We start from the raw sequence: 72,089 nt of genomic DNA, 5'->3' as shown, positions 1-72,089 counted from the left end.
CTCAAGAATGGGTAACTATATTTTACAGTTATTTAAGTATCTCTTATTTATCTTGTTGAAAATATAAATTATTGATTTATTATATAACAATTATAAAAGAAACTTCTCTTGTTATGACCTTGTAATGACTTAATTCAGGATAGAGTCAGAATGACTAGCTGGAGCTGGCCATATGTCTTTCCTGACACCATGTGAAGTTCACAGCAGATCTTTTTATCTTTCCATCCTGATAGAGAAACTGTCATGCCCCTGTCAGAATCTGATTCGGAGGGGGAGGCTGAACAGTTGACAGGGAGTGGGAGTGTGGCTCCATTGGCTGTGGAAGAAACTGGGGAAGGGCAAAGTCTGGCTGGGCAGAGCGGGGGAGAGATAGAGCAAGGGAGAGGGAATTCAGAGGAAGACCCAGGCCCACCTCCTCTTCATCCTAAGGCACGCAAGGAGGAACGGAGAAGGGAGCAACGTGACTTGTGACTTGCGTGACTTATGGGGGAGGAAAAGGCCAATTCCCTTTATTAGCTGCAGCTGGGAACACAGTGTTTAAAAAGGGAAGCTGCGCGCAGCAAGATGTTGGGAGCAAATCGTGAATATCTGGTAACGTCATGGCTTATGTGTGTTCCTGGGATCTTCCCAACTATGAGTTTTGCTGTGCTTTCAAGTCTGAAAGTCTTTCTCCTGTCCTATCAAGGTAATTACTGCAGCTTGGTTTGTTTGGATTTTTAGTTACAGTCTGTATGTACTTTGCTTTGGACTGAATTTTCTCCAGGTAAAGGCTGTTCCTGGGAGAGTTTTTCTCCAGCCGAAGGTAACCTGGACATTGGGAGCAAAGTTGGAGATAATAGAGGGATTCTTCTTGCTTATTTGAGGTCATCATAGAAACATCTGTTGCTACCTAGGAGTGAACTCCCAACCTTCCAAGTGGGAGGCAAGCAAGCTGGATCTGGCCCATGGGGTACTTAGATCTGGCCCACAGGGCCGTCCTGCAAATAGCAAAGGACTGGCCCACAGTGCCTCTGCTAGTAAAAATGGAGCTTGCAAAGGCTATGCGTAGCCCTCCCCAGCTCTGTTTTCACTGGCAGAGGGTTGCAGGAGACCAAAGCAGCAAAAAAACAAAGCTCAGGAGCCCATTTTCACTGGCAGAGCACTTGGGCCACCACAGGCACTGCCAACACAAGTGATGTCATGCTGGCCATGCCCACCCTGAGCATGCCGCCCCCGCCCCCCGAGATCAAACACAACCCTGATTGGCTCTCAGTGAAATCGAGTTTGACACCCCTGGTATATGGACTTTGTGTATAGACTGAATATAGTAACTAGAATAGTCTAGTTACTACTAGAAAAGACACTGCCCTATTTTATGATTCAAGAACTCCATTGTAAATTATTTTCTTCACTTGAAGAAAAGAATAGAACTAAAAAAGAAACAATTCTAACAAACTGAGAAATAAAATAAGAATAAGAAAAAGAATCTTATATATTATAAAGATCAACAGCTACTGATTTACTAATAACATTAATACTATAATTATTGTAAAATATCACTGTCATAAGTAGTGATAGAATTTATTGCCTTTTGCAAAATCACTACATTGTACATTTCTGGCAGTAATACTTTAACATCTGGAATACTATCACATTTCCAATTTCTCAATATGATTCATTATGGTATTCTAATCATTGTCAAAGCTCAATACAACCATCATTTCTAATAAATAGTCAGATTCCAAAGCTTTGGTATATAGTTCAGTATCTTATTATTTTTAACATTTAAAAATTTGCCTATAAATCTACTTGTTGTTGTTGTGAGCTTCCCAGAGTTATTAGGAGTCAAGCAGCATATAATTTTAGTTATAAATAAATATTAATACACTAGCCTCAAAATATATCACATTATCAAAGACTTTATCATTTGGGTCAGATAACCCTCGTTTCTTTTATATTCTGAACTTAGAAAACCTGATGTCCATTTTTCCCTAATAGATTCTTTGGAGAGTCCAATATATTGTAAGTACAATTTTTTTTTGATGGATCAAATTTAATTTCAGATTTGTTGGTTTCATTTTAACATTTGTAAGAACATGAATGCACTGATGAAACATTATTGGAGATTCCAATTCTGGTGAGTTTGACAAGACCATATGTTGGTACCTTTAGACGCAATTTTTTCCTTTTTCTTCAGAACACAAAGAGCAGAAACATTGGATGCCATTTATTATAAACAGAATCAGATATGGTTTATATAACTTTTTTAAAAATTAATTTTAATCTGTGATGTTGAAGCAACATTTTAACCTTTGTGCTTAATCATCAAGTCATCAAGTTGTTCAGTTACATGTCTGTATTTTCCATCTTTTAACATCATCTCAGATGAATTATAGTTTGAGACATATGCTTTGTTTACTGCCAACACATTTTTATAACCCCTATTAATTTGCTGTATCTCCCTTTTTATTTATTCTTATCAGCACTAGAGATATTTGAAAAACAGTGGCTGCATTGATTCTTACTCTATGATCACTTTAAATTTTAAGTGGTCTTTTTTATTAGCATCTGAATCATTTTATAATGAAAATTCACATTAAATAAATAAATAAAATGTCAGTCCACATTAAATAAATAAATAAACAAAATGTCAATCTGGCAATATATAACCAATCTCACAAGAATTTACATTCTTTTCATTTTAAATTTCCTTAACATTTTTGCTTCATAATTGTTAATTACTAAAGAAACATACATACATACATACATACATACATACATACATACATACATTCTTAAGTTTTCGCGGGTACTTACATGTATGGTATTCATATATATGGTATACTTACATGTATGGTATTCAGCTTTGTTAGGGTATTTTCCCACGTCATTATAGTTGTGCTTTTAAAGTTGTAGCAGCGTTTCGGCAGAATCTCATCTGCCATCATCAGGCTTCTGTATTGTGTGAGTCTGTGAGTCTGTGAACACAATACAGAAGTCTGATGATGGCAGATGAGATTCTGCCGAAACGCTGCTACAACTTTAAAAGCACAACTATAATGACGTGGGAAAATACCCTAACAAAGCTGAATATATATATATATATATATATGTGTGTGTGTGTGTGTGTGTGTGTGTGTGTGTGTGTGTGTGTGTATGTGTGTGTGGTATGTATTTTTTCTAGCTGTACCATAACTTTAATAGTTTCAAACTTACCGAAATACTGAGAGAAACCTACATTGCAACTTAGTTAACAAAAGAAGTGAATATACTGCATGCAAATAGTCAAATAGCACTTAGAAGAGAAATTATGATCTTTAGAAAGCTTGGAGTAAGTTTTCTCCTGTAACAGCCCTATCTCATTTGTGAAAAGTGATGGGAATAGAAAGGAGATCATTTTTTAACCTCGAGATCTTTCCCCTACTGTGAGTGAGTTGTCATATAGATAAATATATATCAATCAAGGCAGAGACAATATTTATTTATTTATTTATTTCCCATGTTTATTTTTTAATAAATAATTCAAGGTAGCAAACATACTTAAATATTCCTTCCTCCTCCTATTTTGCCCACAATAACAATAAGTGAGTTGGGCTGAAAGAAAGTGACTTAAGCTCAGTTGACAAGAACTTAAAGTCTCCTGGTCTCTTACCTGGTGCCTTAACCATAACACCAAATTCCCTAGTGAACAATATGCTTCTGAAATAGAGAGAACATATCTCTTATAGTTGGTACCGCCCAGAATAGGAGTTGTTTTCTTCTTCTTGTTGTTTGTCTAGCATCATGGGGAATGATCATGTGAAGGGTAGCTATTGTGAAAACATCCTGTGGTATATTATATTGACAGCCAAATAATATGATTGTTACTAAGAATCAAGCAATACTCCTCTGCCACTAATACCTCGAAACACTCAGACAAACAGATCTGTATAATAATAGTTTATAGCTAAACATTTCAGGAGGAGGTATAATGATACAATAGGGTACCGGTATTATATAATACACACACACACACAAAATAATCAGTATAGAAGCATTGTTCTGTTCAGTTTCTGGAATATATAGTTCTGTGATGGCGAACCTATGGCACGCATGCAAGAGGTGGTACTCAGAGCCCTCTCTGTGGGCACATGAGCCATTGCCCCAGGTCGGCTTTGCCACATGTGCGCGCAACCTCCACCAGCCAGCTGGTCTTTGACTCTGCCGTGCATGCACAGGGGCAGGATGCATTTTGGGGATGCGCATGTGCGTGTGCGCTTTGGGCACTCGGTGCCAAAAAGATTAACCATCACTGATATAATCTAATGAGGAAACAGATAATTTCTATTTTCAACCTGACAATGACACTTTGAAACTGTACCAACGATGACTTACATACATATTAGGGAATAAAGAACGTAGAAGTCTATTAAAAGATCATCATAATATTTATAATTGTGTTTCAGAAAAGTAGCAGCAAAATTCAGGAATTTCTTATATTAGGAGAAAAACTCATAACAAAAATGTAAAAAAAACAAACCGTGTGGAAACTTCCAGTAGTGTTATGTTTTATTTATCATAAGTGATAACATATCTATAAATCATTAAAAATAACTTCCATACATGTATTTATATAACATTTAAATACAATGAACATTAGTGATAATAATACAAATGTATACATTGGCTGTGTTTGGAAATGAAGGTAATAAACAATTAGACTTTGAACTTTTGATAGTCTATAAGGCAGAGCAAGAAGCCAAAAGCCAACTTTCCCCCTAAGAGGAATGCAAGTTTCATCACTGTATCTAAGGAAAGGTATTAATACATAGGCTTTCAGTGCTGCAAACATGGTGTTCTATTCAAACCCAGATCTGACAAATATTTGAAGTTCTTATTTAGACCTCCTCAGGTTTTATACACCTTACAAATAAAATGACACTATATTTCTTTACAATACTGTAAAATATCGATAATGTATTATTTAAAGCCTAAATATCATTTTACTATAAACAGAAATGTACACAAATACTTTCAAAATCCATTAAGGATCACAGAATGAATCTTTATTTCCTGATTTGTGCTAGGGTTTATTGTTAAAAGAGGGACTTTCCTGTTCGCACATTCATAGCACATTCTCTGCCTAAATTTACCCCCTTCAACAAAAGTTCACTAAAGTCATCCAGACCTATCAGAGTGATCAAAGGAGAGAAGAATCCATACAGTCCTCCCAAAAATATGCTAATTGGCCATCCAATAAAAAAGAGTATAATCAGCCAAAAGATTCCCCACATGACACAGGTCACATTCATCTTGAACCTAGCAAAAGAATTAAATAAGTTAATTGATAAGCTCTGATAAAGATTTGGCTTTATTTATGATATCTATTAACATTAAAGTATTTACAAATTGGCATTTCCAATCGCATGCTGATCTATTAGAAGGTAGAAGAGTCTGCATAACTTAGAACATAGAATAACAGAGTTAGAAGCAACCTTGGAGGTCTTCTAGTCCATACCATTTCAGACAAGTGGCTGTCCAGTCTCTTCTTAAAATCCTCCAGCGACAGGACACCTACAACTTCTGAGGACAAGGCATTCCACTAGTTAATTGTTTTCGCTGCTAGGAAATTTCTCCTTAGTTCTAGGTTGTTTCTCTCCTGGATTATTTTCCATCCATTGTTTTCTGTCCTGCTTTCTGGTATTTTGGAAAATAGGTTGACCCCCTAATATTTGTGGTAACCACTCAAATAGAACACTGCTATCATGTCTCCCCTAGTCCTTCTTTTCACTAGACTAGATATACCCAATTCCTACCATACCCAATTTCTTCATAAGTTTTAGTCTCCAGCCCGCTAATCATGTTTGTTGCTCTTCTCCACACTATTTTGAGTATCTCAACATCTTTTTTATATTGTGGTGACCAAAATTGGATGTAGTATTCCAGGTGTGGTCTTGCTAAGGCTTTGTAAAGTGGTACTAATACTTACGTGGCCTTGATTCTATCCCTCTATTAATGCGGCCTTAGGGTTGCACTGGCTTTTTTGTCTGCTGCACTGCAGCACACTGTTGGCTCCTCTTTAAGTGATTGTCCACTAAGACTCAAAGATCTGTCTCACAATTACTGGTATTGAGCCAAGTTTCACCCAGAGTGTACCTGTGGTAATGGTTATGACACTTTTTAAATTGTTTCTACTCTTAAATTGTTTTGCTAGTAGTAGTTAATGACAATATACATTCTTGTAATTTCATTTCCAAATATGAAGAGGTTCAGGATATGTTTAATGGTGTGATGGATTTTCTAACACTGATATAAGTATAGAGCTAATTGTTTTAATGCATCATTCATCTACCTGTCTACCTTGGGGTAGCAGGACAATATTCCTGTGGGCTTCATATACCAATGGAATTGAATTCTGATCCCAGTACTCTGAATATTGCCTGAGGGCTGACTTTATTCTTAAATTCTGCATGGTTGGGGCAAGGTTAAATCACTTATCAATAAGTACCAAGGTAATGTTGGTTCAAAGTCCATCTTCCAAAACAAATTTCTTTTATTTAGGTAAGCATCAAATTGGCAATGTTTGTTGTAATTCCGGATCTGACACAAACGGGAATTACACCACATAATATTGCAATTTAGAAACAACCCCGAAAAGTCACATTCCCCAATAGAAATAAATCAGTGTTGCCTGATGTCATCAATCTCTACCTACAGGTCTCGGCAGGGACAACTTCTGTTCCCACGAGAAGGAAAGTCACATAGCCAAAACAATCTTCACTATCTAACTACTCCTCCCACCTGAAGAATGTGGCGAGCCCAAAACCCAGAGTTACTAGTCTGTAATTTATATAACATTGAAGATGGTTCTAGATGCATTAATGAAAGGAATATAACTGGGGCTGAAAGGTTTTTCTTTATTCTATCTGTCCAACAAATACATTTTTGGGTAAATTGTAGATATGGAGTTTGGGATGACCAAATTAAAGTAGTGAAAAAAATTGAGAGCAAAGCAAACAGAAGAGTTTGATAGAATGGAGACAATGATAAAGAAAAGCAGAATGTACTGAGAATATGATGGTAGATAAAAGTATAACAGTGAAATTGTAGCAGCTGGAAAGGAAAGCCAAAACTAAAGTTGACTTACCTTGAGCGTGAATATAGTTTTAAATTTGGTAGAGATATAGTACAATAACAGAGAAGAGATCCACTGTGTTGTTGAGCCCACAGTGGTTGTGGATTCAGTCAGAAGATCTGGATTGTGGATAATTTATTGCTGCAATCCAGGGTCTATGAAAGAAGAGTGGAGAGTGCATCAGTCTGAAGTTCATCTGTGATAACAGCGGGAAGACAGCCACAATATGCTTAGGGACAAAGGAGCATTGCCAGGGAAGGTCAGTTGGAGGCCAAGCATTTAGATGAACTTGTAGAACCTACCTGACTTGGCCATTCCAAGGGAAGGAAAACCAGCAATTTGGTGCAATCAAATTGGTCTGGTGGTCCCACTCATGCTTGCCTGATCATTAGGGATCTTGGCTTAGCTTCCTGCTGGAATTCTGTCTCTAATAACATCATGCTCATCCATGATTTGATTGTAGATGTGTAATATCCATTTCCTGGAGGTCAGATCTCGGAAATTCATGGCTTTGATAGCAACTATGGGTTTATCCCCAGTGATATTTGATCTGCATACAGATAGTCATGCCTTTGGCCTGGCTTTACCTCAAAGCAATTATGCTATGATCTGAATATGGATGGAATTACATATAGCCCATTCCTATGGTTAGTTAATTTCTAGGTGCAGCTGAGATTAATTGGTGCCTGAGACTTCCAAAGGTCTGTGGGACCCATTAGAAAAGTCCACTCCTACTACATGATTGATTTAGAGGGTTTCTCGAAGTGCTTGAGAAGTTTCTTAACAATTTGGCAGTTTGCAATTAGGTAATTAATGCCTCTCTTCATGGGATTGGATATCAACAGTTTTAAAGGAGATGATACTTTTCCTTTTCAAGAGGTTGCCACCATATCCAGCAATATCTGACCCTGTTTCGTCTTGAGTTTTCTCTTTTGGGGGAAAGTTATTGAGCATGTGATAGGGATTTAATTAACCAGTACTATAGAGGAAGCAATGTATCTGGATTCTTTTTGGTGAAGTTTGGTGCCAGGCATGTGATAGAGACAGCATTGCTCATTCTCATAGATGACCTGTGTCCAGACTTTGATAGGGATAATGCACCCCTCTTAGTCTAATAAAATCTCTTGGCAAATTCAATCATGCTTTCCTTCTGAACTACACATTGGGGGTGGGGGGGTGGAGTTTGGAAGTATTGTTTAGTAGTGATTCTGCTCCTACTTTAAAGGGCAGTTCCAGTCAGTAATAGGCCAGAAGGGATTAGTCTAGCAGCCACTTTTGTATGACATTCATCTACGTTCATCTATATAAAGTCCTCCAATGCATTAACCCAGGGTATCAAACACAATGCCATCAAAATGTTATGTTTCATATTGGTACCCTAGTTGCCAAGAACAGATATTGTTTCATATTGGTACTCTAGTTGCCAAGAACGGATATTGTTTCATATTGCATCCTAAGGGCCAAGAAGAGATATTGCTGGAGGGATCTGAACAGGACAATATATGCTGAATTTGAAGCTAAGTAAGATGGAGTTGCTGTTTCACATCATAGTTGTTTATGGGCTCTGGTATTGTTTCTTGACAAGATGGCACTGAAAGAGCAAGTCTCTTGGTTCTGGAATCTCACCTGGAGTCACGGCTATTGACAGATGGGTCCCATGGCTAGAAGGGCATTTGCTAAATTTGGGCTGATGTGCCAGTTGTTCCCCTTCCTGGAGTAACAGGACCAATGACTCATGCAGACTTTCACAAGTCACTCGATTTGTGACTACTTTTGAAGACCATCTAGAAACTGTAGTTGGTTTAAAATCAGTAGCTGCATTTGACTGGCACTCTTTACTGTGGTCATATTAGCCCTGTTTTGTTCATTAGTCCTTATCAGTTTTTTGGTACCATTCAAAATGCTAGTATTGATTTAAGAAAAAGTCATATATGAAAAAGTCATATATATGACACCAAAGTATCTACAGGATTCCCTCTCCAATCAGAATTCTCCTCTCTTAAACCCCTGGAGATACCCTTTTAGGTCCACAAAATGGTGGAATTGAGGCCAGAAAGCACTGATTTGTCATCACAGTGCTGATTCTGAAGAATAGCCGCCCTGTAAATATTAAATTGCACCCCTAGTTTCTGGCCTTCCTGAAGCTGATACAGGTAGTCCTTGACTTACAACAATTCATTTAGTGACCATTCAAAGTTACAACCATACTGAAAAAAGTGACTTCCGACCATTTTTCACACATATGACTATTGTAGCCTCCCCATGGTCACGTGATTTATATTTAAATGCTTGACAACTGACTCACATTTATGACAGTTGCAGTGTTGTGGAATCATGTGATCGCCTTTTGCAACCTTCTGACAAGCAAAATCAATGAGGAAACCAGGTTCACTTAACAAACGTGTTATTGATTTCACAACTGCAGTGATTCATTTAACTAATGTGACGAGAAAAAGTGTAAAATGGGGGCAAAACTCACTTAATACATTTTTCACTTAGCAACATAAATTTTGAGCTCAATTGTGGTTGTAAATTGAAGACTACCCATATAAATTTTATTCTTCTGGAATATCTTCTGAACCGACTGTCTACCACTCACAATTTTCATGCAGCTATAATTTCTGTATTATTTTTTCAAAAATGTTTGTTGTATGTGTGACCATTCAGTTTTGATGGACTTCCCTTCTCTAGGACTTATGACCTGGTTCCAGATTTCTGGCGGCTGTAATCCCCTCTCCCAGATCACATTTGGGTGCTTGGCAACTGGCAAATAAAACCAGGCATTTAGTCTCACTGCCGTTTATAAAAGTTATCACATCTGACAGATAGGAGCACTTTAAAAAATTCAGTGATTTCTTCAGTATTAACCAGGCTGTGAAAACTAGAAGAAATAAACAGTTTTACAAACATTTCTAAAAGTCTAATATATTTAATCTAAGGAAGCATGAACTTTAGAGGACATCAAAGTTTGGTGTAAGAAACTGTTTTATAATTTACAATTTCTGTTTCTGTTGGTACGTGGTTCATTTCTGCTATAAAATGAACCACATACCAACCAACCTCTTGCCTCTAGAAATTTACAATAAGTATAGAATTATATTTTACTGTCTCAAACAAGTTAGCATGACAGCTCATTAGGATTACTCAAATACATGCTTTGAAAATAACATGTTATTAAAATATTAAAACACTCTATTTCCATATTTTTGTTCATAATTCATCATTTGCTAGAAAAAGAACTGTGGAATGAGGCTCTTTTAGAAAAATACATGCATTTATTTTTAGTTTTCAATTTTTCATTGTTTTTAGAATAAAATGGATGTTTCCAGATATTACAGCTTCTGATGAGTTATGGGATCTGAGACTATATACCACAAATTGGTCTCAAAACTATATGGTAGAATTAACTTAATTGTCCCTAATAATGAAAGAAAATATCTTCTATCACTGATTATTCCAATGAAACAGAGCAGCAGTGCTTACCTTCTGGTAAATAAGCCTTCTGTAGAGCTTATTTCTTCCAAGCATTCACTACAGTATAAGGCATAAATTAATGTCACACCCACAAGCTAAATATCACCACAAGTATCTTACAATCATGACTTTGTTTTCCTCATGCAAGTCAGCTGATAATGAAAATGTATAAGAGAAACCGCATGTTGAATGAGATCATGTGCTGAAGCAACAGAAAGAACAAAGTCACTTCTGTTTTTAAATTTGTTTTCAAAGTAGCATATTCTGCATATAAGGGCCAATATGGAGGGGCATGTACATAAATAAAGTATGACTCTTCCCCCCATATTGGCCCTTTTATACAGAATATGTTTTGTTGAAAACATTTTTTTTTTTAAAGTAAATTTGCTGACTTTTCTAGACAAGAATTATTACAGTGAATGCTAGGAAAATAGAGGATTTCCCATGTCCTGTGTCATACAGTAATTGATGGAGTGTGTGTGTGTGCAAAGAATAGATGCAATTTCACATGCACCTAAGAGGAAGTGAATTCCTTTAATTATTATTTTTTATTGTCCACCTCCAAAGCAAAACTGGGATAATAATTTGCTTGTCTCCTCTGGATTAATCTTTTAAAAGTATGCGACTGCACATAAACCAAAAAAGATACCAGAGGTGCAGGGCCTTTCCTCAACAATGCCTCCAAAAGGATTAGGAAAGGAAGCTATTAATAACAGGAGGGGCTACAAATAACTAGGACAAAAGGAATTTTAGGGGGCTTAATATGATGAGCAAATGGTGAAGAATTCACAGTTTGCACAAGGCAGCAGTAATTCCAGAAAATATTGGACCTTGCCAGAGTGGTTGGGCCTTCTTTCATCACAGGCTAGTTTTGAGGGCCTGCTTCTCCACAAATCTTACTAATCTTATTACCTCAGACAACCTGTCTTCCTTCCTTCCTTCCTTTAGAATAGAAAAGGGTGTAAACACAGATTTTAGAGTTTATTTTTTAATTTTCTATTTCTGTCCAAGTCTTGATTGTATCACATTTCTAGATTCTTCTCTATTCACTTTTGTAAGTTGTTGATATTTTTGTTTTTAATCATATCCAGATTTAAGAGGTGTGTGTGTGTGTGTGAGAGAGAGAGAGAGAGATTTGTAATCCCTGGAATCCAATGCAAGGCTCTGATATGAGGGAGCTGTACCCAAAGCCCCCCACTGAAATACATGAGGCCTACTTCTGAATAATCAGATCCAGGATTAGGGTGGTTGAATTTATAGAACAGGGATTATTTTGCTAGCTGTTAGTATATTATTGTATTCATTTGCTTAAAGCTGTTTTTTGTTTGCTTTCTTCTATTAAATGTTGCAAAGCACTCGATCAATAGAAAAGGGGGAAGAGGGAAAAAGTTTTTAGTATGCAGTACAAGAAAACATTGTTTTCAAAATACAACTCTCTCTCTCTCTCTCTCTCTCTCACACACACACACACACACACACACAGAGAGAGAGAGAGAGAGAGAGAGAGAGAGAGAGAGAGTCACAAACACACTCACACGCGCGCACACACACAATTCTGGAAAGAAGAAATAAATTCATTTATACCTTGTCTTTCTTTCAGGGGCAATATAAAGAGGACTCCTCCCTCTTTTTTATTCTGTAAAACAATCCTGGGTGGAAGGCTGGTCTGAGAACCAGTGTGTGGCCCAAATTCATCACTCAGTCTTGTGTCTGGATGGGAATGGGGCAGATACATTCTGGCTTTCCCCATCCCTGGTTTAACATCTTAACTGTTACACCAGTCTAGTTCTCTTATTGGCCCCTTATTTCTCATATGGAGGAGGCTTGCTATGAAATATCTGCCTTTACTCCAGAATAATTCAGCATACGTTTATGTTGACATGTGGTTTAAAACATTAAATAAGCAAAAAGGGGATGGCAATTGGAACTGGCATTTTTTCTTCTTCTTTTTCTAATACTTCCCCTTGTGTTGCTAAACCAATGAAAACATCTTCCTGCAGCTGTCTGGCAGTTTCTTAAGCTTTAGATTTTAATCACTGCACTGTGGTTGATCTCAATATCAATGCCAATTTAAAAAAAAATCCATAGAAATTGAGAATTAAAAAAAATGAACTCACTAGAATAGCTTTGCATATTTCGGGTCTTCTTGTTAATAATTCTGTAATGTACTTATCTAAAAATTACAATCCTCTATAATAAGACTAGTCAAGGAGCTGGTTCAGAAAGAGCAGCTGTCATCAGCTGTCACTGCCTCCTTTTCTTGCATAATTTAAGCAAACAGGATGCCAGTGGGTGAATGTTGTAAGAGCAGGGAATCATTTAGGACACAAAAATTACTAATGAAATCTACTTTGACCTTGTAGTTGTGAAAATTAATGAAGGCATAATATACACTGGAGGTACAGTTCTGTATTTTTTCCTTTCAGTTTAGGATAACTTTATGAAATAAATGAAAGCACCAAAATCTTAGTATTATCTATTTAGACTCCCTTTTGATACTAGTAAAATCTATATGAAGGTCTGATAACATTCAATGGCAAAGTTATGCAAGAAATCAGAAACTCTGATTGGGACCTTTTCATAGAACAGTATTAACAAAATTAAAAGTTAACGAGATGCACATTTATCTCCTATCTACTGTGTCTCCAGAAGTTAAATAACATGCCATCTCTGTGTGTATACATATGTGTGTGCTCATATATATCCATTAATAAAAGGCCTATAATAGTAAGCCATGAAGAACATTCCAAGAATAGCCTTTATGAATGATACATGTGCAAATTGTACATAGTACACTGATGCATATGCCATTGATTTTCTGTTTACAGGACTAAAACAGAAAATAACATCAAACATACAAAAAGAATTGTGAGAATATGTCATTGCTAAAGTAGAGATTCCAACTTTCACTCCCTTGTGGCCTTTTTGTTCCAAGAGTCAAACTTGAGTGCAGTATCAGAATGGATAGCATGTAGTATGGCTGCTAATTTGAAGTAAGCAAATAAAAACTTTGAAATAAAAGTAGAATTGTAGTCACTATTTGTCTAGAACAGAGAATAATAACCAAAAAGGAACCTCAGGACTTTGTTTAATTCTTACAGGACACGTTCTCCATAATGCTATAATTATACAGTAGTTGTGCTGCTTTTCTTATAGATGTGGCCTTTTATGCTTGCTTGATTCTTCATAACTGAAAGGACCACTAGATCAAAAGAAATACTGTATATTACTTAAGTATTAATAATAGACAATACAGACTTCCAACAACCAAAATAATGTCTACATGCATGGATATCACCAAATGGAGCACACAGAAATCAAATTGACAATTTTATTTATTTATGCAACTTGTATGACTACCCACCCCAAATTCATTACTCTGAATGGCTAACAACAGTCAAAAAGACCATACAACGTATAATAAAAACAACACTGACATCAGTAGCCAAGAAAAAGACAACAACAGATCAACATAACTATCATACAGTTCAGCCATACAGCCAGATCAGCCACGTTCAGTGACAGAACTAAAAAAGCAGATGATCTGAATTTCTAGAAGCACAATGAAATGGGATTGAGATTAAATATAAATAAGACAGACTAATGGCAAGCAGGTGTAGCCTTAGAACTGACAGTGAAGAAATTGAAGTGATTGATAGATTCTTTTAGGAACAACTATCAATATTAAATAACCAACAGTCACGAAATACAGTCAAGAAAATACATTACAGATTTGGTAGAGCAGCCATGAAGGTCTTGAAAAAAGTATTCAGATATTGGGATCTGTCCATATTTACAAAAATTAGAATCATGCAAGCAATGGTTTTCCTTGTGATACTGTATGGAAGTGAACACTGAACTTTGAAGCAGCACAATAGAGTATTGATCCTTTTGAATGCGATTAATGGAGAATACCATAAATAGCTAAGAATATGAACAAAATCAGTTCAAAGTTCTCATTCAAGGCAGAAATGATTGGACTCAGGTTATCATGCATGGGACATATTATACAAAGGCCTAGCTCTATGGAAAAGGTATAAGGAAAGAGACTAGGATGACTAGCCATTAGGCAGATGGGATCAGTTACAATGGAATAGGTGCAACATTGGAAGATCTGAAGGACAAGGTATCCTGAAGAATATCTATGTAGTCACTAAAAATGACAAGTACGTGATGTACCTAATCAATAAAAATGTTTTCTCTATATAAACATCATATAAGGGTGAAAGTTTAAGTCCTGAACAGTGTTTATAGTGAAATGTATAAGAAAATATTCATATTTACTTTGTCCTATCTGATATAAAGTAATCAGAAACCTGGTTACATGTCAGCATTATTGTGAACTAGCAAAAAGCTCATTATGCTTGTTTGAAAGCTAATTGAATGCAGTGCATTTCCATAATAAAATCAGGATTTCTACTGGTTTTTAATGCTTGTAAGCCACCCATAGTTACCTGTACACCAAATGGGAAGCACACAAATCAAATAAATAAATAAGTCTCTAAATTTAAATGCAGCATTTTCCTGAGAATGAAATGCGAACCATTCACTTACACAAGTTCAGTGGTGGAATTCAGCCAGTTGACATCATTTCGGGAGAACCGGTTGTTAACTTTCTGAGCAGTTTGGTGAACTGATTGTTGGAAGAAATCACTAGGGCAGAGAACCGGTTGTTAAATTATTTGAATCCCACCACTGCACAAGATGAATTAAGCACCACTGAATTAAGCTTAGTTTTGCTTCCTATCCATTGACTTTATTTGAACAAAGCATTGTGCTAACTAACCACATTTTATTTTAACAGCTTATGCAATCTTAGTCCAACTTATTTGTTCAGGACTGTATCGCACAAACTCAGAAAACTGGTGAATTTAGTCATTGTGGGTTAACATATTGTGCAAGTAACCAAGGATGCACTTAATTTTTAAATTTAATTTCTTGCTTATAATAGTGCAATAAACACCTAGGAACTTTTAACAATGGTGGCACTGAGTTATGTTGTATTTAAAAGTTGTTTATAGACTTAGTATCACATGCCGATATGGAATTCAAACTCAAGAATGTTTATTGTTATTAACTTTTTAAGAATCACCCTGTGAATCAAGGGACTTTTTTTGCCATTAGAACAGTGCTTGAAAGTAGCACCCTGCTCCATCATTCATGCTTTTCCCTTTACTGTAATTAAACATTCCATGTTCACAGACTATCAAATCTAAAAATAGATCTTTTGACAATAGAGGGATGTCAGATTTAAGCAGCAGAATGCTGAAGCGCCTCACGATGCATAACAGGTCTACTGTTATTTTGTAGCCTAGGAATTTAGAACTGATATGGGTAGGCCTTTTGGCCTTATCTTTGGTGAAGAGGGCAGTGGGAAATCATTTATTATTAGAGAGCTTTTCACCTGGAAACTGCTCAGAGTGAGTATCATGTAGACACAAATCTAATTGTTTCAATTGGGCATTGTTTACATCAATTGAGAGAAAAAACAAATGTAAGGCATACCAAAACAGCGGGAAGTTCCTCAGTATATCCAGTTGTTAAATATGTGTAGTGACAGAGCCAATACAATTAGAAATTTTATAAAAAATCTGTAAGCTTTCATCCTTATTGTACTTACTGACAATCTTATTAAAACCAATTAGCTAAAGTATCTCAAATTCCTTATTACTATGTATAACAACTAGCAGCTGTTTCTGCCAGTATTTGGGTATATTTTATTAAAAGGCACAAATAAGTTAAGACACTGGAATATTTTTAGAAAATAGGTTAGAAAGCCGATGTTCTCTAGCTGAGCTGGCCACATGTTGCCAGAAGGTTTTTCTGCCATTCATCATATTATGAATGTTAGTTTATGTTATTGTATCACCATGTCTCATGGCTCTGTATATGAAAGTCTCTCTCAGAGACAAATTAAAATCTGTGACTTATTTTATTTACTTAAGGAACCAAATTGTTTTCTATGATTTAGGCTGCGAAATAATGTTATTGTGTAAGTTAATCAGAGACAACTGACTCTCATTAATTGATGAGATCTTTATCCCCTATTAATGCAGCAAATCCTTCTGTTCCATCTCTATTTAGGCACAAGTTTCATACACAATGTTTTGTTAGTAAAGCTAACAAACTTGAAATAGGTAATATAACTTCAGAAAATATTATTCTTATTTTGATCTATGCAGTGCAGTGATAGTCCTGTTGGCAACTTTATTACCAAATATAAATCTATAACTTTGGAACACATTTATCCTAGAGCATTGTAGTCATATAATTATGTGCCAAGACACTTATTCTGGTAGTATACCACCCATCTACTTAACAGCGCATTGGATTGTTCAGTGCCAATTTGTGAATTGTATGACACTAAAACTGGGCAATATTTACTTTTATTTCATTATTATTTCTCTACTAGAACAAGAATAACAACATTCCATTAGGAAACTACTACCTCAGTCAACTATGGGAAAATGAAATGTTTTTCCAGATTTAAAAAACACATAAGCATTATCTTGCTCCCCCAACCCCCCACCCTCTACTAAAAATATATAAGCAAGGAAAAGAGATGAAAAGGGCAGTTTAACATGCAGTTTAAACTTCTATAATTAGCCAACAAACTTTTTGTTTTTAGTGGCACTATCTAATACTAATCTAATAGTATTACCTTCTTCAAATATGTAATCCTGAGCCTTGTTTAGATCATCATAACTCAGTATCTAATAACCCTTCCTTTTATTTCTTAAAAAAAACATATCATCACTCCAGTATAATTGCAGTAATCTTAGTAGAGCTACCATTATTAGGATACTTTTAAAATGCTGCAATGTTTTATAGTTCTCAGTATTTATTATGTATTTATCTAACTTAACTTTTTATAGCATTTGAATAATAATTTTATAGATGTTTTATACTTTTAATTTTTAAATTTCATGTCAAATGTCTTTATTTTATTTTATTAACATACTTTACACCTACTTTTTAGAATGACTGCTTATTTATTTATTCTTATTTATTTATTATGTCTAGAAACTTCCCATCTCCCTGATAGAAGGACTTACTGTGGAAATATGCTGGTGTACCATCAAAATAAAAATAAGTATCTCAGGATCTACTCCTGTCTTCTTTCCCAACCAACTCTTTTTTCCCAATACTGCATCAGCTAAATTTCCCAGCCAGCATGAGTCTGAGAGTGGCAATCCCAACACATTTGACCGATACCACTTTAAAGAAGCTTGATCTCTTTGAGCCTATGTGTGAAAACATGAATCTTTGGTGTTTTTTAGTATTACTTCTGCTATCAACTAATTATGTGATATTTTTAAAAAATAGTGATACTTTAAAATCTTCCAGAAGTTTTTCAATACCAAAAAAAGACCCAGAGCAATAATTTAAAAATGTTTTACTAAATACATTGTATACACATAAAAATGTGATGCCATTGTGCCTGTTCCTTGTTTATGACCATATAAATGATTCATTTCATATTTATAGTACAAAAAAAATGAAACCCAAAGTACCATTAATATTTACAGCAGCTGACCCACTAAAGCAGTGAATACATGTGGTATCTATGGTCATTTTTTCCTAACTTTTTTCAGACCTGAAAAGGCAATGTTCATTTATCAGCATCAAGTTCTGTTTCGCTGTCTTCACTGTCACTATCTCTTCCAGGATGTTCAGGCATTTTTCGATGCTCCTCTTCTTCCTCTCTTGTCTTTGGTTTCTCATTCAAAATGTTCTCTTTTGTAGTATCCCCTGACATTGCTTTGATTTCAGTTGCTGTTTTCATTTCAGATTCCTTACTCTGGGTAACTTCATTTTTTTGAGGTTTGGATGTTTCACTTTCTTCAACAAGTTCTGGAGGAGGTAATAAATCCTACAATGGAAAAAAAAGATGTTTAAGAACAATTTCAACATAATAGAGATCAAAATAGTGATATACAGCAGTAAGAAAAATCTATCAATAAAAGTTATATTGGTTGAAAAGTCACATGCAGATTCTGACAAATACCTCCATATAACTTGTCTTTATTTTAAGAATCTATTGGAGTGGGCATCTATAACAAACTTAATTAAATAAATAAATTTTAATTTATATAATATTCTTAACAGAGAATTCTTTTATTTATATAATATTCTTAACAGAATTCTTTTATTTGCAGTTTTATATGTGAAAGACATTTCATAGTTTTCTACAGGTTTAAATTGATTCCACAAAATATTTGAATGTTGTAAGATTAAAGCAAGCAAGCATTTGAATATGGTGAAATTTTGTGAATGTTTATATGCTATTAATTAAACCAGTTTTTGTTATTGCTGCATTCTAAAGAAGAGAATTGTTATTTGTGGAACAAAAACATAATATTTAAGTAGATCGTTATAGAAAGGAGTAAAGATTCCATTAATATATCTGTTGACTCAAGATGACAACAGGCTAATCTAATTAAATAATACTAGGAACATTTCTCCAGTCTTATCTTTCTGATATAAAGTCATGGGAATAAAGGGTATACCCATCTCCAACAATATTCTTTGTCATAGTTCCAAATGGAGTTCTTGTTTACATTAGAATTTAAACATGGAATTAAGATAACTTGCTATATATTTAACTGATGCTTCTAACAGTCATATATATGTTTGATGCTGCATGCTGGAAGAATAGTACTCAAACTTAGAAATTACTAAATGACTATATCTGGGTTCCATGCTATGTGGTCAAAAATGATATTTTTGGTAGACTAATTATAGACATTCAGAAATCTAAGCCTCAAATTAGGGATTCCTTTGTATTTGGCTAAATATATATTTTTATCTGCCGGATGCAAACTAAGATTCCTTCTGTGATGCAGCTGGTATAATTTCTATTCATATATGATTAGCGTCATTCAGCTCTTTTTCTAAGAAAACTAACATAAAGTTAAAAATAACATTTTAATAGTGCAATTGAAAATGCACTTCCAGCACCTCCAGGTCTGTGGGAATGAGCTATGTAGAAACAAGCAAATACTGTAAAGAACAAGATTTTAATGAGTTTCCCTTCACATTAATTGGTCACAGAAGTTCCCAGTCATATTAACAAATCTACTTTAGTGGGTGCCAAATAATTTTCTACATAATAATTACTTCATAAAAAGACATCGCAGTTATTTTTTTCTCCATATCAAAATTTTGTCTGTTATTTGCTTGTTTTTAATTAGCTCCAGTTTCAGAACAAATGGATGTAGTATGCATTGCCAACTTTTATTTACACATACCTTAAATGAACAGCTAATATATAAGTGTTGTACTTCCCATGCAACAGCTATTTTCAGAGGTTAATTGAACTATGGCTTATCAACATGTAAATGAACTTAATTTATATATCTGGCTTCTTCTCTCAAATTGTAATACAGGTACAAGGTGAATTTAGGACACTTTTAATTAACTGGATTGCCATGTTTAAATCCATTGAATTAATTAATCTTATTTTGAGCTGCCTTACTTTGAGCTTCCTTCTTCTGTATTGATTTTGGTGTCTGTTAATATCGCTAGATTCTGTTGTTTGTTATGGAAGATTAATAAAAAATTTCTTTGTCAATTTTCAGTATGTTAAATATAATTTTATAATCTCTAGCAAAGACCAGCCACAAGTTTTGTCTGACTCATATATATAATTTTCTCTTTTCCCCCTGTTCCAAATAGATAGAATTAGTTCATACTGTTTACAAAGTTACCTAAAGCATAAAAGACTTATTAAAAATAAAATCAACCAAGTCAACTAATTTTCAACTATGTTCATTTGTTATTAGAAAATATTTACAATGTTTTCACTCAGAGCTTTTAAATCAAACACGTTTTTCTCAACTTTTATTTCTTTACCTGTCGGTGATGGTGTGTACTTTGGATCATATGCATATACATGTTATAGACAAAATTAGCCATCTGAGGCATATTCTTTATAATGTGAACTTGATGAGATGGATGTTTTCCATTCTGAGGAAGGAAAGAAAACGACAGAAAAGTTTGGAACTAAAACAGCGAACAACCACTTCTTAAGAAAGATAAAAGAACTAATACAATATTAATGATAAATATATTTTTAACCATTTAAACATTAAACAGAATTCAAGATAGCTTGTTGTACCTGACGAACAGTTGGAAAATATTCTGCAGGGACTATATACAGTTGAAGAGGACGAGCAGTAAGCTGGCTGAAGGCTGGAGTCAGCTCAAAGCAGTTTTGGAACAGTGACACTCTTGCAAATATATACAGACCAAGCCTAGCTCTTGACATAGCAACCACTAAACGCCGCACATCCCTTCAGAAAAGAAAAATCAAACAGTTTTACTATTTAAACTTAACAATATTTAGTTTTTCAACTGAACACTATTATGAACACACATAGCAACCCTCCTGAAAATTAAAGCAGGAAACTTATTTCCTTTGAATGTGAAAATCAATACAAATTAAATTAATGCCCATTTTTCCATTAAAACTGAAGATAAGAGTTCTGATACATATATCTATGTGTTAGAAATTTTAATCAGCAATAAATATGTTTAAAAACATCAATTTCATAATTAGTCTTTAAAATTGGATGCTGGAGTTAATGTTGCACTTATACAATATGTTAAATATAAATATGGACAAGACAGAAAACAGGTAAGATGTCCTATTTCAGTGGCTCACTGATAGATACAATGAGATTCAACTGAGTTTCTATTCATATATAGTCAATTTTTCTCATAAATACTCCAAACCTCTACCCATACATACTCCACTTATGGTAGGATTGCACTATTGTTCTCCTTATGAAGATATATTATTGCTTACCTCAAGTGTCCAACTGCTTTTGTTCGCACAAGTGAAAGGATGATGTAATCATTTTGCTGACCTTGAAACCTGTCCACAGTTGTCACCTAGCAAAAAAATAAAGTTAATTAATTGTTCCCCCCACACAAATAAATAAACCAGTCTACGGAGTTAATGGTATCAAAAGAAAACTACTGTAGGATTGGAGTTAAAAGAAAGATCAGTCTAGAATCCCTACATATCCACAAGTGAACTTAATCCAAACTTCCTTGAATTCTGTTGACCCTTATCTAACCCCAAGCAAGTGCTAACTGTTGGTTGAGAAAATTCCTGTACATAGGTATGATTAGCAATAAATCAATTTACTTGGACTTTCATATGTGGACCCGATTGTTTTATGCCTGACAACTATTGCTTTATTATGACTAGCTAACAGCTATAGTAAACACACTATTTTTTATTATGACTAGCTAACAGCTATAGTAAACACACTATTTTTATTAGAAGAATACACTTATTAATCTAAGCACTCCCTCCCTCTCTAATAATATGATGCCCCACCGAGGGTGAATGCAACACCCTTGGATCGGCCACTTTCTTTGTTCCATTCCAGTCCAGTTTCTGTGAAATTTGCTGTCTCATATTCTTTATTTTTGTTTCATAGTGTTATTTTTAAATGATTTTTCTTGTGAGTCACTCACAGTCATTTGGCATACAAATCAAATCATATTTCCCCTAGGAGAGTCGGGGTCAGTTTCCATCTATACTTTATTTCGCAGTGGCCATATTTGCCTTCATGTTTTTCAATAACTGAGAACTAATTCTCGCATTGTCCTTAAGGATTTAATTACTGTTTTTCAACAAATCGGTAAAAATATTTATTTTTAAAATGCAAGTCTATGCTTTTTGTAACACAAAACTGAATATTTTTTTGTATATCCAACTAATATGTCATAATAAATATTTATTATTTCCTGCAATTGACCAACTAAAAGGCTAAATTAAAGTAAATAGAAAAGATAAGAAATAGGAAAACAAAAGAATGACTTCTATTTCACAAAGTATGCAGTTCACAAGCAATATTCAATATGATAAATGTATTCTAACAATGGTTACTTGCTCTGCACTTTTGTTGAGATGTATATTATTTATTATTTGGAATGTTACCTTATTTGGTCTCCCAATCAATGGATTATTCCCACAACGCTGATTGATAATATCTCGAATCAGATGTTTCTGCCCATTGTAAGTTGTCAAGATGCTTATCTTTTCTGCAGGGTATCCTAGCAGGCACATGTACATGAACAGTGCAACAACATATTCTGCCTCACCAAGATTCTGGAATGTTAAAAAAACAAGCACAAATCTGTTTCATGTAACAGATTACAGAATATTCATATAATTATGGTCAGGGAAAATCACTTCAAGTGTCACTGAAAAGAAGCAACATGCACCAGGCCTATTTTAATCCTCCTGATCTGCCATTGAAAGGCAAAAAAAAGCCTAGTTTCTTTTGAAGCAGAGCCACACTGACTTGATCTATCAATTGGGAAGAGATGGTATTTCTATGCATGCAGACTATAAACATAGAAGAAACCACTCCACTCCATTAAAAGCAAAGTGTTATTCATGGAATTACTTTAAGAAACTTTAATAAACACAGCTTGGAGAGAAAGCCAGATTCCAGTCTATTTTGTTCTCCTAATTATAAACATAATTGTTTACTCTTCTTCCAGGAAGAAAGTTAAATTTAAATTCCTGTATCTTGCTTGTAAATTTTGATTGGTAATCTCCTTATTTTACATAAATGATATATAGATAGGCCTTGGCTTAAAACCAAAGGTGACTTTATGTCCATTGCAGCATTCCCATGATCACGTGATCAAAGTTCAGACACTCGGCAACTGACTCACATTTTATGACAGTTGCAGAGTCCCAGGGTCACGTGATCACCTTTTGTGAACTTCTGATAAGGAAAGTCAATGGAGAAGTCAGATTCACGTAAACAACCATGCAAGTAATGTGATTCGTTTAACAACTGTGACAAAAAAGGTTGTAAAATGGGGCCAAACTCACTTAACAACTGTCTCACTTGGCAACATATATTTTGTGCTCAACTATGGTCTTAAGTTGAGGACTACCTCTATACATTTCAGCAGTAGACTGACACTCTCCAAAAAGACTAAGCATTCTGCAAGGAAGATGCATTTCTAAATTTGATACATAAATAAAATAAATAAATCATTTGGATCTCTTTACAAATATGAAGTGGCAGTAATTATTATAATTCAGATATCAACTTGTAAGGCTTAATGCCATCTTCAAAAGAACAGAAAACTATAGGGTATTTTAAACCCTGAGATACTGAAAAGAAATACAGATGCTCCCAGCAAAAATTCACTTTATTTATTGAACTTATATCCCACTTTTATTCCAGCCAAGTAACACTGACTATATATCACATTATCTCAAATAACATTTTCCAAACACTGATGTTGTATAATGTGTGCATGAAGAGGATATATTGCATTGCTATTTTTGCAACTTCATACATATAATTTGTTAAATATATTTTATCCCACCATAATAAACTACATAGATGTATTATATGCCTTTCTGTTTTCATAATGAACCTATCTGAAAAAAAGTTGTTAATATTCAAGCTGATGATCTGCATTTCTTACCTGATAGAAATAAGGATTCGGTTCAGATTCTCCTATGCCATGGAAATCTTCTACATTTATAAGCTGGAAGTCATACAAAAACCCAGCATTTGCTGCTCTGAATTCAGGTAAGAGCTGTACATGTGGCAAGTTGCCCAGTATCTTATATCGCCAATTATAGAGATTACATAAGCTTTATGAAAAACATAATGAAAGTAGAAATTAATTTAATTCTTATAAAAATATATTATTATTCTCAGTGTCTGTAATTATCTGAAAGACGTATAATATTAAAATGTCAATGATAGCTATCTTTTTGGACAGCATCAAGCATCAAGCTGACAAAACGTGTTTCAGGATCTCAAGAAAGTAAGCTCTACATTCCAAATAGATGTATTTACATATTTTATCTATTAAGAAAATCATTTTCATCGCTTGAAAACACCCTCAAACTAGTCCTTCAATGTTATATTCAAGTTGCATGAAGCATCACCTGGATCAACCATTTAGCACAATCCACTGAATAATTCCATTATTCAGCATTAAACTGACGGCATGTAATCTAACATAAAAGATTTGCTGGCCTTCTTAAATTAGTTCAGTAAACTCAATAAATTCCTTAATATATAAAATATGGAAAAATGTGCTTGAGTAAATTAATTCCTACCATTTGCATATGAAAAGATAGTTAGTTAGTCTTGCATGTACTCAGTTCCAAATGGCTCTGAGTATCTTACATGAACCAACAAAAAACCAAAATCATAATAATCACAACATTCTCTAATGCAACAGTCCCCAATCTTTCTGGCTCTGTGGACTGCTGCCTGCCACGGGGTGCAGAGAGGATGGTTTTAAGTGCACATGCTGCTTGCACAAATACAGCTTCATGTACTTGTGTGCTCGCCTGCCGCTTGTGTGGCCAGGTTCCCAACAGGCCTTAGCCCAGCACCAGGCCACGCCCCAGGGATTGGGGACTCCTGTTCTAATCGAGTTAGTTTAATTGTCTTTCACCCCCACATGTGTTCCTGAAGATCCATGGAGTGTTTAACAACATAGCAGTGTAAAAAGGGAGTAGCTACATGGAAAATACCAATAGCATTGCAAAAGATAAAGTGTATTTCAGAGTGGAAGGACTAATTTCAGTAAAATTAGAAACCAGTTGCAATGTCACCTTAACATTTTTTTCATCACACAAAACCTTTTCATTTAAAATTTTCCCATGCCTTACCTTGCTCTTGCTCTCCCTTGAGCATCCAAATCAATAGTTGGCACTCCAACACGAACAAACCGCGTAAAAAGAGACTGTTCCATGTTTGAGTATTTTTGAAAAGCCATATTTTTAATGACTGGTGGCAACTGATGATGATCCCCAATCATTATCCACCGCTTTAATCGGCTGAACCCATCCTGTGGATTCTATTGAATATAAATAAGATTAGCATTATTATAGATGATTGAACAAAAACTATGATTGTACTGTAAATGATTGAACTGATTTAGTATCTTAGCCTTGACATCTACACACCAATTACATTAAACAACCACAAAATCAAGAAAAATGAGTTGCATTAGTAGATGTGTTCTTTGTGCAGGCTCTGTCAGCCATTTCTACTGCTGGGATCAAAGTGAAGAAGCTGCTGTATTTTCCACACAATTCTATCTTCATGAATTTGTCACACAGGAGCTAAACTAGATTAAGGGCCTAGCCTAGCATTGGCCTATAGCAGCTGCACTTAGACTTATATACTGTTTCACGTGTTTTACAGTTCTTTCTAAGTGGTTTACAGAGTCAGAAATTGGTCCTCATTTTACCAACCTCGGAAGGATGGAAGGCTGAGTCAACATTGAGCCACTGAGAACCGAACTGAGGAACTGCTGGCTTCCGGCAGTCAGCAGAATTAGCCTGCAATACTGCATCCTAACCACTATGCCATCACAGCTCTATCCAAGCTCACCTACCACATATACATCCCAAAGACACTAGTCTTGTTTCTGGCTGCTTTCCCCCTGCAGATTCCCCTATCAGATAGATGAGACTTGGGCTTCAATGTTAAACATAATTTGAAGTGCCAGATCTCCATTCTTTCTCATTAAATTGTAACTGGAATATATCAACTTGCAATTACTTTTTTCCTATGTGACCGAGTATCTTCATCATTTTTATCTAATTCCCATTAGATTTAATCTGTAGTTGTCCTGAATTTACAGAATTGTAATCGCTTATGAATGGGTGACACATGCCTAACTGAAAATGAAATATCTTTCACTGTTGTAGCTCTTGGATTAAGGAACTAGTTTTGTGTGTCCCTTCAGATGACTCGAGTTTGTGATTCCTAGTCTAGAACATAGGAACATTATCTCCTTTCTTCTGAAAATGACTTAGAAGAGAGATTCTTGTCAAGGGAACTTTGTTTAACCTATGAGTCATCACATTTCCTTCTATTCAAACATCAAACCACTGAAATAATAGTTTCTTATTAATTTGTAAATGTAATAAATTGATGAAATGCTTGAGTGCTTACCTGCAAAAGGAGTGGTATGAAAGTTTCAATTTCCAATATCTGAGCAGCCTCTTCCATTAAGATATTATCATACTGAGAAATGATAAATGAAATATATTAGCCAAAGTCAGAAACAGAAATACTGCAAAGGCAATTGAATTAAGATGATGGATATTTGCTTACCAAAAGGCAGATAAAACATTGTATAGCCATAATATTTACAAAATCTCTACAAAATTACACTGGTAAGACTATCGTTTGGAAGAGCAAACAAAAATAAGGATAATCTTTAGTATAACTGACTTCTGATAAAAAAAACAAAACCTCAAGATAATAGATTTAAGAAAGTTTTTATGTACTATGGTATTACCTTAAATCCCAGCTCAACTAAGTCATGGCGTTTCAACGCAGCATGAGTACAAGTCATTGCAATAATCTTCGCTTCCTTCACAAGTAAATACTTTGATCTGTCCAGCCCACTACGGAGCAGTTCAAATGCTCTAAATTCCTACAGAAAGAAAAAAAAATTGTACCTAAAATTCTATGAAAAAGATCAGAATAGTAATGTCTTCAATACACTGTTGTCATCAATTAGAACAAATATAATCCAGAGTGCTAGGGCTCTATCTGCATATCCATGCTCTATATACAGCTGTCTTTGGAGGCCATCCAGAAGCTACAATGGAGGCAGAATGCAATGGCACAGGAAGTTACAAGTGCATCACAGTATACCCATGTAACACCATTATGCAGGATTCCTATAGACCAGAATTCCCCAAGCTTTCTGGCTTTCCAGATGGGCAGGAAGGGGAGTGGGGTTACTGAGTCCTAACTTTAAAATTACACAAATTCCAGACTACATTTTATATCCACAGCACCTTTAGGGAACTCTCAAATTCATCTCTCTCTAAAGGAGATAGGAGTGGTAAAGCATCTTCCCCATTACAGTGAGAAGTGCCTCCCCTTGGGGTTACCATCCCCAGGACACAATCATAACAAACTGCCTCTGCACACTTACTTTGGAAAGGTGAATCATATGTAGAATCTTTTTGCGTAGCAACAGTTACATGCATGCCCTTCGTTGAGAAAAAAATTGCTTACACAAATCTAAATGAAGATTTTCAGTCATCCAAGTAGAGTGATCTGGAAGTTGAGTCATGGCAACTGGACTTTTTCCCCTGTTGGTTCAAAAACATTTTGCTGCTTATCCAAATAGCTTCTTCAGTCTTCCAGGGAAGTTTCATTTCTCACCTAATCTGGAGAGGCTTGTGGTGTGAGCAGGCAGAGTTGTTCAGATATAAATGTTCCAACTCCTAAATCCTTTAACCTTCGTTGGTTATTAAAGTATAGCCTTGACCCTTGAATAGGCAGCAAAACTTTTGAACCAACAAGAAGAGACGTCTACTTGCCATGACTCAACTCTCAGACAAGGATAAAAAAATATCCATTAAATCTTTACCCCACTCAAAGTACTTTACATTTGGGAGATGGTGGGGATGTTGGAGGTAGGTTTTTGTCTTTTACATGGGTTGAAAATTTAGTGTTTTTAGTTTACTATGTCCATTACCCTTATCGAAGGAGAGGGGGAATATTCACTGTTCAGTAAGATCTAATTTGAAGGGTCTTGTATAAATCCTGTGACATAGTTACTTTTTTCTAACTAAAAATGAATGTCAGAGCATTGTCTGACTTTGTTAATCTTACCTCAAGTTGAGTAAATATTTTCTTAATATGTCTAAAACATCCTTCAGCAATTTCCATATCTTCAGTGTAAGATCTGCCTTTAAAAATTGGCTGAGGGGCATTTGCAAAATATTGATGAAAAGGAAAAAAGTTGCAGACATCAGCAACTTCAGAAGGCTTGCTGCCTTTAACTTTCACTTTGCTCATATATTCTTCCCAGCGAGACATTACCTAGTTTAAAAAGAAAGATACATTAATACAGCCAGAGTCAAAAGTGGCTTGTACATAATTATGGAAATGCACTATGGCTTTTGCACCTTTGCTCCCATTGCAAAATCATTCTTTCCCATCAAATCTTCCTGACTATTGTGACTCAATAAACAGGAAGAAAAGAGCCAGTACAATGTAGTGTGTAAGGCTAAAACCAGGAGGATGTGAGTTCTAGTCCCTCTTTTGACACAAAGCCAGCTGGGTAACCTTAAGCCAGTCACTCTCTCTCATTCTTAGGAAGCAGAAAAAGGCAAACCACTTCTGAAAAACCTTGGAAAGAAAGTGATTGACTAGGAAGTTGCCAGGAGTAAAAAAAAAAAGAACTCATTTGAAGGGACTAAAAAAAGACCCCTCTCCATGAAGGAACACTATTGAAAAAGGAGTTTGAAAACATGGAAACATTTTTGTATGTGTTTTCTTTTAACTCTATTCAACTTTTAATTGGAATTTGAGCAAAAACTAAAAGGACAATATTTTAGTTCCTTTCAGAATGTATATCATAATGATCGAAGTGGATTAATACATTCAAATATATAATCAAGGCAGATCATAAGCCAATTAAGAATTCTTCACTAATGTCATACTATGACAAAACTACTGACCTTTCTAATTATGAATCCTAATTTATGTAAGTTAAACAATATCAACAAAAACAAAAAAGAGCATAATTACAGCATTAATTGCCACTTACATTTTAAAAGAAAACACAACCAATATCCCAGTCAAATTCTAAAAGGTTTTAGCCAATTTCTAACTATCCTTGTATATCTTCATTTAAGGACATTTAAAATATGGGCATTTTAAATTCAAATGTGCCTCACACTATTCAAAACCATGCCATTGCCAAGGTTTACATACTGTTTCACTTGAGGCAGTGAATGGGCTATTCACTTGAGGCAATGAATGGATACTATGGTAACAGCACTATCAATCTCTATCACTTCAGACTGTAAGTCTGGTCTATTGGGTTCTTACTTGATATAAAAAGAAATGGCCAGCTGTTTCACAAGTATAGGACACATCTCCTGGGACACCCAAACTCTCTTGTAATCGCCCAACCTCTCGCAGAAGTTCCAGTCTCCGAGACAGAACATAGTTTACTCTTCCATACCTGCAAATCAGATTAACATAAGGAAGAATAAAATATATGACTGAACTGAAAAACTCCTTTTCTTCCACATGTTTTATTTAATTACAAGTCAGACAGCCTTTAATATATTCCCCTCATTATTGTGGCAATGTATAAATACCATATGTATACATTATCATATAATGAGGCATATACCCCCCCCCCACACACACACACAAACATATACAGATATGCCTCATTATTATATGACAAAACATTTATAGCGTGTTGGTTGAAATATCCAGAAATAGCGTAAAATGTTCTTTACATGTCCAGAAATAAAATTTTCCTAGGAGAGAAAATCACACTATAAGTCTAAACAAATCTTCCTTACCAATCTCTTGCTTTAGGGCAATGAATAAAATAAAATAAATAGAAAGCATAAACTTTTTTGGGGGTGGGGTGGGGTGGGGTGTAGATTGTGCAGCTTCAATTTTTTTTGCTATTGACTCACCTGCTAAAATCTTTCTCTGTTTCCAGTTCTTCCTCTCCATGACCAAGACGCAAGAGGTGACGCTCATCAACATCTAGAGCCATGATTTTCTCAAACAGTTGGTTCAAAGCCTAGAAGTTAACAAGAGGAATCAAGAGAGTAGATTTTAGAAAATTAGATGCTAATGATTGATATACCAGAATAATTGTTTCTCTTTTGGGAAGAATTAAACTGAAAACAAAGATGAAGAGAATTGTACATTAGGTACCAAATCACTATATGCAAGGCCTGATTGGTGCTTTGAAACAAACCCACACTTTAGAGTGCCATTTCTTTACCTTGGTTGTTTTATGCATGTACAGTTGTGCTCATAAGTTTACATACCCTGGCAGAATTTATGATTTCTTAGCCATTTTTCAGAGAATATGAATGATAACACAAAAACTTTTCTTTCACGCATGGTTAGTGGTTGGCTGAAGCCATTTATTATCAATCAACTGTATTTACTCTTTTTATATCATAATGACAACAGAAACTACCCAAATGGCCCTGATCAAAAGTTTACATACCCCAGTTCTTAATACGGTGTATTGCCCCCTTTAACATCAATGACAGCTTGAAGTCTTTTGTGGTATGTGTGAATGAGGCTCTTTATCTTCTCAGATGGTAAAGTTGCCCATTCTTCCTGGCAAAAAGCCTCCAGTTCCTGTAAATTCTTGGTCTGTCTTGCACGAACTGCACGTTTGAGATCTCCCCAGAGTGGCTCAATGATATTGAGGTCAGGAGACTAAGATGGCCACTCCAGAAACTTCACTTTATTCTGCGGTAGCCAATGACAGGTCAACTTTGCCTTGTTTAGGATCATTGTCATGTTGGAATGTCCAAGTACGTCCCATGCACAGCTTCCAGGCTGATGAATGCAAATTTTCCTCCAGTATCTTTTGATAACATACTACACTCATCTTGGCATCAATTCTGACCAAATTTCCTGTGCCTCTGTAGCTCACACATCCCCAAAACATCAGCGATCCACCTCCGTGATTCAGAGTAGCAATGGTGTACTTTTTATCATAGGCCTTGTTGACTCCTCTCCAAATGTAGCGTTTATAGTTGTGGCCAAAAAGCTCAATTTTGGTCTCATCACTCCAAATGACTTTGTGCCAGAAGGTTTGAGGCTTGTCTCTGTGCTGTTTGGTGTATTGTAAGCGGAATACATTGTGGCATTTGCCTAGTAACGGCTTTCTTCTGGTGATTCGACCATGCAGCCCAGCTTTCTTCAAGTGCCTCCTTATTTTGCATCTTGAAACAGCCACATCACATGTTTTCAGAGTCCTGTATTTCACCTGAAGTTATTTGCGGGTTTTTCTTTGCATCCCGAACAATTTTCCTGGCAGTTGTGGCTGAAATTTTAGTTGGTCTACCTGACCGTGGTTTAGTTTCAACAAAACTCCTCATTTTCCACTTCATGATTAGTGTTGAACACTGCTGATTGGCATTCTTAATTCCTTGGATATCTTTTTATATCCCTTTCCTGTTTTATACAGTTCAAATACCTTTTCCCGCAGATCCTTTGACAATTCTTTTGCTTTCCCCATGACTCACAAGCCAGAACCGTCAGTGCAGCAGTGGATGAAAGATGCAAGGGTCTGTCAGGAGTCCAGGAACTCATTGACCTTTTATACACACGCACTAATTACAAGCAAACAGATCACAGGTGAGGATGGTTACCTTTAATAGCCATTCAAACCCCTTTGTGCCATCCTGTGTGCATGTTATCAGGCCAAAATCACCAGGGTATGTAAGCTTTTGATCAGTGTCATTTGGGTAGTTTCTGTTGTCATTATGATATAAAAAGAGTAAACACAGTTGATTGATAATAAATGGCTTCAGCCAACCACTAACCATGAGTGAAAGAAAAGTTGTTGTGTTATCATTCATATTCTCTGAACTTTTGAGCACAACTGTATATATGTACATATGTATTTTTTATCTTGCTTTTATTGTTTCTATAAATAACTCAAGGCAGAGAACATCCCTAATACTCCTTCCTCTTCCTCTTTTCCCCACAACTAAGGAAATGACTGGCCAAAGTCATGCAGCCAGCTTTCATGCTTAAGGATGGACTAATAATCTTAGCATCTCATAACTTAATAATAGTATCATTGTATTATCTTAATAACAGCTTAGTAATCGTATCATGTTGTTCTAATAGGTATGTTGTGTATGGATAATTGCTCTCTCTGTCCTTCTGTGTTAGTTTCAATAGAACAATCTTCCATGAATTTCTCTTAATTCCCACATTAAAACTTAATCAGATTAGATCTAATTAAATCAGCAACTAATTTAAGTTAATTACACGAATGAAGAACATAAAACACTCTTCATCCGATTTGCCAGAAGAGTTCTGTTGCTTTACATACAAATCCTAATCCAACTAGAGCAGGGGTCCCAAACCCCCAGTCTATGGACCAGCACCAGGTTGTGGCATGCCCGCAACCGTGCCACACAAACAAGCGAAGCCACATCCAAGGATGCAGGCAGCACACAAAACCACACCCCCTCTGGTCTGTGGAAAAACCTTTCTCCACAGAACTGGTCCCTGCTGCCCAAAAGTTTGGGGGCCGCTGAATTATAGCCTCTCTAGAAAACAATCCATAATTAATGGACAACACAATTGAAAAAGTTTTCTCAGAGGTCTTTAAATACATTTTAGTCTTACACAGCAAGATTTACATAGCTACCACTTTATTCAGTGAAGGATTGACATAAATGAGAGTAAGGTCCGAGTAAGATTATATGGAAGAAATGTTCCTTCAGAAACTTGATCTCAAACCATTTTCAGTTCTAAAGATTAATTCATGTGCTCTGAATGGATTTATTTTTCTATTTATGGTGTATATCACTATATATCACTGATCCCCAGAATTGTCACCACTATAAATATGTCTTCTTCTGACCTTGTGACGAATCTCAAATGTAGTTCAATTAGTGTCAATACCTGCTCAAGAACATCCAAACAGATGGTTTCTGAGATCAAATTAATACATCTGTGAAAAAGATTATTTCCTTTCTAACTGGGCCACTTGTAATGTAATTTGCAAGTGATGCATCTTTTAAAATTAAAATAAATGCAATAAAGGAACATATGGTGTGTTTACCTGATTGGAATGTGTAACAATCAGAGTCCTCTGCTCAGGAAAATTGTGATAGAGGTTTGATATTATCTGCACTGCCACATCAGTTTTACCTGTACCAGGTGGCCCTACTACCTGCAGGGTAAAAATATATAATGTATTTGACATTTTATTCACTTGAGGAAGAGCTGTTCAAAAAGTAAAAAATACAGAACAATCAGAAAAATAAGTCTTTTTAAAAATGAAGCTATCACAAGAACGAACATTATTTAGGAGGGAATAAAATGTACATTTCTATTGGGAAGTAAAAGCAAGAGGAACAAAATACCAAGAAGCTCTAGATCTTGAACATGGTTCTGAACCAGAGTTTATTGGGGGGGTTTTTAAATGATTTTCAGCTGGAAAATCAGCTGAAACTCCAATTAAAGAAAGTCAACTTTAGGAAGCTTGTACAGTAATAACTGTTGTTAGAAAGCATCCAAAATTTAATTCTTTTCCTTTTTAAATTTCTGGCAAAAAATATGAAATCCTTTGCTATTGACCATACTGAATGTTGGGAACCATTTAGTTTTACAAGTTTGGTCGAAAACTGCAAATTCTTATTCACTAGTTATTAATAAAGTATATTATTTGTTGTTACCATTGTCAAACCAGGTTGCATTCCTGCACGGATCGCTTCAATCTGGGTATGAGTAAATTGTATGATATTACTGCAAATTGAATAAAAATTAAATCAGTTAATCCAGACCATGGCATACTAGTTCCAATTTAATTTATTTGATGTTTTTATGCTTATTTCTAACACAGTTACCCATCATTTTAAACCATAAAAACTTGTTTACTATATTACTATACTATTGCAAGCCCACTGACGTAAAGCAATAAATTTAATCTATTTCAGAAGAAATATTTTAGTCCAAACTTTAAACAGGTGATTTAGTGCTAAATAAAACTACCAATGAAACCACTCACCAAAATATCTACAGCAGTAAACAATATATACTATCACAAATATTAAAGTTGTACAAAGCATTAAAGAAATGCTCACAATATGTACTGTATTACTAAGAATAAAACTTTTTTTTTCAATTCATTAAAGTAGCTGCATCTTTTACAAGATTCACATAGCTGTTTTGAAAACTGATTCCAACTGTTCATACCTGCACAGAAAACATTTTGACTGCCAGCAAAACAAAGTGACAGTGCATTGGCAAATTTACTGCAATTAAATAATGACATCATTCTCAAATCATATTATGTGGGTAACTCCAGATCATGTAAACATGAGTTTTTAAATAGTTTAAGGAGAGAATTACTCTAACAAACATGCCCTTAATATCTGAATTTGTTTGAGTTAACCATATCACATATCTAGTTTCACAAAAAGCTACTACAATATTACCGCTTAGGTTGATTGTATGGGTAAGGACCTCTATTAGGGATGATATGTGGCTCAACAACCAGTGTTTTAGAACTTTCGGTATTTTCTTCATCGCACTCTTTTCGTTTCTTTCCTGCCTCACTTCTGACTGGAAATGTTATCCTATTGGAAAAAATCACAGTCCTTCAGATTTAAATGCCACTTGATTGTTAAAAGACCATTTTAGGCACGGAATAGCCCTCCTGAATGATCAGAACCATTTGATCAGAACCATCAGAATCGTCAGATTTGTAGGAAAAATTCAAAAGAAAAATTCTGTATCATATTGATACAGAAAAATGGAGTTCTAGAATGACTGGAGATTAAGAGTACAATTTTTAAAACAAATGGTTCTAAGAAAACAAACCTGAATCAAGAAACAGTCCTATATACAAGGCAATTGTTGGAATCAACAAGTACAAAATAAACAATTTTAGGGGAGACAAAAACAGAGAAAGCAATTAAAAGCTAAGACTTCATACTAATAAAACAGAAATTAAGGGAAATTAAAAATTTGCTTTATAATCATAGAAGAAAGCCTGCATTATTGAGCTGTTGAATTACAGTGGCACAAAAGCTACTGTTTGGAATGTCCAGAGGCAAAAATTTCCTCATGCAGTTGGATGGCCATTATGAGAACAGACTTCTGGATGACATGAGCCTGGGGACTGATCCAACAGGGCACTGGTTATGTTCTAATGAACTTGTTTTGTGATTACAGAATTACGTTTTCCAAGAATATAATATATACATATTTCCTTAATGAGTAAAATTAACAGTGTCATTCTTTTAATGAAAGACATCTCACCTGAATGGAGGAATTTGCAATGCTTGGTCTTCCACTGTTACTTTAATGTTATATCCAGGAAAGCTAGCTTTTAAGTGATCAATGGAAAGGAAGGTATCATTAAAATCCAAGCAGGCAATCTGATTTGGCATTTTTGAATAGTGAGCACTGCCGGGATCACCATAACCAAGAATAATGTCATGTAGCCAATTAGGAACGACACAGTCTGTGTTCATCAGATTTCTTATAGTCTCCAGAACCGCCTGTAATAATTTATAAAATGCATAACAACATCATTCACCACTCATATTTAACTGCACATAACTTATTGTTGTGCTGTTAATACTTTTCAATTTACAAGCATTTCTGCTCCAAGAACTATATAGGAAAGGGTTGAGAAAGCAGAAGTAATGAAATAAAATGAATAGTTTTAAGTTCATCCTTGCAAGCTCAGCAAAGGAATCACACTTCTGCTATCCATTTGATAAATTATTCAACATTTGTCATTAGTGAGAGCAATTTATCTTATTTTCTCTCATGTGAGTTAGGACTCGTACAGCAACTAAATGATAATCCTCTAGGATGCAGCTATCCTATAAGAAGGCTGAATCTAATCAATTGTTTAATTTTAAACCTGAAAAAGTGAAATTAAAGACACTGTCAAGCCCTTTTGGTATTATCTTGATGTCTGACTAACTAAATTGCAAATAGTCTTTCAGAACTTCAAAGGAAAACAATCTACAATAAAAGTCTGAATAATCGTTTTTTGCCTTTGAGGCACTTTAAAGCCATTTCACTTAGAAAAAGCAAATGCCATTTTAACATATTTATTGCAATACAAGCAACAGAAACAGATGGTTCTGTGGGATATTTGATTATTAGTCTTGGAATTTCACCATCACTAAACAATGCTTACTTAGCATTCATTATTCTTCCACCACATTAGCAATGAGATTTAACTGGAAACAAACAGTTAAGTCTATCTTACGTTTTTACCACTGCTGGTAGCACAGATTGGATAGAGACAATTGCAGTGCAAGGAAAAAAAAGACTCCTTTTTAAAATTTGTGCTTAAACAAATGTTCTGGAGGGTAAAACACAAACTACTTGGAAAAAGAAAACATATTACAACTTACTTTAAAATTGTTTTCTTTGGGTTTTCTTCTCATTATTATATTAAATGTTTCATATACATCTTCTGTTCCACTTTGGATGGTATTGGCCATGTCTTGTTGATATTGATTAGGATCCAAGAAAACTCTAAATGTTCTTGAGTCACCTTTAAGTCTTGGTTTGGGTTCCGGCCCTGATTACAATAAAAGACAAAATTGATCAGATATAAATTAAAAAAGAAAAATCGTAAGTCTTTTAGAGATCGGTTCAGGCTGTAACCGGTCTTTTCCAACTTAATCCAATTTTTACTGCTTCTTTCCCACACAGCCTGCTCGCTCCAATATTGCATAAAATTGTTTTTCTTTATCACAACCAATGATCAACCTTCTGAAAAAAAATAGCTCCTTGACATACTATTTTGAAACCACAATGGCATCCAAAGAGTGCACCCAATTTCAATGTTGGATCACCGCCTTATTGACATAACCTCTGGCAAAAGTATATTTGCTGAAATGTATCAAGTTAAAATGCATTATTCTCACCTCAGAAATGTTATGATGTTGTTCCAATCACTCCAGAAAGTTTCTAAATCTAAACTGCTCCCAGTTTGGTTTAAACAGTATTGCACATCCCACATCTTCACATTAGATTATACCATGTTATCATTGTTTGTTTGGCTTCAGATACTAAGTCTGAAATATTAGCTTCAGAGTCTCAACATCACCAATGTTGAGAATATAATGGATAATATATCCTCAAATGATAAACTGATACTTCGTTCACAGCCTTATTTGCTCCTTCGTATACTCCCTTACACTAGGAAAATGTATTTCGAGAGCAAAAGTTATTTTTTTTCTCTTTCGAAGTATAAAAATATTCAATCCAAAACGTAATCAATGACAACAAAACAAAGTAAAGAGGGCTGACAATATCAATCATCTCAGCTCTGTCCCTTTGAATGAGTACTTAACATTTTTGGAAGTTCTTATTAAGGGTTGTGACTGTTGCCATTGAAAAAATGACATATTAAATGGCATCATTCTGATTCCAGTTTATACCCAACTCACATGGCTAGGGGTATTTTACAACAATAACAATTTCAATGACAATTTTATTATCATACCTTCTTCAATGACACGTCCCTTATCATCCAGCATACCCTGGATTTCACACCCCCTGACATAAATAAGGCCGGTTTGTTCCACAAATGGCTGCCTTCTATCAAATTTGGTACCATAGGGCTGAGTGGGTCGGACGGTAATTAGAAAGCAGACATCATGTTTGCGCAAACCTAAATGTTAATGAGAGGGGAAAAAACAAATTCATTTTTATACTTTTAAATATAAATTTAAATATAAATAGATGTGATTTAAGAGAATACAATTTAAAAGAATGCAATCTGAAACAAAGATAAATAGTTTTTAAATAACATTGATGTACCTATTCAATAAAATGTTATTTTTGTCATTGGACTTTCAGCAATGTTTTTATTTATACTGATCTATATAGACTCATTCCCAACCAAAAGGTCTCCATCAGAAATGTGTAGCTTTACAAAGGAATCCATGAATTATATTTACTGTTCTCAGCTAATCAATTGGGAGTTTCCTTTCTCCTCCTTTCTCCATTAATCTTCTGCTATAGATGTTCATATCTTGATTTTAAATTTCCTCAACAAAGCATGTAGTGATCTGCCTCACAACACTCCAAAGAGGTTTTTTTACTCTAGGATTCTAGGGCAGGCTCTTATGTGCTAAAATCGGTATAAATATTTAAATCACAATCTATGCTGATTTTAACGTTGCTGTAATTTATTATCCCTGACATTTGTAATGCTGTTTTAATTTTTGTTGCTTTTTTTGGATTCTTAAGGAAAAACCAGAGAGAAGTAATTACATATACAGCTGCTATAAGCATGAAAAATTATTATTACGATTACACTAATAAATATAAATTTCTTTTGCAGTAGCAAGGGATATATATAGATTCACAAAAAGCTGGATTAAAATTCATTAAGAACATATTTTGGATTTTAACAGGAATCCCCCTTGAAAATATATGTATCTATATCTAATATCTTGTTAACATGTGTGATACATACACACAGAGAGACACACACACACTTATCTCAATGTTCCTTTCCATTTCTTTATATAAATTATGTCATTTCCACATTCCTTAGTTAGCTCAGCAAGATTAGAAGTTTTTTTAATGCCCAGTTGACTTTGGCTATCACTATGGCCATCTAGCAAATGATTTTAAATGGTACGTTCACACAATTTTTCTATTTAATTAATTTGCCTTTTGGTAAATGGATCATGATGCATAATTAATGCTGTATATCCAGCATATTCAACCCTGACAGCCAGATGAAAATACCAAATTATATGCAGGTTGTCAGTCCTGTCCTGTCATTCTTGAATGTTTTAGTTCTCCCTTCTTTACATAGCTTCCTGGTTAAAACAGGATTCTGGATTGTGAGAAAACATATTAACCTGATCTTCCCATTCAATACAGTTAAGTAGGAACAAATGTATTAAGTGGAGATAGGCATAAACCTTTCTGTAAATTAGAGAAACAACATCCGTATAGCAGTATTGTCAATAATTTGAATGTTAGCCTTGTGAAGATGGATATTGATCCTTGATTCTTGACAAAGAATTGTAAATCTAGAAATTAGGTATGCTTTACAAAAAAATTATTTTGTAATGTTTACATAGTTTGCCATCTAATATATGCTAACAGAGTTAAAAATAATTATCTATTCGTGACTTTGAAGATTATAATTCTCTATGGAAACTGAAGAACAATATACAGAGCAGATATAACATTTGACAATTTGTACCATTCAAGTTTTACTGAATACATATAATGGTTTTTTTTACAAGTTTAATATATTCATTTGAAATGAATTAATGACCTCTAAGGATTTGACACTCCAACACACTCAGGCATACCTTCCCATTCGTCTTTGATGTTGTCTCTAATGTTCAAGTTAATTGTAACATCTGCACGGACTCTCATAGGCCAATTTTCTCCTATGTTTGGCTTTGCCACCTCTATGATGGTGAAAGAGACAATGGGCTGTGCCATTCGAGCCCATCCACCAAAAACAATACCACCATATTCTGATTGCCTAATAACCAAGATCAGAAATAAGAATCTGTAAACCTTGAGACACCAAAAAACACCCCATTACAAACTCTCCCCCCCCTCCCTCCCGGACTGAAATTCCTTTAAAACATTTCTAGAAACAAAGAATAAGAAATAACCCATGGCCTTCGAAGCATGTTTTCATCTAAAAAGCACCATCATTAATCTAGCCAGTTGAGTAATTATACCCTTTCCAATAATCTGGTCCTGGAAAATTAGCTTTCTGGGTAAACATGAGAATAAAACAGTTAGAATGAAATCCATTCAATATTCTTTTAATTTAGCTAATTTCTTATATTTAAAAAAAAAAAAAAGGAACGACAAAACAAAAACCATCGTAGACATGGAAAATCCTTTTTAAGTAGTCCTCAACTTACGATCACAATTGAGCCCAAAATTTATGTTGCTAAGTGAGACACTTCTTTAGTGATCTTGTCCCATTTTATGACCTTTCTTGCCACAGTTAAGTGAATCACTGCAGTTGTTAAATTGGCAACATGGTTGTTAAGTGAATCTGGCTTCTCCATTGACTTTGCTTATCAGAGAATTGCAAAAGTTGATCACATGATCCTGGGACACTGCAATTGTCATAAACATGAACCAGTTGCCAAGTGCCCAAATTTTGATCATGTGACCATGGGGATGCAATGATTGTCAGTGTGAAAAATAGTTATAAGTCTCTTTTTTCAATGCCACTGCAACTTTGAATGGACACTAAATGAATTGTTGGAAGTCGAGGACTATCTGTACACATCTTTAATGTAACCACTATGTATGTTACCATGGTTTCATCCTACTGACACTATCTTCAATGTCTTGTCTGATTTCATAAGTAGACTCCAGACGAAAGAGGTTGAAATTTCGCAAGAGGTAATCATGAAGAGTCAGAAACTGTAAATTTAATTTTGGGAGGGCAAGACAGCCTGGAAGAAAAAAATAGATGGGAGAAGAATTTATGCCTAGTTTGTTCTGGGAATTATTTTTTTGTATTAAATACTGCAGCTGCAACTCTATGCTATTTACCAGCAAGTAAGTCTCACTGAATTCAAATGAACAATTTCTTTTGACTAGAAATATAGAGAATTACAAATCCAAGGCAGATATCCAAACTTCTTTTTATCACATATTAAAAACATATATATTGTTCATAAAAAGGGCTCCAGTCAAATAAACACTCTTGCTGAAAGCAGTGAAGCAGAAACTGATTTTCTCTTTCAATGCAATCTGTGTTTGAGTCAGGAGACTAAAGGTATCACCCCTACAAAAGATATATATTTGTACTCCTGAATGGACCCAACTGAGTTGTACTCAAATTAGCCTAAACCCACATTCAAATATGCATTTGTAGATATATTTTAATATTACACATACCTCCATGTCAGTTTTAAATTAAAAGGTTAAAAATGTATGGATTGGGTTTGTACCCCAATGACCCAGTGCCCATTTATTGGATGAGGAATATGCTATCCACAAAGGGAAATGTACTCTCATTCCTGTTTTAGGGTACCTAAATCTACTTCATAGAGTATATATTGAAGAGGACCACTATATAATTGTCTGCCAGCACATGGATAAAGGCCTGGTTGACATAGCCAAACTCTTAGATTCTCTCCTTCTCTAATTATTATCTCTTAGAACTGTACAATATATTCCATTTCCAGTATTTCAGTTATTGAAATGGGATGGTTCCATTCTGTAATGTTTTAATCTGGAACAGACTTATCTAAGGTAGAACTATTTCTAGAAAACTTAAAAGAACCCGGTCTGAGGAAAAGCCCATTTCCGCCCTGGACCATTCAGATTGACAATTTTCTGTGTCAGAAGATTTTGCACCCAGAATGTGCCTTTAAGGTCATAGGCTTTCAATGATTATGTGAAAGATCTCTTCTAGTTGCAATGTAAATGCATTGCCCTTGGAAATTCCTGTTTTCACTGTAACAACAAAGTTAGTTTGTGACTGCAGTAATAGACTATTCCTTAGAGAGCCAAGCTTTTCCTCCCAAGAGGCCTTTAGCACAAATCCTAGGTCTTCATAAGCTAATAAAAGTTTGTGAACTCTTCAGTAATCTTTGGGTTACAAAAAAATAAACCCAATAGGAAGAAGGAAGCAACATCTTTTTATCTCAATAAATCAGAGAAGACAGCTATCCAAAGGAAACAGGATGAACACTTTCCACAGAGATTCACATAATTTTGAAATTTGTTTTCATAAAATACCTTCTTATATTTATAAATCTAAATATATTTCAGCAAGTTTTACCTTCTCCGGAATAGTATTCAGTTGGAACAATATTTTCATCCCAAATAATCTTCTCAGTGGGATACAGAGGCATCTGATTAAGCTGCTGAATTTGAGAAATTCTACGTTCATGTCGAGAGACCTAGAAAACAAAAACATCTTTATGAGTGTTTTTCAACTACTTGCAAAGAAAACGTTCAAGTGCTGGAATTAACTTGAAAGCATCAAACAATTTGGTCTCTTTCTAGCCCAGGGGTCTTCAACTTGACAGCTTTAAGACTTGTAGACTTCAACTCTCAGAATTCCTCCTGTCATGTTAGCTCAGGAATTCTGGGAGTTGAAGTCCACAAGTCTTAAACTTGCCAAGTTTGAAGACCCTTGTTCTACCGCCTATCAAAAACTTATCCAAATATTAAGTTCTATAGAAAAAATCCCTCTGAAGACATTCCTACTGTCAGAAGATTCTGACATGGCAAAGTTACTCCCAAGCAAGGAAATGATTTTTTACCATTCTTTAAAACAAAAAAAATCTATAACAATCCATTTGTTTTGTCAGGCTTTTAGTTCAGTTAGTTTATGCTTTTTTGTAGATATGGTGTGTGTGTGTGTGTTTTCTCCTTTATAAGCTGTCTTGAATATATGTTTGATTAGACAGGTTAAAAATTGTATTAATAACTGGATGCATAATGCATTTTTATAACTACATCAAATATAGACATGTTCACAATACACTTCACCAGAGATAACTATCTCCAAAATTACTAGTAATAGTTGTGACTGCATTTATTATAAGGAAAAGGTAAAGAATTGGGTTCTTTTAAAAATGTGTTTCTCAACAGTTAATTCAGCGAAGCTAAATAATAACAGCACTAAATAGGAGGCCTGGGTTGGTTACTGAATACATGGCAAATGTCCACTGACACATTAGCAACATTGTAAAGAGATCTGGCTGACACCAAATACAATAAATTGTTTGGAGTGACAATGTCACACAATATTTAGCATGACTTCCATGCAATACAAATGTGAGCATGCTGGCAACTTGTCTACATACCAGTTTATGTACCTTGAAAAATGTAAGAAGAGCATTATAAAACTACTATCAAGGCAAACATTGTTTCAAAATTATTAACCAGTAGTTTTGTCACAGGACATATTGCCTTTGAAAATGCACATAGCCAATAATTAAAAGCTGCACAAATTGATAGCTATATCTTGTCAACCTGATTTGCATATCTGAATTCCTCTGGATAAATTATTTCTTTCACTTGAAGCATATACTAATGAAATTGCTTTTTCATTTTTCAAATAATCTTGACAATTCTTTGTGATAGTGAGATTTTAAATTAACTTTTTTATTTTGTTCTAATAAGTGTGCTTATCAAACATTCAACTAACATGGAATGCAAGTTGAAATAATACTGAAAATGATAAACATGGTATTTATATGAATGCCAACAACTTTCTGGACTTTTTCCTTCCTACCACAATTTATTTACATTGTCTGCTCATCTCTAAAGCAGATTCTGAATGACCATCTGAAGTAACCCAAGAGCAATAGATAGATGAGGACATATACTATCACTTGCCAGCCTGTCATGAAGCGACATGCTCTTCAAAACCAAGACAAACAAACCTTGAAGAATTCATTTAAGCAAGAATAACTTAAACTTACCAATAGTTCAAGCAGAAAATCTTTTTCATAATTTGTATTTTCTCCTTCACATAGGGCTGGCAGTAAGCAGAGATATGATGCCACCTGGTGGAGCATATCTGGACTAAATAAAAAGAAATGCGTTAAGAATCATTAGGCTTTTATGAAAAAATGGGCTACTTATTTTAATATTTTCGTTTACATCTATCATAAAAAAGAGACCAGGAATGATCTGCCTGGTCCAACAGTTCCAAGTAGTAATGTTATATTGTAGTGAAATTGCCCATATTCAGTTGCTATGTTAAATGAACCTACTATGCATACAGTACTTCATCAAAATTTAGTGTTACATATATTTGAGCAAAATCATTATGTAGCCAGGAAAGCACTCCTAAATTACGACTTGCAAAATTGATTTATCATTATGCTCAAACAGAAAGTAGTGTGCTTAAGCAACTGTTGGTTAATCAAAATAGAAATAATGAATCTAGTGTACATAGCTAGGTTCTTTATTTAATTGTAAAGACAAGCCAGATCTTATATAATGTGAAACTAAATATCAAATGAAGCCAAATGAAGACATAGGAAGGTCTACTTGAGCATATTCTGGCCTATGCACCTTATGTGAAATGCTATTGTGGTTATTACATGCATACCAGACCATTATTGTGCATATTTTTTTTTAAACCAGCAGATAAATTACACTGCTATTTGGGCACATAAATTGCTAAACACTAGAGCTGTGAATTTCAATTAACAGAAATATTTATACAGGATATGCTTTTTGAAAACTAGATATATTTTCCACTCTTTCTTTTTCAACAGTAACAGAATTAAATTTTCTTTTTAAAAAACTAGTTTAACAACAGGGTATGAATCACAAAGTATTTTCATTTCAGCAACCATTTCAGCTGAAAATATATAATACAATAGATTTTTGGCTTAAGGAGATGGCCAGTCATTGCTTAAATAATCCTGATCGTCATGAAAATCAAGAATTTGCCATTAAATAGCTACCCAAAAAAATCCCACCCTTAATCAAAGTATGATGATGTACCTTAGGGGCCCAAAAATCTTCAGTAGAGAATCACGTGTATCTACAGCAGATACATTTGAGAGGGCAAAATTGTAGAGTTCTGGAAAGTGTGCAAAGGCAGCCCTCTGAAAACCAACCAAGAATCAGGATTAGAATAAAAAATTATTATCATCTACATAATTTGCAATTCACAAGACAAACAGCAAACCTCTGAGAATTACCCAAATATCAACAGCAAATAAAACAATGCTATTATAATCTTAGCCACTTTCATCTTCATTTATGGTATATATTTATTGGATTTACTCATCATACGAATCGACAATGGCTCTGGGTAATATATAGCATCCAAATTAATAAAATTAATATTATAACAAAATATAATAGACTAGTATCCTCTTCTAATCTGTGAAACAGCATGTAGATTTTGATATTATATATTATTTTTTCAACTACTGAAATTTTCAGTCTATATAGCAGCCTGTTCTCTTTGGGTAGTTTCAGTTTGAGAGGAGACTTCGGATCCTCACAGGACACCACAAAGGTCATCTCGCACGCACCCCCTCTTTTTTTTTTAACATCTATATGAAACCAGTGGAGGGAGCCCTCAGACAATTTGGAATTACAGTATGCTGATGATACCTCACTATACATTGCTATTCCAGGCTGTGGGGCAGATGCTTTTGATATTCTACTCCTAGAGGATGTTTGGCTCTGGATGGGAAAGAACAGGCTCAAATTAAATCCAAAGTTTCTATTCATACATCAAGGTTCTCCTTTGGTGCCAGTATTATCCCTAACCAGAACTATCTCTGCAGCAGCAGGTTTCTAATTTGGGAGTGCTTCTGGACTTGCGATAGCTACTTGAACAGCATATGAAGGCTGTGTGTACAGTGACTTTTGGCCAGCTTTGGCTAGTACACAAATTGTGTCTTTACCTGGTAGAAGAAGACTTAGTGATAATAAATCACAGACTCATTACCATCTGCGTAAGTGTTTGCAATGTGCTTTACATGTGGCTGTCTGGATATTACAATCAGTGCAGAATGTGATATCCTGTGTTTTCAATGCTGTCTCAATGTTTACACCTAAATTTAAGGCCTGAACCATTACTGAGGAGATTTTAAAGGGAGGGCTCCATTTCAGCAGTGCTTCTGAAGTCTCGTTCTCCAAATTGCACGATATGAACAAGGAGACTTCCAAAACACCAAGAGCCTTGCATAGGCTGAGTGTGCCTGGCAGTAACTGAGGAAGAACAGTGAAGGTAAGTGGGACACTCTGCACATTCTGGTGGGGCAGGGACCAGACCAAGGCCTCCCAAGCCTGGAAGAGTGGGGAATAGCCTGAAGCCTCCCTGGTCCACAGCAGTTTTGCACACTAGTGGGCCAAATGGATGGCTGAGATGGGGGATACATGGATGGGGATAACTGAAGCAGTCATAAATGCAGGTGTTCTGTCAAGCACCCAAATTGGGGCCCTGCAATAGCTCTAAGTTTGGGCATAGGTTGTAAGTCCTTTCGTTCAATACTATTGTAATGCTGAATAGTCACTGAATGTATGGTCATAAGTCAAGGATTACCTGTCTGAGTATGCCTGTATCTGGATACTGCATGATTCAGTTTATACAGAAGCAACTGAATATAAATTGTGTTTCCAAACAAATATCCATGCTTTCAATTTCATAGCAATAATAATAGCACTCTGTAGTGCTTTACAGCCCTCTCTAAGTTTACAGAGTCAGCATATTGTCCCCAACAATCTGGGCCCTCATTTTACTGATCTCGGAAGAATGGAAGGCTGAGTGAACTTTGAACCAGTCAAGATCAAACTCACGGCAGTGGACAGAGTTAGCTTGCAATACTGCATTCTGTGCCCCCATGGTCACATCATATCCTTTTATCTCACCAGAAATATTTAAGAATCAATGATATATAAAAGAAATCCTTTCCAAAACAAAGTTTGGCAAAAAAAATTTAATTAAAAAAAAAACCCTGAAAGAAATCTTAGAAAAGTCTGAAGATCTAATTACCTGGAGGGAAGTAATTCTATCATAGTGAATTGTAGTCATTTCATTTGCAGTCAAAGCATTTCCAGTCTGATCATTAATTTCAAATCCAGTGTAGAATTTGAGCATGTCTAAAAGCTGGAGGGGGGGGGGGAAGTAATATGTGAAGCCAAATAAAACATAGTAATATCAAGAAAGTTTTATTCAAATACCCGTGCAGTTTATAAACTGTCCAGACATTCACTAATACAAAGTATGCTTGGTAATGTTTAAGCAATGATTTATGAATAATGTGGCAATGGAAAATATTTAGAAAACTTTTTATATTAGCTTTTAAATTTTTACAGCTGGGAAGTAATTTTAAAATGGATGTATAACTTGAAAATTGATCATCATCAGAAAAATCCAAACACAGTTAGACTTAAACTAATAGTTACAAAGCAAGGAAACCTTATGTCGGTCTCTTTTAAATATTTAATGTCTCACTTTTCGGTTGCAATACTGCAATCCTTCCTGAAATTTGAAGAAATTCAGTAAATAAAAGCAAGTCTCACCTGGCAGAAGAGATGTCCCTCTTTGTCCCTTTTTACTAGGCTAGATAAATAACAATGTACAACTAGGTGGGAATCATCTAGTACAGTATTAAACCATCGCCGTGTTGGAAGCAGAGCCTAAAAAAGAAAATATCACACCCTACAATGTTATGTAAGTCACATTTATTACGCAAACATGTGAGAATTCAGAGCTCATTAAAAAGTGTGACTGGTTTTTACAGGTTTCTACTCTGATGATGTAAAAAAGCAAAAACAAATGTTGCTCTAGCATTTATAGTGGGCTGATTTATTTTGATAAAATGTATGAAACTAAGTATTCAGGCTTTTTGAAAGTGTCACATAAATTGAATTAATATTTTCTGATAAAGATTGTAGTTGAAATGGATACCTCTTAAACAGAGATGAACACTGTTTTCTTGGTTCAAAATCATACCGGACCTTTGAGTGAAGCATAAGTTTACCAGTGTCCAAAAAAATATCAAAAAGAGAATAAATTCAGAGATGAAGGGGATCAAATATTGAAAACTTCATAGGGCAAGTTTCTAACTGTTTGTATAATGGGCGTGGCTGTATTTTTTATTATTATTTACATGATGAAAGCATTTAGATTTTTTTTAAATAGAAGATATTAAATTTCTGGTCCTGAATTTCTATTACTGTTATTTTAAATTTCAGCATTTAAACAACAGTAAAGAAAATCAAGAAAATGCAGCAAATGTTAACATTATTGATTATAATTAAGGCCAATGTTAAAACTCTTTTTTATGAAATACACATAATAAAATTATGTGCCATATATTTGGGGTGGGGTAGGGATTGATTTGGGTGTGTTTGTTATATTATCCCTGTAATCATTAACCTACATTTAAAAGCAGCCTGGCTTGATTACCAAATTAAAAAAAGGTTAAAATGCTAAAGCATACTTATGATACTGTAACTTACAAAAAATATGAAATTACATATATTGCATAATAAATTGAGAGGATTTTTTTCTCCTTCTCACAATACTAAAATGAACAATGTACACAAACAGCTTGAAAGTCTATTTAAAAAGCTACTGTCATTGAATAAATTGTTACTATAGCCTAGATGATATTGTAAAAGAACTACCATTTGTCTTATAATTGATTTACCTCTAAATCGATCATAAATTCAATAAACCTTTCACAATAGCGCACTTTATCCATACAGAGGGCATCTAGAAGAAAACAGAGACAATTATACATCATTTCAAGGTGGGATTGTGGTTAGAATGCAGCATCTGCCCACAGTTCAATCCTGACAGGGCTCAAGATTGACTTAGCCTTTCATCCTTCTGAGGTCAGTAAAATGAGGATCCAGATTGTTGGGGCCAAGATGCTGACATTGTAAAATGCCCAGAGAATGCTGTAAAGTACTGTGGGGCAGTATATAAGTTCAAATACTATTGCTATCTCCTTACTTTATACAGATAGCAACCTTACATTTAAAAATCCAAAGACTTTCAGTCACGTTGGTGGAAAATTATGAAAGCCATTGTGCCAAGAGATGTGGAGAGCACCAGATTGGGGGTGGAGTTAAAAGTTCATTCAGAGAAATCTGACATTGTAGCAATGTCAAATAGAAAAGTCAAAGGTAGAATGCACTGAATAAAAAGACCTCTCAATAATCTTTCCCTGCTCCCTCCATTTGGGAGAGCAGCTACAAGAATTAGGGAAAGAAGAGCTCAGGACAAATAAATAAACATTAAAGCCCTTTACAATTTGTTTCTATGTGGGATTCTTTCTCCACTGCAGAAGAATACATGGGTGAGAACAGATCGTAAAGAATGTTTCTTTAAATCTTATGCCTTAGTCCATTAAGCCACACATTAAAGAAAGGAAGGGTGCACTTGCCCATATCAACTACTTACCTGAAATGGCTGTTGACTTTAATACATAGATAAATTTCTGGATAAGCTGTGAAAGGAATCTCCTTTCCTGATATGTCCTGCAATATAAACACAAAAGAAAAGCCAATGGAACTCTGCATAAGCAGCCATTTGAAATCGGCATGGCCCTATCCCATCAGTGGCTTTGCCTAAAAGTTGTTTATGGTAAGTCGAATAATAAAGAATATTTGTAGCTCAGGTTGAACTATGGGGGTCCTTGGTGCTCTCCGATTTTGGTTGTTTCCTTGTAGACCTGTCATTACCCAAACTAGATAACATCATCAGTGCTAGAAGCAGTGCACTGATGATGTTACCTAGTTTGGCTAATGAATAATGTGGCTGCTAATAATGATCTTCCTATCCTCCAGCCACAGCATGATCCCTGGAACCTGAATGTTTACCTTTTGAAACATTCTAAAGTATTTGTATTTTTTTTCCAAATTAAACAGACTAAATGCAGCAATGATTTTTTTTCACTATGGTAGTAAACTCCGGTTCATTATAAACTGTCCATAATGTAATATATTCAACATTACACTAATACCACTGAATTATACAAAACATGCATATAGACAACTGCATCATACTGTGTCTATTCTTCTCACTTTTTCAAAAGTTCCAAATTGTTACATATTTCTATGTACTTTCTGAATAACTACTTAGGAAAAAGTATTTTTCTAAATGGATATATCACATTGGGAGTTTGGGATAAGATGTTTGGTAGGAAAGAGAAGGGTGGGTGGGAGGGTGGGTAGGAGGGAGGGGCGGGGTGGGGCAGACAGATAAATTGCAGATTGGCTTTGCTACAAGAAGCTGGGCCATGGAATATACTGTATGCTAATCCTAGCTAGATGTGGTATTATAGCCTGCCCAACTCCAGACTTTTCACAACATGACTTAAAAATGAGTTTCCAACGAAGCTCAAGAACTACTGTTAAACAACAGTGGTAGGGTTATTGTCAAACTTACTGTAATCGTGTCTTTTCATCCATTTTCTCATCATTCTTCTTGATCAAATTCCAAAAATTTTTAAGTTTTGGTGTCTTTTTAAGTTCAAGTTGTAGTCGTGCCTAGAATTGCAGGATTTATTTAATTTTTCAGAATATCAATACGACAGCATTTACATTTACCTATTATGCTCCTATTTTCATTTAAAAATAAATATGGCTTGTTTCTCCACCAAAATAGAAGATAAACCAACATTATGGCTTACAGTTTCACGCAGTGTGAACAAACCTAAATCATGGTTACATACAGTATATTGATACAGCCAATGAAATTTAATTTTGTTTGCCTTCCTTGGCAGACCTGAGTGGGGAGGCGGGATAAGCTACAAAAGAGCACTGAAAACCCTATAGCGTGCAATAAACATTATTGTTCTTTGTATATAAAAGCTTAATTGATAATACAAATAAATGAGTATGGTGGTTAAGGCATAAGCCTTGAAACTGGGAGTCTGAGTTCTAGTCCTGCCTTGGCACAAAGCCAGCTGGGTGACCTTGGGATACTCATTTCTTTATGCCCTAAGAAGCAGGCAATGGTAAAAAACTTCTGAAAAACCTTGTCAAGAAAACTGCAGAAATTTGTCTAGGACCTAGGTAGTATCCAAGAATTGGAGACAACTGAATGAAAGAAAAAAATCCTAAAAACAGAAATTTTACCTGTCTGTATATTCACTATAATCATATATATGAACATTTATATCTATACCACAAGGTTCTAAGATCTTTGAATCATTTATCTTAAGACAACTTACAGGCTGCAGTCCCATCCACATTGGGAGGGAGATGAGTTGCTGGATTTGCTCTCTAATCAAGTCCACTTCCTGTCAAACAAATGAGAAAGGAATTTGGGAGTTTATATAGATTTAGATGCATCATATTGGGTAGTTTACAACAGGCTATTATTTCGAATTTTGTCTTGCTGCACTTATTTCCTTTCTGATTCATTAGAATAGCTTTTAGTTGAAGAGTAAGAATGCACAATTTCATGAACTGAAATGGTTCAAAAATGTAGTATGATTCAAAGTTAATATTCTGAGCAGTTACATAAACATTTTAGTCTACTTTGTACTATTCTTGATTGGCTTCCAAGCGCTAGGTTTTATGTTATTTCCATAACCTCTCTTTGACCAATCTAGTAGCATCTTTACTTTAGTGCCTCAAATATTTCTTTAAACTTTCTTTTTTGCACTCGTAGTGCAAAAGTTTGGAGGGGGACAGTATTTGTATGTGTTGTTTCTATTTTAAAAATGCAACAAAGCAGGCTAGCAATGCTAACAAAGAATGATGCTATAGTGAATTGGTATTACAGTTGGCACTTTTTCACTGTATGCTAGAAGTATTATTAATTGTAACAATACTTGAAAAATAAACTTACCAAACTGTTGAAACAATGATCAAGGAATAGCAAGAGTATTGTCTGCTCTTGCAGAGTGATTTCACTATCCTTGTCTGCCAAGGAAGCCACCAGCACACGTTTGAAAAAGAATGGAAAATGCTGTGGTTTCTTTTTGAATGTCTAACCAAAAAACAGAAGTAGAAACAGACTGTCAGTAAGTTCAGATACAACAACATTTGGGAAAAATAAAGACCTTAAGATAGACAAAAGTTCTGTTCCCACTTTCATATTCAGGTACTATATGAATACACTCATTCCTAACTCCTATAATTTTACTGAAAGATTAGAACATGCTTCTCATATGCTGAAGTATATAGTTTGCATAGACAGTTGGGAACCTGTTATAAGGAGAGTTCCTAACTGCACATAAATGGGTAATCTTAATTGTGCTGCCTATGTGGAAATCTAAGGACGATGTTCAAGAAATTGGGCCAATAACATGGAGCAATTCCTTAACTTCTACACTTAACGCTGAATCTGAAGATTAAGAGATGAAGGACACAATTCAGTAAGACATTCAACTTTACTGAGGTTGGTCCCTCCCTCAACTAATACCTGCCAACAAGCATCCTCTCAGCCTGCAAAAGTAAAAAGGAAAAGTACAGAGTGCCCCCATGGTTTTCCTTTCCCTCCACTGCCATCTTTCAACATCTATTCCATCAGACTACAAGGGAAAGAAAGCTGGGAGGTAACTTGTTGAGGAATCAAGAATATTTGGCTCCAACACTGTTTTATTTTAGTAGTTATCTGCTTTCTGTCTGTAACCTATTCAAATCATTCAAATGAGGCTTCACTTATGGCAAACCCACATGAAGTATCGCTCCCCAAAGTTCAAGCTGGCTGTGCCCTTTGAAAGTGAGGCCAACCTGAGGACATTCCCAGATCCTCTGAACATGCTCAAAAGAAATTCCCTATGAGTGAACATGGAAGCATGTATCAATTTAATTACATAAAGTTGAAGAAGGGTGAAGTTATTTTTCATTCCCCACACAGTAACCTTGTAAGAAGAAAATAAAATAACCTTGTCATTTTTTTTCCTGTGGACACTCTGACACACATTGAAAATGAAATTTTGTGCTCAAAAATGTACACATACATAACACACATATAGATATGCTATATACATACATATGTATATACCTACACCCTAACATATAAATACATATACATGTAAATATATACAAATGAAAAAATGTATTACTATATTTTGCAGGTTAAATTTTCCATTAAATTCTAGCCTTTTTAAAAAGTATCAATGAAGAAAAAATGCTGCCAAAACATTTTTTTCCACATTGACTCTGCTTCTACTGCAAAACTTTTAAACTATCCATAGGTATTATGCAATGTAAAATACAGTGGCAGGTGGCTTCAGATAAGGAACGATCACTGTATTGTATACTCCAACAGTTGATAACTCTTTAAGTGGTTAACAAGAAACATGAAATTTAAGAATCAAAGTTTCTGCTTGCTATGACAGAAGTTTATTACCTCCCAAGCTGGAACATTTTCTCTGAATTTTTCATTTACCATACAACAGATGGACATCAAATAAGCTTTGCTAGACAATTCAGGAGCATAATTCACCCATAAGTAATTTTCCAGGTACTGACTGAAATGAAGGGGGGGGGGGGAGAAAATAGTGACTATCTGTCTTTATGTCACTAATCAGGAGATCAGCAGTGCAATTGTTTATGAAAACTTTTCTAAAAGCCTTGTAATTAGCTTTCAATGTTATCTTCCAACACAACTTATTTCAGCAAACTTATTTGTGACAATTGGAACAATTCAAGAATACAAGGCAAAAACCTTGGTCTTCTTGAAATTTCCATTCATTAAATAAATAAAGACATTTTACATATATAGGTACAGGCATTATATGCATTTGAAAATTACTTCAAATTGACTACATAGCAATAAAAAACCAAGCGCACCACCAATTTATTAGAGTGAAACAAACGTCTGCTATCTCAGTAACAGACATAAAGTTTTATGAAAGTCATATTATGCAAATATTAAACGTATTAATCAAAAACAAACAAGCAAACTTTAAAAGATATCTGGGAGGTGTTAAGTTTTCTCTGATGTAGATTCTGAAGCATAATTTTGGAATCAAACCCATAAATTCACACAGTCCTCCTATTCCCTTAATGCAAACTTCCTGTGCTAAAGAGTAAATAGAAAATTTCATTCAGGGATTCATAACAAACTTATGCTATACCAGACCACCTGTCATCAGATTTGGAATTAGTATCAACTCATTCTATAATCAGTTCATATTTCCTATATTAAAACAAAACTTACCTAAATTCTAGAAGCATTATCTTTCTAATAGCAAATCTGAAATCAATAAAGAAAATTAAATTTTGTCACATCAAAATCAGTAAAGAGGACTACCTCAGCCTAAACCAGGCATGTATAACCCAAGAGCCTCCAAATATTGCTAAATTGCACTTTTATATTCTTCATTATGAGCTCTGCTGCTTAGAGCTATCATATAAGCAGCCTTTGGTGGGAGGGAAATTTATGTATTTTTGAATGTAAACAATTAGCCATCTCACTTACATACGATTTTGGGCAATGTACATAATTTCTGTACAGAAGACTGGTACCTTTATTCTTAACCTGAAGAAGCCCCTTGCAATATAGTTGTTATAGTATCTTGAACATTACAATAGCATCTAAGGATATATAATAAAAGATTTTCTAGGCAAATATGGTTCATAAAGGCCTGATTTGGATTATTACTTTCATTTATTCCAGTGAATAAAAACTGCCCATGCACTACAATTTATAGAAGAAACAAGCTCACATCAAGTCATTTTTTATTATGCCATCATTACTTAAAATGCATAAAATGTATCTATAAAATAAGTAGTTCGGCAGTTATACTTAAGATGCAGTATATGGTACATACTTTGATTTGACAATTTCTTTTTCATACACATCTTCAATAACCTAAAAAGAAAAAAAATGTATAGTAAAATGATTGTCTTAAGTATTTCCTTTTCTCAGTAATGTATATTTGCAAGGAACTAAATAAGCAATAAACCATCTAGCACTGTTATTTCAATTAAATTTTCTATTACTACAGAAATTTTACAAATGTCTTGCTAAAAATAAGAATGCATCTAGAATATAAAAAAGTAATTAAAAAACTTTCAAAATGAAAAATTTTGCTTGCTAATTTTAAGAGTAAAATCAATATTGTTTTACAGTAAAGATATAAACTACAAAAAATAGATTGATATTATTGCTCTTTATCAAATTAAACAACATTTTTTATTTTTGGTATCTTTGTCAAGTTAAGAAATTACTAAGCATTATAGTTAAACAATTACCCTTGACTCAAACGGCAGTTTTTTCTTGACATGCGGTGCCCAATATTTATTTGCCAGCTGTAAAATAAAAGGTTACATCATTCAATTATATTATTTATATACACTGTAAGCGCTGTATTTATAATGTTAAATGTATACTGTTATGTAAGATTACAAGTGTATTAGAAAAATGAAGAGATATTAGATTGTTTAATTTAGTAACTCACACTTGGGTTAGTTTGCTTTTCGCCTTTTGGGACATATACAGGTAGACCTTAATTTACAGTAGTTCATTTAGTGACCGTTCAAACTTACAAAAAAAAGTGACTTACAACTGTTTTTCACACTTATGGCCATTGCAAAATCCCCATGGTCACATGATCAAAATTCAGGTGCTTGGCAACTGGTTCATATTTACGACAGTTGCAGTGTCCCGGAGTCATGTGATCAGCTTTTGCAACCTTCTGACAAGCAAAGTCCATAGGGAAACCAAATTCACTTCACAACCATGTCACTAATTTAACAAATGCAAAGGTTCACTTAGCGGTGGCAAGAAATGTTGTAAAATGGGGCAAACTCCCTTAACAAATATTTCCCTTAGCAACATAAATTTTGGGCTCCATTGTAACTCAAGGACTAATTGTAATTTTCATTTGATAAGTAATCTGGCATGACAACAGGAGAGATGATTCCTGGGAGTTATGAAAGCTCTTCTCGGGTATCCAAAGGGCTGTCAGATGTAAGGTAGACTTGTTCAGATTTGTTCCAAAGTATGTAAGAAACAATGGGTTTAAATCAGAATCAGAAATAATTTTCTAACAACTAAAGCTTTAAAAAAATGAAATGGCTTGCTTCAAGAGATGGTGGACTCTCCTTTCCCCCAAGATGTTTTTAAAAAGCCGGATATCAAGAATGCAATGGCAGGGGCTTTCAGCAATGGCCAGGGAACTGGGTATATCATCTATGAATGAATGTTTGTCAATAGAAGCAAAACTTGCTTTGTGTGTAAGAGCATGTTTTTGTTCCTTTCTTATTCAAGGAGGTCAATTCTAATCATGTATCTAAAATTGTAACCACTTGCTATAACAACGTATTATACTTTCTTCTATGTGCTTTGCATAAAGTTGCTTACCCAGAAATGGAATAACAGAACAGAACAGAATGTGTCAGCCTTTATTAAATAGATTGTCAGAAACAGCTGATTTTCTTATTAAATCCAGGGAGTTTAAAAATACAAATTCACCAGATAGATTCTCCCGGGGATCGCTTTTCAAATTATTTGAGCTTTTTCCAAGCTTTCTGTGCTTTAATAGCTTGTCTTATGCTTCTTTCAACTTTGTTCTGTTTTTTTTTGGGGGGGGGGGGGATTTGGGTTAAGAGAGTCATCTACTAGAGGAAGAGAAGTACTACCGCACTATAGCCACAGTATACTAGAGAAAGTTATTTCAATACACATAAAGCCTAATATACAGAATAGAAGCAACAACATCTGGAAGATGACCTGACCTTGACTCTACTGTTGACAACTTGGATAATTTGGAAACATTTACTGAGATTTTTTTTTCTTGCCCTTTGGACGATTTATAAAGAGGAACTAAATTGCAAATAACTAAACTAAATTTGGTTATTGGATATGGACTTGAAAGACTGGAGAAATTTAGTGGTTTAATTTGGACTTGGACTATTGGACTTAATTTATACTTGGACTTGGATCCTTAATGCTAATTAACAGAACATCCTATGAGACAAAAGAAGAAAAGTGCCAGAAGAAAAGAATAACAGCTAAATAAGACTTTAAAATTTAGACAATTGGGAGATATATAATTGGGGAAATATAAACTGCAAATTGTAAAATATGGGGTTTTACAAAATGGATTTACAAGAGACAATAGAGATATATGGAGGAATATTGCTTATGTTAAAAGATATGCGTGAATCTTTAAAAGGCAACAAGGGGATTGCTTAAAGATACAGAAATGAATGTACAAGCTATTCAACAATTGGGGGAAAAGAAGAACATGATAATCAAGAAATAGCTGAGAAGTTAGAAGAAGCAGTAGAAGGGGAAAATCAAAATGAGACACAAACAATTAAAAATAAAGAGGAGAAAGAATTAACAAGTAGAAGACATAACCCTCTAAAAGTTTATAAGAGAACAGAGAGAAAAGGGAAAAATCTCAAGAAAAAATCAAAAAGCTTTGTTGATGAGAGTTCAAATATCACAGAAAAAAAGAGACAAAAGATACTCAGATGAGGAAGTTTAGTAGGTACAAAACAAAAACAAAAAGAGATATAAGATTCCAAGGGAGAGAGATAAATGGTTGATTAAATAAATCAACAAATGATGGAACTCCAAAAAGGTTAAGAGATGATGGATAATGAGAAAATATTCCAATACATTGGGAAAATATATACAGGGAAAATAATAGTATATATACCAATAGAAAATATAATTTAATAATATAATCCAAATAAGTCAAGACAGTAGATGGGAATTTAGAATTAGGCAATCAAACTCAATTATTAATATTAATAGCGTGTTAAAGTATATTATGAATTTAAAATATGAAGGACTAGAAATCATGCAGGATTTTGATATACTTCCAGGATTGATTAAACATTGTTAATATTTAGCATTATTATTAACCCTACACAATTGGAATATTGAAGTTATGGTGGAAATATGAATAATTCTTAAAATATTAAATTATAGTATTTAGGATTATAAATGCAAGGTGCAAAGAAATGTTACTTACATTTAAATTAACTAATGGGAAAGATATTAGTTTTGTTGAAGTTGTGGAAGATTACAATTACATATACTTATTTGTATTATTATTGTTACTATTGCTTAAGAGATTTGACCCAGTCAATGCAATGCCCAAAAAATATGTTTATATTGAAAAATAAAAAAAACTTATTTGAAAAAAAAAGAATGTGTCAGCCTTTGATTTGATCCTAACTCTCCAAACACAGTTCTGTCTGTGTTGCAACAGATAACTGCATTAAAATCTCTGAACAAAAGATACCAGGGTTAAGGTATATGGTAATTTATAATGTTTATAACAGAGCAGAATAAGTGGAAAGAATCTAGTCCAGTTTCCCCCTCTCCCTGCTCAGGCTGGAAGCTCTTACAATTTATATTGTCTACTTAGTATCCTAGTGTGATTAATGTTGCTTGCTTATTTAGTATATCTATCTATCTATCTATATAGACTATCACTAAGTGTTGTATCAAATGTTTTATTATGAATGTATTTTTACAATGACTATGATAACGATCCATCACTATTGTTGTATACACACTGAGAGCTTATGCACTGGAGACAAATGAGTGTGTCTAATCAGACTTGGCCAATAAAGAACTCTATCCCCATCCCATCCCATCCCAATTTTATCCTATTCTATACCATTTCAGACAAATGGTTGCCCCATCTCTTCTTAGAAACGTCGAGTTCTGGAGGCAAGTTATTCCACCGTTATTCTAAGTGCCAGGAAATTTCTCCTGCCTTCCAGATATGAGGGAAGCCGGGATATAGAGGTTTCTAAGAAGCCCTGACGAAAGCAAAGCTCTCCTTCCATCCCCAGCCCAGTCCGGGGGCCCAGGGCAGCCTCCCCTCCGGGCTTTACCTGCGTCACGAACTCCGCATTAATCTGAGACACGGTGGGGGCTACGATCTTCTTGGGAGGAGGGAGAGACCCCGGTTGCTGCAGAGCAGATGCTACCGGCGCAGCCATGTTGCTCCCTCACGAAAACCCCTGCTCGAGTCGGTCAACCTCTTCCGGGTTCACGATAGGGAGGGTTTTTCCTCTCCTAGGCCCGCCCTCCTCTGCCCTCATCAAATGGGATTGCCCGTCAGTTCCCCGAGTATCAGAATTACTTCCGCTCTTTGACTCCCACTTGCTCGCGGGGCGTTTTACGTAACACGCTCTCCACCAATAGGAAATTAGGAAGGAGGTGGGGGGAGGGAAGAGGGAAATAGCCGATGGTGTCGTTTTTCTATCGCTTTCCTGGATTTTTAATATGATAACGCGACTCCTTTTAGTAAAAGTAGGGGCTTTGGGAGGGACTGTAAGATTTCCCCTTTATTGCATCGCAGTTAGACGGCACCCCTTAGGTCAGTGTCAGTGTTTCTCAATCTCACCTACTTTAAAATGCGTGGACCTCCAACTCTCAAGAATTTCCTAACCAAGAAAACCAGTGCGCTGCTGTTGCCAAAAAGCCAATACGATCTTAGGATGCATCAATAGAGGAACAGAGCATGTGAAGTGTTAGCATCACTTTATACTGCTTTGGTAAGACCAAAGAATGGAATGTTTTGGTCATCACGACACACACACACACACACACACACACACACGTTGAGACTCTAGAAAGAATGCACAGAAGAGCAATAAAGATGATTAGGAGCTTGGATGAAAAAAAAAAAAACATTTGCAGGAAGCAGGTATGTCTACTCTAGCAAAAAGAAGGGCTAAGGGGGGTGGCATGATAACAATGTTGTAATATAAGGAGCTGCCACAAAGGAGAGGGGGCGTGTGTATGTGTCATCCTATTCTCGAAAGCACCTGAAGGCAGGACAAGAAGTTACCAATGGGAATTTATCAAGGAGACAATCACCCTGAAACTAAAGAAAAATTGCCTGACAGAAAAATTAAGTAGTGGAATGTTCCCCCCAAGTTTATTAGATTTTTATTTTTAAGTATACATCAATATCAATACATGAACAGTGTGGCCCCTGGGAGTAATTCATTTTGATACAAATATCAATAATGATAATCATAATAGTTGTATAACTTATATAATGCTAGTATTAATATACATGGGGTTTTTAAAAAGTTATTCAATATTTCAATATTCCATTTTAATGCTAATTACTACTTGTATTATGTTGTATAAAATTATATCTGCTAATATTCCCCCTATTTCTTATTTCTACCTCTATTCCAACTTCCAATCAATTAAGAACAATTAAATAGTGGAATTTGTGGGTACCCCAACACTGGAGGTTTTAAAGAAGGGATTGGACATTTGTCTGGAATAGGGTCTCCTGCTGGAGCAAGGGACTAGAAGGAGGTCCTTTCCAACTTGTTATTCTGTTATTCCAGCATGCTGGCTGGGGAATACTGGGAGATGAAGTCCACACATCTTAAAGTAACTGAGATTGAGATACACCGACCTACTACATCCTGGTTGATCTCACAAAACAAAATGGATGGGAAACAATCAGAAAATATCAGGGTTACAAATTGGACTTTAGAAGGGGGGAGTGAAGAAGACAATGGAAAACTGTCGTAATGCTGTAAGACAGATAATGAATATGTTCATATACAAAGTGTTAATAATCTTGCATTTGTTTGTATACAATTAACCACCCAATAGGTTGATATTCCCATGCTTTAAAAGCAAGTTTTGAAGGTTAATTTGGCTGCTGTAAAAAAAAACCTAAAGATGAGCTGATGAGGACTTGGAATTCACTGTAGTATTAGGAAATTCTATGGCTGTAAATTAAAGTGAGAAGTCACGAGAAAATCTGAAAGATGGCAGTAGCTTGCCACTTCTCTCTTGCTGCCAAGATAACTATATAGCTGAGCCAATCCAGCTCATATAAAGAGATGTTGCTATATTTTTTTCTGGAATAGATCTATTGTAATTAGAACTAGAATTGTTAGCACAATCTTAGAGAAGGTCAATAAATTCAATAGCATGGAAGGCACTTAAACATCTGAATAAGCATATACTGTGTTATACTCTTTTGAAGTATAACTACTATTGAACAACTTTTGAAGAAAATGATTGATCTATGCTGAAAATGCTGGGTTTGCTGTAGCTACTCTATCTACCTCTGATGAACCTTCAAAGGTTTTTTGTGAAATGATAAACTGAGATGATAGCTGCTCCCCTCTGCTGGACATAGGATGTAAAAGCAGGTACTGAATTTGTTAAAAATTTCTTCCGAATGTTTTGCATATTCAATGTTTTTCAGTTATCCACATTACAGTATTCTAAATGCAACACTGAGTAATAGTCAGTGATTGTGTAGTGTAATAAAGACATTATGCCATTTTGTTCACATTTCCTCAAATCACACACATGCACAAACTTCCTCCAGGATTTATCTAGGTTCTGGCTTTGTTATAAAGATATGCGGATAATAAGTGGAAGGCACCTTTTAATTTAGTTAAAATATATTTCTGCAATGCTCAGCTATTTCTTCTTCACTTCAACCAAAATAACTAATTTTGCTTAAAGTTGAGATAACGCAAGTAATAGTTCGTATAATTTGAGAATGACTAGTATATAATAAATCACAATGAAATAAACATGGTTTAGCACAATGTACATATTCGCCCACCATGCTCAGCAAGCCTCATTCTCAAATATATCTTACTAGCATCCCATTATACTTAAAACAGTAATAAGAAGCTAGTTCAATATTTATATATCTCCCTTTCTAAATAAGCATTTATTGAGTTATACTTAAATTATTATTATATACTTTTATAAAGGAGACATTTCGATATCCAATAATTATTTTTATATTAGAATTAATTCTTCAGAAACCATATTAGTCTGTGGAAATAAACTTTTACCTGGTTCTAATGCTTTCTTGGTAAGTTTGGATTGTTTATTACATTAAAAGGCAGCCAATGTTTTGGCACAATCGTTAATTAATGTTCTGGGATCTTACTTGATGTAAGTACAGGTTCACCTTGTGGAAAAAAATATCCATCTGGTTCAGTTCCAAGCAGGGAGAAATGCACTGGAACAGGGAGAAATGGAGGCTGGAAGCTAATTGGAAAGAGGTTTAATGATGAAGCAGAACTACATGGGTTCTGAGCAGCTGACCAAAATGGAGTTAAGAGTGGAGAGTTTTTATACCTTCTCCTGGGCTTTGCACTTGAACTTCCTGTTCCTGTGCAAGAACATATATTCTATTGGCTGATGTCAGACTCCCATTGGGCCATGTAGGGTTATGTAGAGATCATTGTGAGAATTTTAGAGGCTAAGAGATAAGATAAAAAGGCAATTCTAAAGGGCTGGAAATTTCTATCTTAGGGCTACTTTTTTCAATAAAAGATTTCATTATTTTTTTTAAAAGGTAACAATTGTGAGCTCTTGCTGCTTTCTTGAAAGCATTGGAGAGCATAGAATAGTTGATGTTCTATCTAGTCAATTTGCTTTTGATTTCTGGGACTTTCTGGATACTAAAATTGCAATGGCATCTTACAGTGATGCCAGAAGACTTGTCAACTGAAGCTGGGATTTTATACCCTGAGATTTCAACTTTTCAAACTGCAAGAAAAATTCACACAAAGTGGCATTTGTTGATTTTTTTTAAAAAAGTGTACCTTATTTCATTTTATCTTAAGTTTTATAGAAAAACTTTGTTTCCTACTTCTTTAGGAATTGATGTCTTTCATGTAAGGATGGAGATGGTTCTGAAGAGCAGACAGATTTTATATTTTCATGAATGTCAGATAAATAATTGTTTATTCCTCTCTACTCCCTTAGAAGGAATCAGAAACCATTTCAGCATCTGATAGAGCATAATTTGAATGTCTGTCTGGAGTCAACTCCTACATTCCATTTAAGATTATACAAAGATCACACTTGACAAGGATTGTTAACTGGTTTTGAGTTGGCCTAACAGGTAGTACTCTAAAATGCATTTCACATTTTTTTCCTAAAATGCTTGTTTGCTTTTTTGTTTTAATCCGATATTTTTTTTTAAACCTGTTACTAAATTTATTGGAGACCTAAATCGAGGTTACTTTCAGAAACCTGTCAGTTCAAATTTCCTTACAAAAGGACACAGAAGAATTTATTTTTCTAAGCCATGGTTTGCTTAACTGTAGTTCAGAGGTGGTATTCAGCAGGTTCTGACCAGTTCTGGAGAACCAGTAGCGGAAATTTTGAGTAGTTCGGAGAACCAGAAAATACCACCTCTGAGTGGAGATTTTACACTATCCTTCCCCTGCCACGCCCACCAAACCACACCCACAGAACTGGTAGTAAAAATATTTGAATCCCACCTTTGCTGTAGTTTGTTGACTAAAGTATAATTGGCTGGGGTCAAATAATAAATTAAACCAAATTATGTTCTGTTAATCAAAGTGTTTGGATTCATTTCACATGTTAAGCCAAGAAAAAATGAGCCACTGTATGGTGTTTTATACTATGTGAATCTAGCCTATCTCTCAGAAGTGAAACAGCATTTTTATACCACTGGCCATCTGAAAAGAGAAGTATTAGAGAACTAATACTTTATCTGGAAGCATATGATTAAAGAGTGAAAAGCAATGCAGAGGGAGACTCATCTATGCTAATTAGATTAATAAGAACTCAACTGCATCCATAAACTGCAAAAGCTCTTGTAACAAAAATAAATAGATAAGTAAGTAGATAGACTACATAAATATAAAAAATATTTAAAAAAAACCCTGATATGCCTTCCCTTATTCTTGGGAAGTCACAAACGCACTTGGTATTACAGCTTGGATGTTAGAAATACATAATAACAAAGATAGTAGAAAATCCATAGGTGTAATTTACAAGCCTAAACCTATGATAATCATATTGAAAAAATTCAGAAATCCCATCTCGGGGGACTGTCGTCATCATGTGTTTGCAAGGCACAAAATTTACTGCCTGTGCAAATTCACTATTCTTTAGTTTGACAATGCTGGAAATCAAGTCAAAACCCTTTGTTTTCAGAGATTCTGAATAATGGCTTGTTCAAGGTAGCTGAACATATATCACAGGGTACACTGCCACCCCAAATTTATTTGTAGAGGAATTTAAATTAGCAAGGGGAAAATAGCTAAAAATATTTATGGGCACTTTGAATACAGGGAGCATTTCTTTACTTATTTTGGTGGGCAAAGGACACTGGGATTAAAAGAACAAACAAAAATAGAATTCAAAGACCTGTCAAAACAATGAAAGAATAAGTTCCTTTGCAACTTCTGACTGGAAAAAGTCATTCAGGACAGCTACTTAAACCTTTGGTAAAAGTTGATGGGATAACTATGTGACACATCTGGGGATTTTAAATAGTTTAGTCAGCACTGTAACAATATGGATCAATCTAATTCAAACCATCCCTTTTAAAAAGATTGGGCATAAGGATTTAATCAGATGACATAATTTATTTTAGTAACAGCAGGTGAGGAGGGGAAATGTGTATTGTGTGGCCATATGCTTGTGTTTGTATGACTTGTTTACCTTTGGCTAACTGAATCATGATTTATGAAAGTGACACACATTTTGAGTTTGCATGATAAACTGAATCAAAAATCCATGAAAGCTGGGTTTGTATAATGTGCTAGTCTAAAAAGTAGTTGGCAAATTTATGATTATGATTCATGATTTTCAAAACTAGCAATATAGCAATTATAGCAATGGTAATTAGAAGGGGCCAAAAGGAACCGAAAGATAGCTTTTGGTGGCATTGAATTTTGGACCTGGGACTGCTCAACTCAGCCTGGTGCTAGAGAGACATCCTTTGCATCTGCTATGATGCAACCACGGCTATTGTAAGTAGGTTAAATCTACCATTGGTTCCTGGAAAAGTTATTCAAGTTGAAATAAGCCTCTGAATACTGATTATAGATTAACAGAGTTGGAAGGGACCTTGTAGGTCATCTAGTCCAACCCCCCGCCCAAGCAGGAGACCCTACACCATTTCTGACAAATGGCAGTCAAATCTCTTCTTGAAAGTCTTAAGTGATGACGGTCCCACAACTTCCGAGGGCAAGCTGTTCCATTGGTTGATTGTTCTCACTGTCAGAAAGTTTCTCCTTATTTCCAGGTTAAATCTCTCCTTGTTCAGTTTCCATCCATTATTCCTTGTCTGGCCTACAGGTGCTTTGGAAAATAGCTTGACCCCTTCCTCTCTGTGGCAGCCCCTCAAATATTGGAAAATCACTGTCATGTCTCCCCTGATCCTTCTCTTCACTAGACTAGCCAGCCCCAGTTCCTGTAACCGTTCTTCATATGTTTTAGTCTCCAGTCCCTTAATCATCCTGGTTGCTCTTCTCTGTACTTTTTCTAGTCTCAACATCATTTTTTATAATATGGTGACCAAAACTGGATGCAGTATTCTAAGTGTGGTCTTACTAAGGCTTTATAGAGTGGTATTAATACCTCACTTGGTATTGTATCCCTCTGATTGTATCTTGATTGTATCTCTCTGTTAATGCAACTTAGGATTGCTTTGGCTTTTTTGGCTGCCGATGCACACTGCTGGCTATTTAGCTGGTTGTCTGCTACGACTCCAAGATCTCTCTCACAGTTACTGCTATTAATCCTGGTTTCACCCAGTCTGTATGTGTACTTTTGGTTTTTCTTGCCTAAGTGTAGGACTTTACTTTTCTCTACATTGAATTTCATTTTGTTAGATGGGGCTCAGTGTTCAAGTGTGTCAAGATCCATCTGGATATTGAGCCAATCTTCTAGGGTATTAGCTATTCCTGCCAGCTTAATATCATCTGCAAATTTGATAAGTTCCCCTTCTATTCCCTCATCTAAGTTGTTAATGAAGATATTGAAGAGTACTGGGCCTATGACAGAACCTTGTGGCATTCCACTGCTTACTTCTCTCTATGTAGACTTAGACCCATTAAGGACTACTCGTTGAGTATGTCAGCCAGTTGCGAATCCATGTGGAGGGGATGCTATCGATCACATTTTTTCTAGCTTACCAAGAAGTAGGTTGTGGTCTGTTTTGTTAAATGCCTCATTGAGCTGTAACCCTAGGATGCAAAATATCCAGGTTGTCTAGCAGTCTAATTTTTTTATACAGCTATAAACAGAGTTAAGTACATACAAAGATTAGTGAAGCAGTATCCTTGCTTGAATTGAGTTAGTCCCATTCTCAGGAATGCTGTCACACACCGTCAGAATGCTTCAACCTTCATTGTATCTGATGCTCTTGGACGTGTGACATCTATCACAGATGATTCAAACAGTAGCACAGAACAATTTAGTTGCCATTCATTCCTTTTTGTTTCTTGAAAGCAAAAGCTGAGCTCATATTTACTAATCTTTAAAAGAATCCCCAAAGATCCCCTGCTTTGAAATTAGTTGCAAGCACTATCAATTATATCTGCTTAAATGGACACATTTAATTACTATGGAAGGGAAATTGATTTTTAAATTACCACTGATTGCGCTGTGGGTATCTCTGTGGGAAGACAGGTACATCCAGGCTTTTAAGTGTAATGAGTATATTAATTAATCTCCCACTATCAGTAAATGAACAAAGTCTCACTTTCCTTTTAGAGTCATTGTTTTCGCTTTAAAACAAATAAGGATATTATGGCGTTTTCAAAATTGAGTTGGAAAGGATCCATTGATAATCTTTTTCTCTTAGAGAAACCGTCCTAGAATGTAAGCATGCCTGAATGACTTTTGCTTGTTGAAGAATTCTGTTCTTGTATTTTGTATAGCAAAGCGTAGGTGTTATGTCATTCAGCACCTATGCACAATTTTAGCGAAAGTGTCTGATCTAATAGGGACTAAATAATCAATATTCACTTAGGCAGTAAGTAGGACAAAAGCTGTGCATATGAAAAAAATGGCTAGTCTGCTAGGCCATGGTGGTTGAAGACTCTCCTTGCTAAGACACTTGTAAGCTAAATCTTTTCTGCCTGCAAATTTATGATGAGAAATGCAAGAGCAAAGTGAATTAGGTTATGCATTTCCAATGAAGAATTGCTTTCTTTGAATTAAGAAATAGTAATATCTGATATAAGTGACAGTTTGGCATAATGACTAAGGCATTTGGCTAGAAACATAGGAGACTATGAGTTATTGTGCCATTTAGACACAGTCCAGCTGAGTGACCCAGTGACTTGCCTGTCCTGGAAGTGATTCTTATTCACTGTTGTTGCTTCCCTTCCCTTCCCTTCCCTTCCCTTCCCGCTAGACCAGAGGTCTCCAACCTTGGCAACTTTAAGGCTTGTGGACTTCAACTCCCAGAATTCTCCAGCCAGCTGGCTGGAGAATTCTGGGAGTTGAAGTCCACAAGCCTTAAAGTTGCCAAGGTTGGAGACCTCTGCGCTAGACAACTGTTGCAAATGCCAGTCAAGGCTTTATAAAACTTTATAGAATCATTTTTTTGTTTCCCCTTCTATGCCCTAGCCACAGCTCATACTGCTTAGCTTCCAAGAGCACTTATTTAAGGATTTGCACCTCTTTTACTCTAATATCTCCGCAAATTAATTTGGTGAACATCAATTTTTAAAAAAACAACAACCACCATGGCTCTGTCCCAATATTAAAAAGAAATCATTAAAATAATTATTAAAAATAGTTCAAGGGGGAAAAGACCATCAAAATTCTATATAACAATTTCACAGAATAAACAAACATATATCTTATAATTTAGATTTTTAAACATTTTTTTATCTTGACTTTGTCATTTTTATAAATACCTCAAGGCAGCAAACATACCTAGTACTCCTTCATTCTCCTGTTTTCCTCACAACAACATCCCTGTGGCATCCCTTTGGGCTAACACCAAGTTAGTCACCAGCTTTCATAACTATAATAACCATATTTCTGTGAGAGAAAAAATAGTGAAAAAGCAATGGTCAACGTGTGTGGGAATCAGACAAATGATCTCTAGAGGTATAATCAGTTTCAGGTGTGTGTGTGTGTGTGTGTGTGTAAAATAGAACATGAAAGAAATTTCATTCTAAAATTAAATGCTCTTTATGCCAGTGGCAAGAGAAATATTGCAAATATGCCAATCAATTTCCAGGCATGACCTGGCTACATACTTACCAGATCACCCTATTCAATGTATTAACAGTTTTAAAATATGAAATGCAATCCCTTTATTTGTAAATGTAATCCATAAGTGACCCAATTCCATTGGGAATTTACCCAGGTTTTATTTTATTCCCACGAGAAAAGTCTATGCAAGGAACCTGTCTTTTGTAATGTGATATTATAATTCTGGTTAGTATTTATCATTTTCAAGACTAAGTAATCATTTTAATAGAACTTAAATTACATTCTGCCAGGCAATGGCTCCCTTGATGATATTAACCAGCAAAGAGAGACTACAGGCAGAAAGGAAGTTTTAGTAAAACACTTTTAATAGGTGGCTTCCCCCAAATAGACATTTTTGATAAATGGTACATGCTGAAGAAATTTCATTCAGTAGTCTTCAACATCTAGAGTTAGTCACAACCCATATCACTATTTTAAGTGCCTTTTTAAAACCTTAAACAGCTATGAGAGCTGACCTGGAAGAACAAAATACAGAGCTACTAGGGACAAAGACAGATGTGTTCAACAGGTTCTGACCAGTTCTGGTGACCAGTTCTGGAAATGTTGAGTAGTTTGGAGTACTGGCAAATACCACCTCTGACTGGAGATTTTACAGTATCCTTTCCCTGCCATGCCCACCAAGCCACGCCAACAGAACCGGTAGTAATAATATTTGAATCCCACTACTGGACAAAGAGATGTTTTTAGATGACATAAGTCCAAAGTGGCCATGCAACCTGGGGACTGTTAAGTTGAAAGTATCTCTCTTTTACAACTTCTAACAACCAACTTGCTTCTCGTTCATATCAGAAAGCAGCCTTCTCCTTGAAAAATACCTTCCCCAAGACTGCATTCCAAACACCACAGCAGCTCTAGAAAAGAGCCAGGAGAATCTATAGATGGTCTAGATCAGTGGTGTCAAACTCGCATCCTTACGGCGGCGTCATTTGATGTATTGGGACTTTTTCCCCCTTCGCTAAACCGAGTGGGGGTGGGGCCAGCATGTGAAACATCCGGCCCACAGGCCATGAGTTTGACACCCCTTGGTCTAGAGTATATGGTTACTTCTCAGTGACTTCATATGGAGAAGCAATACTGGCTTGGAACATGAGTCCTTTAGATCATGTGCTTCCTGCCTGTTTCCTTCTGCCATGCAATGGTACATTCTATTATAGCAACAGTAACTAATGAGATCTGATCTAATAGGTTGGCATTATGCCTTATTAAAGAAGGGAGGGGCTTTCCTGCAACATTTTCTTCCTACCATCCCCTCCTCTGTTATTTTCCCTATTCCTTGTTTATAACATTTCATGGAAAAGGAATTGTCTGTGTAGCTTAACACAGTATAAAGTATGTATTTCACAGAAGCATATAAGGTTGTTTGCTGGAAGGGAAGAGACTAATGTGAAGCAGCAGCTAAAAAGATTAATGTGATATTTCTTTAGCATTATAGTGAATAGACTGAATTAATCAGAATTCATTTGAAGCTTCCCTTCTTCTGCATGGGGAACTGAATGAAATAGAAGGTGTTCCTCCAAAGTTTGTTTTCACAGGTTCTGTCCTTGACATTGATTAGTTCTTAGCCCAGGAAGAGGTATCAAGCTATATCTTTAGTTTTAGCAGTCAAATAATCATACCACTATAATTAGAGCACTTTGAATGAATAATACTTGCTGTTACTCCCATGTGTTTTATCATTGTTTTCCAGCATGTATCTACCAGTGAAGTTTCATTAGGTAGCAATTATACACTTAATTAATTTTTGCCTGGGGCCAAATCTGATGATATATTTAGGGAACTGCTTCTGTAGTAAGGCAATTCCTGCACCCCTTGGCAACTTAATGCCAAATCCCACTATCAAGAATTTCCTAGAGGAGATTTCAAGGCTTCACATGGGGGAGAGGAATCACATGGGGGAGAGATCACATTGCAGCCATAGACTTCCATTCATGCCCAGTTGGATTCTACTTCAAATAGTGGTATTTCAAAATAAGTTGGCTTCTGGAAAAACAAATTCTTGGATTTCTTATTCACTTCATTGCCTCCAGAGGCTGTGGAAGCTGCGCCAACCCTGGAGGTTTTTAAGAAGAGATTGGACAACCATTGTCTGAAACATTATAGGTTTTCCTGCCTGAGCTGGGGGTTGGGCTAGAAGACCTCCAAGGTCCCTTCCAACTGTTACTCTGTTCTGTTAGAATTGTCCATTCTTAACATGATGCCAGAATGAGACCTTTTGAGTCATATCACAATGCAAGCTCCTTTTCATATCTACCTCCTCTCCCTCCCTCTTCCCCTCCAGTAGATGCTTGTGATTTCTCTGCATTACTGGGTTCTGTTCTGCACACGAAACAAGGAAAGGTAAGCTTACGGTTATAGAATCGCTAAAGCATATATCAAGGAGCAAAAGAAGAAAGTCATTTGCTCATGCCAGGTTTTGTCATTCTGATCTTGCCAACACTCCTAAAGTGCATAAAAGTATCCCTGTCTCCTTAGGAAACAAGAGGACTTCAGTCTTCAGGAGAGGAAGATGACTTAAGGACAATTCTATTTGTCAGGCTGCGGTAGCTCCACATCTATCTTACACAGCAGTATCTTGACAGACATAGGTTTGTTTACACCTACTAGCACCAAAAATGCAAAAAGGATGGTTAATTGCAAATGACATGAATGCTTCAGCAACCAGCACTGTTCGAAAATGTCCAAAGCAATAACATTCCAAGGGACAAGTAGAAAGTATATCACAATCACCTCTGACAGAGGAGAGGGAAAATGCACTGTTGTTTACCCTTGAATTTTGTAAAAGGGGTTGGCAACCTAGGATTCTCCAGATACTACTGAACCATCATTCCCAATAGCTTCACCAGCCTGACCAATGAGGAGTTAATGTCGACAATAGTAATTCAATATCAGGAGAACCATATGTTGCCCAATCCTGCTATAAAAATTAAGGCCAAGAAGTTCTACCAATTTCTTTGAGATCTAGCTGAGTTCTGAAGGTATGTCATTCATCAATTTATCCTCAATGCTATATTATTTAGGGATTCTTTTAATTGTTGAAACTAATGAATAACATTAAAGAAATTAACATGTCTTTAAAAACAGTTATTAGTTTTAATTGTATATAAATTTAAGAACAATTGGACTATAGGCCTATATTAATATTGTTCAAAAAATTATTTTAAAAAAATCTAACAAAAAGAGCTCAGGATTAGGGAAGGAAAGAAAAGGAAAGGAGAAAGGAAAGAGGAAAGGAAAGGAAATCACTCTAGATTAAATTCTTGTATCTGGGGTAAGTAAGCAAAACCAAAGGAGAACATCAGTCACATAAAGAAAACAAACGTCTAGAGCAAAACTAAAAATTCAAGAAAATTCCTCACCAAAATTATATCTTTAATTAATTATATCTATAATTAATCATTACATTTAAAGAATTCATTCATTCATCATCCTCATTATCATATCTCTTAAAATTATGTTAACTTTGTTCAATTATAATATGAAGATTCAATTTTTAACCTATAAAAACATAGACCTTACAGCATCATATTATCTATCTTTCCTTTGTAAAATTTAAAATTTAAAGGCTGAGAGTTAATACATTTTGAATAGACATCTTTTAGAGTCTGGGGCACAAATATTTTTCCATGAGTACACAATCGCTTTTTAAAAATCAATTGAAGTTTAATTTTTCTAAAATTCTTTACAGACTGTTAATCATTCACATTCTTGGAATACAGTTGAGGCCAACATTAACATCTTTAATCTGTAACTGCCTTCCAAGAACCTGGTTTACCATGGTGATAATATCTTGACTAATAATAATTTGTGATCTGGTGTAAATCATACATTATTCTTTTGGTAAAATTCAAAACATTTAAAAATACCATTAATTAATAATTAGTTAAGCATAATGGTCCTATTATGAGCCCATGTTTTCCCCCAAGCTCCAAATGTATTACCTGCCATAAAAAGTAAACTACTCATTTGTCCTGAAAGGAAAACTCCATTTTTTTTTCTGACCAATAGCTAGAAAACCACTGGGATTAGAAACAAGAACTTATTAACACTGTCTAGGGGCTAATCAATAATTTTCAAAGTAAACCCATAATAGTAGGTAGCAAAATAATAATAATTGTTTCATTTCCAACCTGTATTTATTATTAAGGTTACCATATAAGCCTAATAATAACAGTCTGCTGAAATATTTAAGGGAATAAACATAGATATTATCGTCTTTCTCTTTGTTTTGATGCAAGACTCACATTCAGAATATTAACTCTTCCCCACTAAGATATTAAGAGGTTGATAAAAAGCTATTTTCATCCACCTGTTAACGTTTGTGATATACATTTAAATGATCATAACCACTAAACTAGGTATCTTCCTAGGGATAGTAATCCCCAGATATTTGTATTATGTATTCTGTATAATATGCAAAACTTCATTTCCCTTACAAGCTTTAGAACCTTATTACCAATTGGTATAATACTTAACTATTTTATGAGTATGAAATTATGGGTATCTTCCTCCATGATTCCCCAGAACAATT

General features: G+C 35.1%; 1 protein-coding gene and 1 long non-coding RNA gene across 3 annotated transcripts; both read right to left on the bottom strand.

Annotated features, from left to right (window-relative positions):
- Window positions 1-4,514: 4,514 nt before the first annotated feature.
- LOC148133412 (uncharacterized) lies at window positions 4,515-10,725 on the bottom strand. 2 transcript variants are annotated; one of them, XR_015746762.1, is made up of 4 exons: window positions 10,577-10,725; window positions 7,106-7,248; window positions 5,948-6,114; window positions 4,515-5,277 (listed from the first exon to the last, which is right to left on the bottom strand). It is a non-coding gene; the product is annotated as an uncharacterized LOC148133412 (long non-coding RNA). The 2 variants fall into 2 exon arrangements; XR_015746763.1 differs by lacking the exon at window positions 5,948-6,114.
- A 7,223-nt stretch (window positions 10,726-17,948) lies between these two features.
- Window positions 17,949-58,539, bottom strand: AQR (aquarius intron-binding spliceosomal factor). The gene is made up of 35 exons (XM_026664537.2): window positions 58,387-58,539; window positions 54,778-54,834; window positions 54,354-54,394; window positions 53,741-53,776; window positions 52,928-53,048; window positions 51,419-51,559; window positions 50,796-50,864; window positions 50,009-50,109; window positions 49,022-49,098; window positions 48,264-48,328; window positions 47,131-47,247; window positions 46,601-46,714; window positions 44,593-44,696; window positions 43,557-43,659; window positions 41,903-42,023; window positions 40,424-40,565; window positions 39,447-39,625; window positions 37,613-37,780; window positions 36,513-36,682; window positions 35,398-35,639; window positions 34,572-34,712; window positions 33,810-33,879; window positions 33,194-33,304; window positions 30,057-30,166; window positions 29,449-29,584; window positions 28,225-28,434; window positions 26,891-27,028; window positions 26,542-26,613; window positions 25,248-25,435; window positions 24,041-24,212; window positions 22,524-22,694; window positions 21,378-21,463; window positions 20,688-20,862; window positions 20,423-20,536; window positions 17,949-18,440 (listed from the first exon to the last, which is right to left on the bottom strand). Exons 1-35 carry the CDS (start codon window positions 58,492-58,494, stop codon window positions 18,180-18,182), a joined length of 4,431 nt encoding a protein of 1,476 aa, XP_026520322.1. The 5' UTR covers window positions 58,495-58,539; the 3' UTR covers window positions 17,949-18,179.
- Between the last annotated feature and the right edge of the window lie 13,550 nt (window positions 58,540-72,089).

Source organism: Notechis scutatus, chromosome 1 (assembly GCF_049901735.1).
Source record: "Notechis scutatus isolate UNSWTSFEM ecotype Mainland chromosome 1, rNotScu1.2, whole genome shotgun sequence".
Taxonomy (NCBI): Eukaryota; Metazoa; Chordata; class Lepidosauria; order Squamata; family Elapidae; genus Notechis; species Notechis scutatus.
Note: the sequence above shows the minus strand (reverse complement) of the source record. Positions and strands in the feature narration are given on the sequence as shown.

Bases quoted from the DNA above. Each gene is read 5' to 3' on its own strand.
- AQR (XM_026664537.2), bottom strand. From the start codon at position 58,494: ATGGCTGCGCCGGTAGCATCTGCTCTGCAGCAACCGGGGTCTCTCCCT. The intron at 50,865-51,418 runs GTAAGTTTATTT...TTTGTTTGACAG, and splicing joins ATCATTGTTTCAACAGTTTG to GAAGTGGACTTGATTAGAGA. The intron at 42,024-43,556 runs GTAAGTTTAAGT...TTTGTTTTCTAG, and splicing joins ATTTTCTGCTTGAACTATTG to GTCTCTCGACATGAACGTAG.